This window comes from Bubalus kerabau, chromosome 15 (assembly GCF_029407905.1).
Source record: "Bubalus kerabau isolate K-KA32 ecotype Philippines breed swamp buffalo chromosome 15, PCC_UOA_SB_1v2, whole genome shotgun sequence".
NCBI lineage: Eukaryota > Metazoa > Chordata > Mammalia > Artiodactyla > Bovidae > Bubalus > Bubalus kerabau.
This window is the reverse complement of record NC_073638.1, coordinates 74,782,767-74,844,348: the sequence shown is the minus strand read 5'-3', so window position 1 is coordinate 74,844,348 and position 61,582 is coordinate 74,782,767. Positions and strand designations below refer to the sequence as shown.

The 61,582-nt window shown below is 47.9% G+C and overlaps 2 long non-coding RNA genes across 2 annotated transcripts; one reads left to right on the top strand and one right to left on the bottom strand.

Annotated features, from left to right (window-relative positions):
- Positions 1–19,837: 19,837 nt before the first annotated feature.
- LOC129627600 (uncharacterized) lies at positions 19,838–30,719 on the bottom strand. The gene is made up of 2 exons (XR_008702637.1): positions 30,466–30,719; positions 19,838–22,252 (listed from the first exon to the last, which is right to left on the bottom strand). It is a non-coding gene; the product is annotated as an uncharacterized LOC129627600 (long non-coding RNA).
- Positions 30,720–31,969: 1,250 nt separating this feature from the next.
- On the top strand, positions 31,970–39,446 carry LOC129628388 (uncharacterized). Its single transcript, XR_008702806.1, has 3 exons — positions 31,970–32,172; positions 34,320–34,475; positions 38,907–39,446. It is a non-coding gene; the product is annotated as an uncharacterized LOC129628388 (long non-coding RNA).
- The last annotated feature ends 22,136 nt before the right edge of the window (positions 39,447–61,582 follow it).

Here is a 61,582-nt window from a genome sequence, read left to right as displayed (position 1 = left end):
AATGAGCTAACAAAGAACCAAATGGGGACTTGCCTGGTGGTCCAGTGGCTAGGACTCCTGGCTTCCAGGGCAGGGGGCCCGGTCAGGGAACTAGAGCCCACAGGCCGCAACTAGCAGCTCACACGCTGCAACTAACGATCTCACACGCCACGCCGAAGGTCAAAGATCCCCACGCCAAGACCCTGTGAAGCCAAATAAGCGATTTTTTTTTTAAAAAAAAGAACCAACTGAATTCTTATAAGAATCAGGTAAAGAGGTTTATAATGGTAGTGTTTATCAACCGTAGTTCCCTTCCTGTCTTCCTTTATCCCCCTCTCCCAGTCCCACCCAGAGCCGGAAGCTTAAAAATAAAAACGTGTCCATAGGGGACTGTGAAAAGTGCCAGTGTATCCCTGAGAATCTAAAAATCTACATGCAAAGGGCTGTTAGCTCACCCAGGAAAGATCTAAGAGGCACTAATCTTCCTTTAGCTGACTTTGCACAAGAAGGAAGGGAAGGCTAAGGCCAAGTGGTAAACTCTCTGCCAGAGCATTGAACACACGCTCCAGTACAAATCTGCAGAGCCTCCTGGCAAAGGCTGAGACTTATTGGATCTAGTGTTTGAGGAAATCTCTGACCAATTATTAACCGACCAGCAGGCTAATAAGCAGGGCTTTCCAGGTGGCTCAGTGGGAAAGGATCTGCCTGCAATGCAGGATATGCAGGAGGTGCGGGTTTGACCCCTGGGTTGGGAAGATCTCCTGGAAGAGGGCATAGCAACCCACTCCAGTATTCTTGCCTGGAGAATCCCAAGGACAGAGGAGTCACAGTCCATAAGGTCACACAGAGTCAGACATGACTGAAACAGCTGAGCAGCCACACATACAGAGGCTAATAAGCAGGCACTTCAGGGGCCACACATGGTAAATAATACCGATTTTAAAGAATCGGTCTAGGACAGTCACTAAGGAAACAGACAGCAGCAATAACAAACTCTAGCAAGGGGGCAGAATCTCATCTTCAGAACCATCGTATTATTTTAAATGTTTACATTTCAACAACAAAATTATGAGATTCTAGGAAATAGGACAATATGGTCTATACACTGGAGCAAAAAGCAGTCAATGAAAAATATCTCTAAGGAAGCCCAGATGTTGGATTGGATGTCTTAGTCTGTTCAGGCTGCTATAGCACAAAGTACCATAAATCGGCTGGCTTATAAACAATACATATGTCTTCCTCATAGTTCTGGAGGCTGGACTTACATGATCAGGGTGCCAGCATGGTCGAGATGGGCCCTCTTTCAGGTTGCAGATTTTTTGTGGTGTCCTTAAATAGCAGAAGGAGCTAGGGCATTCTGTCAGGCCTCTTTTAGGACAGTGCTAACCCCATTCAAGAAGGCTCTAGTCTCATGACCTAAGCACCTTCCGAAAGCTCCACCTCGTGATACCATCAAAGTGGACATTAGAATTTCATCATATGAATCTGGGGAAGACACAAATATCCAGACCAAAGCACTAGACAAAAACTTTAAATTTATTGAGACTTGTTTTATGGCCTAAAGTATGGTTCACCAAGGAAGACGTTCCATGCGGGCTTTAAAAGAACGTGTGTTCTCTTACTGTCGCTTGGGTGGAGAGCTCTACAGATGTCTGTTAGACCTGGCTGGTTTATAGTGTTGTTCAAGTCTTCTATTCCATTGCTAATCCTGTGCCTCCCTCATTTCTATCATCTTTTGCTTCAGATAGCTTGAGATTCTGTCAACAGGTACAAAGTTATTTGAAAGCATACAAAATATATTCTCTAAACACAAGGAAATGTTTTAGGAATTAGTAGCAAGAGAAAATTTGGGAAATCCACAAATGTGTGGAAATTAAATAGCAGACTTTCTAAAAACCAATGGGTTAAAGAAGAAATCACAAGGAAAATTAGAAATACTTTGAGATAAATAAAAATGAATACATGACATACCCAAACTTATGAGATGCAGCTGAAGCAGTGCTTGGAGGGAAATTTACTGCTGGAGACACATATATCAAAAAAGGAGAAAGATGTCAAATAAATAACCTAACTTTCCACCTTAACAAATTAGAAAAAGAAGAACAAATTAAACCCAACACCAGAAGGGGGAAAGAAATGATAAACACTAGAGCAGGAAGAAATGAAATAGAGACTAGCAAAACAAGAGAAAATCAACAGGACCAAACGCTGATTCTTCGAAAAGCTAACAAAATTATAAGACTGTGAACCAGTGTATACTGACAAACTAGACAACTTAAACTGAAAAGAACAAATACCTAGAAAGACAGAAACTACCAAACTTGACTCAGAAAGAAAATCTGAATAGACCTACGATAAATAGAGATTGAATTACAAAAACTTTTTCACACAAAGAAAAAGATGCCTTCACTGAAAAATCATACTAAACTTTTAAAGAGAAATCAACACAAACTCTCTCCCAAAAATAAAAGAGTAGGAATACTTCTTAACTCATCCCAAGAGCCTAATATTGTCCTGACACCAAGACCAGACAGAGCACAAGGAAAAAAACTACAAACCAATATCCCTTATGAATATAAATGGGGTATAAAAAGATATAACAACATATAAAAAGAATTACGCATCATGACCAAGCGGAGCATATCCCAGAAATGCAAGTTTGTGTTAACATCAAAAATCAATCAGTGTTACTGTTGTTGTTGTTTAGCCGCTGAGTCATGTCCAACTCTTTTGCGACCCCATGAACGGTAGCCAGCCAGGCTCCTCTGTCCATGGGATTTCCCAAGCAAGAATACTGGAGTGGGTTGCCATTTCCTTCTCCAAGGGATCTTCCTGACCCAGGGATCAAACCTGCATCTCCTGCTTGGCAGGTGGACTCTACCACTGCACCACCTGAGAAGCCCAATCAACCAGTGTAATGCACCATATTAAAGGAATAAAGGACAAAACAAAACCCACTCGATCATCTTATGGAAAGAGAAAAAGTGTTTGACCAACTCCAACACCTTTCATGCTAAAAACATCCAATAAGCTAGGAATAAAAGGGAGCCTTCTAAACCTAATTAAAGGCATTTATGAAAAACCCACAGTATACGTCATTCTTAATGATGTAGACTAGAAGCTTTTTCCTAAGATCAGAAACAAGAGAAAGATGTCTGCTCTCACTATGTCTGGTTAACATTGTACTGGAGGTTCCAGATGGGACAATTAAGTAAGAAAAAGAAATAAAGATATCTATATTATTTTTTAGAAGAAGAAGAAAACCTGTCTTTATTTGCAGATGATATAATCTTATATATAGAAAAATCTAAGGAAAATACATATGTGTATGCACACACATACTATTAAAGCTAATAAATGAATTCAGCAAGGTTGCAGGATACAAGATCAACAAATCAATTATATTCCTACACTCTAGAAATGAACAATTCAAAAATAATATTAAGAAAGTAATTTCTCAGTTATTTTTATAATACATAAGAATAAAATATTTAGGAATAAATTTAACAAAAGAAGTGTAAGACTCATACACTGAAAGTTACAAAACCTCACTGAGAGAGATCAGTCGCTCAGTCGTGTCCAACTCTTTGCGACCCCATGAATCGCAGCACACCAGGCCTCCCTGTCCATCACCAACTCCCAGAGTTCCCTCAGACTCACTTCCATAGAGTCAGTGATGCCATCCAGCCATCTCATTCTCTGTCGTCCCCTTCTCCTCCTGCCCCCAATCCCTCCCAGCATCAGAGTCTTTTCCAATGAGTCAACTCTTCGCATCAGGTGGTCAAAGTACTGGAGTTTCAGCTTTAGCATCAGTCCTTCCAAAGAAATCCCAGGACTGATCTCCTTCAGAATGGACTGGTTGGATCTCCTTGCAGTCCAAGGGACTCTCAAGAGTCTTCTCCAACACCACACTTCAAAAGCATCAATTCTTCGGTGCTCAGCCTTCTTCACAGTCCAACTTTCACATCCATACATGACCACAGGAAAAACCATAGCCTTGACTAGACGAACCTTTGTTGGCAAAGTAATGTCTCTGCTTTTGAATATGCTATCTAGGTTGGTCATAACTTTCCTTCCAAGGAGTAAGCGTCTTTTAATTTCATGGCTGCAGTCACCATCTGTAGTGATTTTGGAGCCCAGAAAAATAAAGTCTGACACTGTTTCCACTGTTTCCCCATCTATTTCACATGAAGTGGTGGGACAGGATGCCATGATCTTCGTTTTCTGAATGCTGAGCTTTAAGCCAACTTTTTCACTCTCCACTTTCACTTTCATCAAGAGGCTTTTGAGTTCCTCTTCACTTTCTGCCATAAGGGTGGTGTCACCTGCATATCTGAGGAATGTAAAAAGACCTAATAAATGGAAAGACACTCTTTGTTCACAGATTGAAAACCAAATTAAGATGGCAACAAGCCCCAACTGAACTACAGGGCAACACCATCCTTATCAAAATCCCCTCTGTTCCCTACCCCATTTGTTTGGCAGACTAAAACTCATTTGGGAATGCAGGGAAACTCACATAGCCAAACCAGTCTTTAAAAGGAAAACAAATATGGAGGACTCATACTTTCCAATTTCAAAATTTACTGAAAAGGTACATTAATCAAGGCAGTGTGGTAGCGGAATAAAGGTAGACACAGGATCAATGGAACAGAATTCAGGGTCCAATCATAAACCCTTGCCTTTATGGTCAATCCATTTTTTTCAATGAGAAAAGAATTGTCTTTTGGAATAACTGAATATGCACATGCAAAAGGGTGAGACTAGACCGCTACCTTATACCATATGCAAAAATTAACCTCAAATGAATCAGAGACCAAAATGTAAGAGTTAAAACTATAAAACTCTTAGAAGAAAATATAGAAGTACATCTTTATGAGCTTAAGTTAGGTAACAGTACCTTCCATACAGCACCAAAAAGAGAAGTAACAAAAGAAAACATTTTTATTGGACTTCATTAAACTTAAAAACTGGTATCAAACGTGAGCGTGAACATGAAGTCGCTCAGTCGTGTCCGACTCTGTGCAACCCCATGGACTGCAGCCCACCAGGCTCCTCTGCCCATGGGATTTTCCAGGCAAGAGTACTGGAGTGGATTGCCATTAAAGGACACTATCAAAAAAGTGAAAAAACAATCTTCAGAGTGGGAGAAAATATTTGCAAATAATACATCTGACAAGACTCTAGTATTTAGAACATGTAAAGACTTCTACAACTCAATCATGAAAGAAAAATAACCCAGTTTTTAAATGGGCAAATGACTTGAATAGACATCTCTCCAAAGACGATGTAAAAACGGCTGCTGCTGCTACTGCTGCTAAGTCGCTTCAGTCGTGTCCGACTCTGTGCGACCCCATAGACGGCAGCCCACCAGGCTCCCCCGTCCCTGGGATTCTCCAGGTAAGAACACTGGAGTGAGTTGCCATTTCCTTCTCCAATGCGTGAAAGTGAAAAGTGAAAGTGAAGTCGCTCAGTCGTGTCCGACTCTTTGTGACCCCATGGACTGCAGCCTACCAGGCTCCTCCGTGCATGGGATTTTCAAGGCAAGAGTACTGGAGTGGGTGCCATTGCCTTCTCCGAAAAATGGCTAATAAACACTTTAAAATGCTCAGCATCCTTAGTCACTAGGGAAATGTGAATCAAAACCACAATGAGATACCAAGTTATACTCACTATGATGGAGAGACTAAAAAAGACAATAACAAGTGTTGGGGAGGATGTGGACAAACTAGAAACCCTCGTCCACTGCTGGCTGGATTGTAAAATGGTGCAGCCACTTTGGAAAACAGTTTGGCAGTTCCTCAAGAAGTCAGAGTCATCGAATGACCCAATTCTACACTTAGGTATATACTCTAGAGAATGTAAAACATATGTGAAGACAAAAACTTGCATACAATTCTTCATACCAGTGTTATTCAGAATAGCCAAAAAGAAGAAACAAACCAGTCCATCAGCTGATGAATGGATAAACCAGTGTGGTATATCCACACAGAATCCAACAATATAAAGGAACAAAGTACCGATAGCGTGAAACCACGTGGATGAACCCTGAAAATATTATGCTAAGTGAGGGACACCAGTCATGAAAGCCCACACACTGCATGATTCCATTTATGTAAAATGCCCAGAACAATCAGACTCACAGAGACAGAAAGTATATTAGTGGTTGCCAGGGGCAGGGAGGAGCTGGGGATGACTATTAATGGTTAGAAATTTCTTTTTGGAGTGAAAAGAATGTTCTGCAACTAACTCATGGTGACAGTTGTACCATTTTGTGAATATATTTAAACCCCGACCTGTATATTTTTAACTTTTATTTATTATTTTTTAAAGTTTGTGGCCATGCCACACAGCATGTGGGATCTTAGTTCCCCAAGCAAGGATCAAACTTGTGACCCTGCATTAAAAGCACAGAGTTTTAACTACTAGACTGCCAGGTAAGTTCTGACCTGTATACTTTCAGGTTTTTTGGGGGGAGTTTATTGTTAATATCTTAATATTAAATACAAACAACCATTCTATAATAGCAATATTTCTGGAACACAAACAAAGAAAAGCAAGACATCTTTAATTAAAGTGAAGTCACTCAGTCGTGTCTGACTCTTTGCGACCCCATGGACTGTAGCCTACCAGCCTCCTCCAGCCATGGAATTTTCCAGGCAAGAATACTGGAGTGGGTTGCCATTTCCTTCTCCAAACTTGTCACCATAATCTTTCACTCCACTCAGATTTAGAATGACGTGTGGTTTATGTATATTTATTAATCTTAACATGCTAATGAATCATAGTCAACTATAAGCCAACAATAATATACTGTATGAAATTAAAGGATTAATGTTTTGTTTTTCTTCTTTTTTTTTATTTTTTAAGTTATTGAACTATGATAACACATTTACAGGAGACTTGGAAAACACAGAACCAAGTTACATATAGTTCTTAATTTTTTTAAGTAGATAAATTAAAATTTTTTAATTGGTGTTTCAGTATCAAACTCTCAAAAATTAATAGAATGAATAGACAGAAAGTTACAACAGAAGGATACAGTAGACCTGAAAATCACTGTGAACCAATTCAACATAATTAAGATTTATACAATTTTCACACAGCAGCAGGATAGAAATTCTATTCAAGTTCGCATAGACTATAAACCAGGGAGACGCTGGAACATATCCAGGAACATAAAATAAGGTGCAAAAATTTTGTGGTCTAAAGGTATTGCTATCATACAGAGTTTGTTCTCTTATCACTGTAGAATTATGTTAGAACTCAGTAGCAAAAGATATATGAAAATAAGCCACATATTTTCAAGTGCAATGTGACATTTACCAAGAGAGAGCTTTGACTCAGCCATTGAAAGCCTCAGTACAGTTAAAAGACTGAAAAAACACAGAGGATGACTGCAGAGAAGAAAGCATTTAAATGAGAAATTAATATCAAAATGAGAAATTAATGTCAAAGATACTTTAAAAACCCCATGTATTTGGAAATTAAATGTCCACTTTTAAATGATGGGTGTATCTAAGAAGCCATAACAAGGAAAAATAGAAAATATTTGTAACAGAATAAAAATCAAAAGGGAATTTATCAGAATTTGTTGCATGCAGCTGAAGTTGCTTAATGCAACTAAATGTTAATACAATGTGGAATTAAATAAGATATGAAAACAAATAATGGATACTAGCATAAAATTTTGGGAAATTTGAACAAAATCTGTACTTTAGTTAATAATACTGTATCATATGTCAATTTCCAGTTGTCTTTTTTTTTTTTAATGACACAGTATTTCTTTATATTCTCAGAATTGGATTAGAAGTTTCATGATCCATTCAGTTTTTTGTTTTTAAATCATTAAAATAATAAACTTTCTAGGTTTTTAGCAGTAATACTAGATGCCAGACTAAACGAAACTATATCAAAGTTTTGAGTAAGTATAAATTTGAAATCTAGCATTCTATTTATGCTTAGTCAAACAAGTGGAACCAAAATGTCATAAATTTTTTAACTAAGCAAAAATTCATGTTTTCTAATATATATATATATTATACATACTATATATATATGTTTACAAAATCTTTTCTACTACACTTGATAAAGGCTTGAGAAAGAAAAACAAACCAAAAAAAAAGGTGGAAAAATTGGAAAACAAACTAAATGAAACGGGAGCACTGAATATAAAATAGAAAAAGTGAAACGAACTAGATAAAAGTAAAAGATGATCATATAGTCCAGTTGTTTTTAAATACGGCTGCTCATTAGAATCACATCTGGAGCTCTGGAGAAAAAACAATACCTGGGCATTTGTATTTTTCAAAAATTTCCAAGGTAATTCTAATGTGCATCTGGATTTTTAAAACTGATTACAGGTTTTTCTACTAAGTGGTAGTTTTAGTGATAGAGAATTCTATTATTTTCTGTTGATTAAAATGAATAATAGTTACATAATCACAATAGTAAAAGATGTTTATCAGTTTTCACAGTCAATAGCCAGACAAAAAATAAAAGATAATTATAATTGCAAGTCATAAGGGAAACATGATTAACCTAGCAATATTGGATAATTACATACAACTTGTGGGTTAAATAGAGTGATGAGGACGTGCATACACGCACATGTTCTCATTCACCCGACCAGTCTTTTGCTTGATGCATTTAATCCATTTACATTTAAGGTAATTATCAATATGAATGATCCTTTTGGGGCTTCCCAGGTGGTGCAGTGACAGAGAACCCGCCCGCCAATGCAGGAGAGGCAAGAGATGCTGGTTGGATCCCAGTGTCAGGAAGATCCCCTGGAGTGGGAGATGGAACCCACTCCAGCATTCTTGTCTGGAAAATTCCACGGACAGAGGAGCCCAGTGGGTCACAGTCCGTGGGCTGATCCGTTTATTTTTAAAGGGTACATTTTATGATCTGTATTACCATTCAATAAAGCTGTTTTATTTTTAAAAAGGACTAGTTACTATTATTATCTTTATTATTATCCTGTCTCCAAGCCTGGAAGCCCTTCTATAAAGTGTCTCAAAGGACTGAGGGTGCTGGTGGCCCCCACCAGGCAAAATGCCCTCAATCTCTGGCTGCATAGGCCAAGGAAAGAGTTGTGGGTTGAGTGTAAGCCCGCGGGAGAAGCTTCTCTCCTGCCCACTGTAGCTTCTGGGGTCTCGAGGGCAAACCTGAGTAGGCTGGGCAAGCTGGGGGCTCCTGCTGCTCAGCCCTGCATCTGCAGAGCTCACGTGATGGGGTGAAGCTAACACTCCTGTTACAGGCCCCGTGGCTGTGAGTTTCCATCTCAGTCTGGGGAGCTGTCTGCCTGGAGTCGTGATACTCCCAGGTACCTGCCTCTTCAGTCTCCTTAAGCGGGCCTGGAGTGGGCAGGGAATCCAGCGTGGGACTACTGTGAGGGTCCTTGCCCTAACAGGGGTGGGCACAGACAGGGCCCTGGATGCAGGAAGTGGTCCCAGGCCCCTGGTGAGGGAGGAAAACTCTGGTCCCCTGGGTCCCTGGCTCCAGTGTCCAGTGTTCTTCACAAAGCATTTTTCCTATTAATACAACAGTTCTCCCAGGACACCCTGAAAGGCATCTAAGATTTTCTGGCAGAATCATTGTTATTTGGCACCAGCTCCCGCCCAGACCAACCACGAGCTGCTCACCCCACCCTGACCACCACCCCCCCAGCACCTCCCAGAAACCACTCTACTCATCCTCTCTCCCGGATCCCCTGAGTCAGCCATCATGACCGTATCACACACTCCACATACATAATCTGCTTTCATTTCCTCCAGTTGGGTAGGACTCCTGGGATGCCCATTTGCAAGGAGGAAACTGAGTCCTGGAGAGATTATCACTTCAGGACCCCACAAAGCAGCAGAGGAAACATCTGAACTTGATCTCTTTGACTGTTTTCTCTTTTTAAATTTATTTTTTCATTGAGGTATTGTTGATGTACAGTGCTGTGTCAATTTCTGCTGCACAGCAAAGTGACTCTGTTATACATATGTGTATTCATGCATTACTTTTTTATCTTCTTTTCCATATGGCATATCCCGAATAGTGAATACAGTTCCCTGGGCTATCCAGTAGGACCTGGTTGTTTGTCCATTCTCTATGTACTGTATTTGATGACGCTTAGAATTGTGTTCAGAGAACGAGCAGAGCTGATCCTCAAAACCGGGAGAATAGTACCACCTCACAGCCAAGGGGAAAAGCACAGCTACTCTTCCCACACCTGCAGTCCTGGAAGACATCTATCCCAGCAGATTTTCCAGGGACTTCCATGAGGCCATGTAGGCTGTACACGGGCAGTGATCGTCACCCAGACCTCATGTGAATGGTGCCTTTGGGGGTTGAGCAGTGTACCATCCCACACAGCTGTACGTGTGAGCCCCGACTCTTGACCAGACCTTGTATGGGACACCCTGCCCCCTTCTTCTAACCTAGTGAACTCTGCCCATCTCACCAGGCATGGCTCAAATTCTCCCTCCTCCAAGAAGTCTTCCTGGACCATCCAAGGCCACCTTGATCTCCCTTTCTCTGATCTGCTATCAATAGGTACCACCGTTTGGGTACTTCTGTGTGTGGGCTTCTGTATATCTGAGCATCCTTGAAGAGCTCCAGGAGGGCAGAGGCTGGCTCTGAAATCATTTGTTTCTCCCACCTCACCTGACAAGATGCCAAGCGTTCTATAAATATTTGTACCTTGGCAGATCTCCAGTTTACCAAGGATGAGGCAAAAACCCCAGAAATGAATCAGAGGTTTTCAGAGCTGGCCAAGTCTCTGAAAGAGCACGCCCTCCCTGTCTTCCAAGTAGGGAAACTGAGAGGTTCGGAGAGGGAGGTGATTTGCCCAGAGTCACGGGGGCAGTCAGAGCTCAGAGTCCCCATCCAGCGCTCTTTCCACGGACCACCCAGGGTCTTGGCTCGTGGCCCCTCTTCTCCCCCAGAAACGCTGCAGCAGCTCTGTCTCTGAACCCCCACGCTTGTCTACTTTATCTCCAGGAAGGCCCCATAGTGCAGAGCCCTGTATTTTCAGGATGAGAAAGGACCTTCAAGGCCTGTTCCAAGCACCTATCAGTTCCTGAGGGCTGCCCCCCACCCTTTGCCTGGAGCCAGCCTCCCCATGGGAATGGAAACTACCCTTTTCTGGTTATATTCAATTAACCACTTGTGAGTAAGCGAGCAGTACTTACAAAGTAAATGGAGCTAATGGTAAAGAACCCCCACCTGCCAATGCAGATGTAAGAGAGGCCGATTCGATTCCTGGATCGGGAAGATCCCCTGGAGGAGGCCATGGCAACCCCCTCCAGTATTCTTGCCTGGAGAGTCCCATGGACAGAGGAGCCTGGTGGGCTACAGTCCATAGCACAAAGCACAGTCCATAGCTCAGAGCTGGACACGACTGAAGCAACTTACCATGCATGCATGCAAGCAATACAGGACCCTGATTTTCCCTAAAACCACAGGTCCAAGTAACTAGGAGAGGATTTAGGATCCTCTCCAGTCCCACTAGGGACCAGCTGAGTGTCCCTAGGATGGCTGCTCTCCTGTGCCCCCTCCCCCAGCTCTGCTAGGACAGAAGCAGCGACTCCCCCAAGGGACCTCTGTTGCTGGAACCCAAGCACCTCCCAGGCCTGCCCCTGGGGACTAAGCTGGCCAGCAGGGCTGTCAGAGCCACCGCCCAGCAACCTGGGGTTTTTCCACTCCAGAAATACTGCAGGAACCTCCCCTGACCTGGCCCACCAGCAGGACAGTCAGCTGAAATTAAGCCAGCTGTACCAGGGCTCCACTTTCCTGGGGGTTTCAGGCCTGACTCTAATCAAGGCACAGAACACAGAGTTCCCAACAGTGCTGCACAATAGGGGTCCCCAACCCCCGGCCACAGACCATCAGTGGAACTCGGAGTGCAGCAGGTGAGCAAGTAAAGCTTCCTCTACCGCCCTCCATCGCTTGCATTACCACTTCAACCACCGCCCAGCCCCACCCCCTATCTGCGGAAAAACTGTCTCCGACGAAACTGGTCCTTGGTGCCAAAAAGGTTGGGGACTGCTGCATTATAGAGGTCTTCACTGGTTAGAAGATGTGTTTGGGGATGGAAGGGCCCCACAGAGGAAAAACCTAGCAGGCTAGACTAAGAGTCCCTTTCTCAACCCAAAGAACATTTTTTATTGGAGGGAGTGTTAGAGATTCTACGATATGATTAAAAAAAGAACAAAGGGAACAAAGGAATGAATATGATTTGGTGCTTATGACAGCCAGGTATTCTTACTGTTTATGTTTCATTTAATCCTCATGGTGAATTCAGAAATGAGTGTGACTTCCCCATTTTACAGGTATGAAAACTGAGTCCCAGCAAGGTGAAATACTTGCCTAAGGACAGAGAAGCGGGATTTTAACACAGGTCTGCTTCTTGCCATAGCCCAGGCTCTTTCTAGCATGCCACCGTTCTGGGAATTAGCTTTAGACTTTAAAAGTGAATCCATCTTATGCCGAAGTATTTCTGCATGATCTGCTATGAGGCCTGGGCTTCCAGACAGAAGTGAAAGACCATTGGCCTGGCTCTTGGGAGGCTTCAGGGCTGGGCTCGGCTCCCCACTCTGGGAGGAAAAAGGCCTCTTGTCTGGGGACTATACCTTCCCCGTTTCTTTAGTGAGGAACAGAGGACTTGGAGGCCTAGATAAGGGACCTCTCGGTCCCAGGCTCATGTCCCGTATTAGATGGCCCTAATTCCCACAGGATGAGAGTGGGTGGGAGGGAGGGTTGCATCAGAGACAAGAACAGAGGCTTTGGAGCCAGGCTGATCTGAGTGCAGGTCCACCCAGGCACCCAGGGCACTGTACTTAACCTTCCCAGCCTGTTTCCCATCTGTAAAATGGGGCGACTGTGGTTACCAACCTTGTCATGTGAGTTGGCAACAAATGCTGATACAAGGCATGCACTGTGCCCTATCAAAGGATCTGATATGCAGAAGCATTCAGTACACGTGTTTAGAAAAGACGCAATGAGCCCATCACCAAGTGCTTGTCAAGCTCCTACCACACGGCCAGCGTGGTGAGACCATCTGTCCAGAGCAGTTCACTCGCACTTGTGATTATAGCACAGACAGTGGCCACCGGCTCCCAGGTGCCCCTGCCTTTGCATCACCACATCCCCGAGAGGAGGGAAGGCAGAGGGCAGTCGACTGCCGTCTGGAGGGGACTCAGTCCCGAACAGGGGGGACAATGACTTGCCTGTGATTTCCCCTCCCACTGTACCACAGACCCACCCAGGCAGGTCCTCCTAGCCTCCACCCCAGGGGCCACCCAAGGATGGAGTCCAGGCTTTCAGTGAAGGAGCTGCCCTGTGGTCACCAGCCCCCGAGATGTCCCCCAGTGACCTCGCTTCCTGGCCAGCACAGCTTTCTGTGGTCCCCTCCCACGCTGTATGCGTGACCAACAGAATATGGTGGGAGCGATGGCACGTCACTTCTGAGATGAGGTTAGGTTATGTGGCTTCTCTCTCTCTCTTTCTCTTTTTCTCTCTCAGCTCATCACCATGGGGGAAGCCAGGTGGTATGTCACAAGGACATCAGGTAGCCCATGTGGAGAGGAATCAGGGTCTCTGGCTAAGAGCGATTAAGAACTCGGGGGCTCCAGTGACCATACGGTGAGCCTGGAAGTAGACCCCACCCTACGCCCCCACCCCACACGCACTGTCTAGCTTTCAGACGGTGGCAGCCCCTGCCCGCAACTTGAAAGTGGCCTTCTGAGAAACCCTGAGCCGGAATCACCTGCTCAGCCACTTCGGAAACCTTGACCTTCAGAAACTATGAGATAGTAAAGGTTTGTTATCTTAAGATACAGTGTGAGGGGGACTTCCCTAGTGGTCCAGTGGTTAAGACTTTGCCTTCCAATGTGGGGGGTAAGGGTTTGAGCCCACATGCCTCATGGCCAAAAACACCAAAACATAAAACAGAAGCGATATTGTAACAAATTCAATAAGATTTTTAAAATGGTCCACATCAAAAAAAAACAAAAAAAAAAAAACAACTTAAAAAAAAAAGGTGCAGTTTGGGGATATTGTTACACAGCAAGAGCTAGCTAATACACATTCCCCTCCCCTACCAGCGTCCATGGAGTCAAAACAAATGGGGTCGTTTTCTGCTGTCTACCCCTCAGCAAGGCACTAAATTCTTTGGGCCTCCGCTTCTTCAGCAGGAAAAATGATGAGAGAGAGGCCTTCTTCTCAGAGCTGATAGGAAGACCTACAGAGATGAGTTCACGTCTGCATGCCGTGAAAAGCTCATATGCAGCTGTCATGGACTTAGAGGTCTCATCCCACAAGGCTTCAGCTGCCACTGTTGACATACAAGTCGTGTCGCAGCAAAGGTGAGCCAGGCAGCCATCTCATTCTGGTTTTCTTTTTTTTAATTAAACTAGGCTTGGCAGCAGTGGTGGTTGTTCTAGAATCACAATATGCTCATAATAGAAAATTAAAGCAGCTCAAAAACTATGACATGAAAAGCCAGTGTTTTCCCTTACTCTCCACTCCAAACTCTGTCCCACTCATAGAGATAACATTATAAAGAGTTCATGTTCTTTTATGTGAATTTCCTATGTACAGACAAGCATACCCATTCATTTATTTTTAACACCAAAGGGATGGTAATATGCATACTGTTTTTAACTTTGCTTTTTCACAATGTGTCTCGAACTTCTTTTCTTATTGGTACATGTGGATCCACCTCATTCTTTTCAATCATTCAACAATTACTTAGTGAGCGCCTACTATGCATCAGGCTCTGTTCATTCATCACATATGAAGTAAATGTCTCCTCTGTCCCAGGCACTGTTCTAGCCTAAAGATTCTCGAGCTCAGCGCTACTGACATATAGGACCAGAGAATCCTTTGTTCTTGAGAAGAGGTGAACTCGAAAAAAGACACTAAGAACCAAATTAGGTTCTTCCCTAATTTGGGAAGAACCAAGAGAGTGTGATATGGAGAAAACCATCTTGCAGCCTTATAATATTCCACGGTATGGGGGGGACCACAATATATTAGGTCATTTCCTTACTGTTAGACATTTGATTATTCTGATTTTTGCCTAGCATAATTAACACTGTAATGGACATCTTTATTTTTCCATCTCTGCACACAGTTCAGGTATATCCATGGAAGAGATTTCTGGGAGGGAATTTGCCCCCATCAAGGATACATGTCTTTAAATTTTTAACAGATATTGTTAAACTGCCCTAAAAAAATGTTGATCAAATTTATACACCCAAAAAGAGTATATAAGACACCCTGTTTTTCCACCAGAAGCTAGCACTTGGTCTTTTTAGACAGGGAACAAAGTGGGTACAAAGAGGGGATATGCCTGGAGACAAACAGCAGCCCCACTAACCACTGCCTGGGCCATCAGCTCCTCACAAACGCCCACAGGATCGTCCAGGAGAAGACCTGGGCAAGATGGAGACAGAAATGGCTGCAAGGGAGAGTCTTTTCTGCTGCATCCTCTCATAGCATCAGCACAAGAGAATGATTCCCTCATGTTTGCATTCATTACACAAATGCTTAGTAGGTTTCTACTTAGGATAAGGCTTCAGGACTCTCAGTTGGATGAATTTGTATCTTAATAGGTAATGAGATAGAATCTTCCCTGCCTTCCTGTTTTTTACACTCCCCAGGGAATCCTCTTTTACCCTGTCAACCACATACACACACACACACACACACACACACACACACACACACACATACACACACACAACACACATACACACATGTTTGTGAGGGTCTCTACCACCCACAAGTGAGCTCTGAGCAGGCCAATATGTCCTTCCAAATGGACGGTCTTGAAATATTTCTGCAGCATTTGTTTTGCGGGGGAGAAGAAAAACCAATTTCATACATGTGAAAAAAATTATTCACCTCTGTTTTGTGTTTAAAACTCATTTATTCATTTATCAATTCCTTCCACAAATATTTGTTGAGCACTTTCCATGGCTAAAGACAAGGAGCGATAGTGTGAGGACAGAGCTAACGTATTTGGATACGTTTACCAAGGCTTGGTCAGAACACGCTTCAAACTCCTTCCTAGCTGTGTGCTAAGCGCAGGGGGCAGAATCATGAGCAAAAACAGATGCAGTCCCTGCTCTCAAGGACGCTGTGATGAAGTAGGGGAGGCAGGCATGACTTAAACAAGCTCAGTAATAAATCCATAGTTAGGACCACTGAGTGCTACGAAGAAGGGCCAGTGTCGGAGCCAGCGACCCGGGATTTGGCCTAATTGATGGGGGGTCAGGGGAATATGCTGGTTGAGCAAATGTCCAGGCAAGAGGTGAAGGCAGCCTGGACTAAGTAGGTTTCAGGGGACATGGGGAGATGGGGGTGGGGTGGGGAAAGGGAGGTGTAGGGGATTCCTGGGTTTCTTTCTTCAAACGGTGGAAAGATTGGAAGAGCCCCAGATTACACGCCCTGAGGGTAACACAATATTTTAACTTATTTGGACTTTTATTCCCCAGCTTTTCCATCACGCAAGTTGCCGAACTTGAGTCACCGTTTCAACGACTAAGGCTAGAGCTAACTTACATGGACATGTTTATAGATTTTTGTTAAAAATATAGTGCAAACTCTTCAGTCTGGGCTTTTATGTCAGCAAAACCTCCCTCAGTTGTTCATAGTTCTTGTTCCCCCTTCTTTTTTCCCAGTTTTCTTTTGCTGTTTTCCCAGACCAGATAACTTCTTAGAAGGCATGGAAATGGTTCCAGGCTTAGATAACAAATTAAATCCATCGCTCCTAGCTTTCAGCACCATGTATGATTCTGTTTCATTTTTTTCCCAGTGTTTGTTTATCTGTTTGGCCCTGTCTGGTCTCAGCTGCGGCACGCAGGATCTTTCGAGCGGCACACGGACTCCCTAGCTGTGGCTGTAGGCTCAGTAGTTGTGTTGTTCAGGCTTTGTTGCTCCATGGCATGTGGGATCTTAGTTCCCTGATCAGGGATCGAACCCACATCCCCTGCACCCCATGGCAGGTTCTCAACCACGGGACCACTAGGGGAGTCCCCTCTGTTTCAGGTTTGACTCCCTGAAATTGACCACTTCGGGGCTTGTGACCTGCCACCAAGTAACACGCAAGCAGAGCAGACCCACTCAGCAGAGAGCTCAAGTGAGACGGGACACCCTTCCTCTCACATCATCTACTTAGACAGGAGAGGAGGGACTTAAACTCTGCCAGTCATATACTAAGTCCTCTCTGAAAACTCAAGTGAACCATGTGTCCACTTTATCTTGAGGACATTCATTTCTGTATCCAGCTCCCAGAACAGTGCCTGCACATACGAAGTGTTCAGTAAACATCTGCTGAGTGAATGAACCAGAGGATGTTCTGTTATCTCTCATTTACATCTCAGTCTCCTTGGTCTGGTTCTTCCATCAACAAACAGTTGTTGGAAGCAGGCAGCCCTGGACTCACACTTAGCATCACGTAATAAAAGACCTTTATGGCCAGGAAAGGCAGAGGGAGGAGAGAGCAGAGGGCCAAGGACAGTGATCTGACCATTCAGAGAAACGAGGATGCCTCACCTGTGGGCAGCCAGAGTCCCTAGATTCCAAGACGCACATTTTAATAGTGTGGATATCTGATCGGGCCTTCCAATTGATATGCACATATAAAAGGCAGCATTTTTTTTTTTTACTCCCCCAAAGAGCTAGGATAAAATCAATGGTTTATCTTACAACTGATGGGAATACTGGGTTGGCCAAAAAGTTTGTTTGGGTTTTTTTATTACATATTATGGAAAGCCCAAACAAAACTTTTGGCCAACCCAATCAACAGTAGCTTCACTTTTAAAAAACACTATCCCATCACTCAGCACATCAACTCTACAAGACCTCTTGGTTCCTCACTGGGAATACAGGTGTGCTGGCCCCAGTGGTCAGCTCCATTGTCTGCTCCCCTGACCACTCCCATGCCCTGCACTTGCCCAGTGGCTCTTGCCTTTCCCAATTCCCTCTTGGCTGCACATGAGTGTTAATCATAAGGATTTTGGGGGCCTTTGACCCAGACACCGATGGGGCTGCACTCCCCTGTGACCCTGGCCTCCAGCTGTCTTTGCCCACCAGGGGCTTCTTGGAGAGGGGCTTTGCTTAGAACTCACTGGGATGCAGCTGAGACTCCCTCATGGTTATCATCTCCAGCAGGGGCCTGAGTCCCTCTAGACCTTAGAAGGCTGTAAAACAGGAAAGGTGGAATGTGTAGTCTCATCAAGGGGGAAGGCGTTCATGAGGGTGCCAAAGCTGTTTTGGAGGCACCAAAGGCCAGCCCTCTACCTTCATCTGCCTATGCATTCAAAGCTTCCCCTTAAGCCTGGGCATATATTCTCACTCAACATCAAATATGACCTTGCTGATGGCAGGACCATATGGCTCAGTCTCTAAGTGGTATTGGAATCAAATGACACAATTCAATGGTTCACAATTCATCTAATAGATTTTTTCCAAAGCTCACATTTTTTTAAAGGGTACTTAAGAGGAACCAGCTCACAAGTTCTGCAAGACACAGTTTTGTCTTCCTGCAATTTTTTTTCACACCCATGTTCAATGGCACTCTTCTCTTAATCCTTCTCCTCCATCTAAGTCCTGGCCTAGACCTAAGGAACTGGCTGACCACTCACAGACCCTCCTATGTGGTTGGGGAAGGAGAGAAATGTCAGAATCCTCTTCCAACAGCAAAGGCCTGAGGACACTGAAACCACATCAGTCTTTCCTGTTCAATAACAAGGGAGGCTCCCATTCACGGACCCTTGGTGGCTCAACGGTGCAGAACTCATCTGCAAGAGACGTGGGTTCGATCCCTGGGTCAGGAAGATTCCCTGCGGAAGGAAATGGCAACCCACTCCAGTATTCTCACCTGGGAAATCCCAAGGACAAAGAAACCTGGCAGGTAACAATCCGTGGGGCCATGAAAGAGCCAGACAGGACTTAGCAACTAAACAACAACAAACACGGCATTGTGCTTAATTTCAGTAACACAACAGCAAAGATAAGAAAAACTGCCATTTATTTGTTAAGCATGTGGGCTCTGGAGCCAAACCCTTTGGGGCTGAATCCTGGCCCTGACACTATTTAGCTATATGAACTTGGACCTCAGTGTCCTGGTCTGTAAACAAGGGCTGATGTTAGCACCTACTTCCAGGTTCGTTGGGAAAATGGAATTCGCTGATACAGGTAAATTGCCCGGCACCTGGGAGTGCTCCCTCAGACCATTTAAAGCAGCAAAACTAGGAGACAGGTATTATCACCACTGCCATACCCAGTGGCCCAAAGAGGCTAAAAAACTTGCCCAGATGGACACAGATCACATGTGGGAGGTCTGCACTTAAAACTCACGCAGCTGCAAATGGCCTTCCTTTCGGTGGCTAAGTAATATTCCAATGTATATATGTACCACATATTCTTCACCCATTCATCCATCATAAATTTTTAGATTGTCTCCATATCCTGGCTATGGTAACCAGCACTGCAATGAACATTGGGGTACAGGTGTCCTTTTCAATTATGGCTTTCTCAAGGGATATGCCCAGACATATATACACTACCATGTGTAAAATAGATAGCTAATGGGAACCTGCTATAAAGCACAGGAAGCTCAGCTTGGTGCTCCTTGATGACCTAGATGGGTGGGAAGCGGGTGGGGTGGGAGGGAACCCCGAGAGGGAGGGGACATACGTACGCCTATGGCTGATTCATTTCACTGTACGGCAGAAACTCACACAACATTGTGAAGCAATTATATTCCAATAAAAACAAAACAAAAAACTCCTGTGGCTGATCCCAAGCCCACCTTCTAAACTCTTGTACTCAATGGACAAACTCCACTTTTACAGATAAGAAAAACAAGGCTCAGAGGAGCCCTGATCACCCCAATGACAGAGTAAGAATGGTCCCCACAGTGCTGATCTGGACCCTCAGCACCGCTCTGAAGGAGGGCTGAAGGAGCTCTCTGAGAGGTAAGCTGCCAGCTGACCAGAGCGTGATCAGGCGCTGTGGTCCAGGCCCTGACCCTGGGCCATGCGGTTCATGGTGACTGTACCACCTCAGCTTTCTGCAGGGAGGAGGGCTCTCATTCCCACAGCGGTCAGGGTCCCCAGCAGCACCTCCAAGAGCAATCACTGAGCATCTGTGTATGGCCTGGAGTAAGTGGCAGCCGCAGAGGATGACTCATCCTGGGCTGAGAAACCTTTGGCAGATGTCCTCTGGACACTGAAGTATTGGCAGGTCCAGCTGGATGGGACAATGAGACAGAAGCCTGGCAATTGGCCTGGAGAATCCGCCGCCATCTCCCTCTCCAGGCTGGACCACAGTCTTTTGTACACAGTGCTGGGTGGATGCTGTCTGGGCAAGAACTTCCTTTCTACATGCAAGCATCTGATGCCCCTCGAGGGAGAGGTGAACCCTACCGTGCTATCTCCAGGAGTTGGGACAGATATCACTATACCATCCAAACTCCCGCCTGCACGTTCTTGTAACCAAAGGAATAACGATGAGCGTGCACAGAAGGCCTACTGTGTGCCAGCCCTGGACTTGTTCATTCCATCCCACCATTGTATCCTGTGATCCTGACCACAAATTGTCAAGGCACGCATTATTATCCCCATTTACCAGAAGGCTAGCCTGAGGCTCAGAGAAGTTGAGTGCCTAGCCCAAGGTCACTCAGCTTCTGATGGCTGAGGCAAGTTTCAAGTGCTATCTTTCCCACTACACTTAAGTGCCTTGTCTTGGGCTAAATCCAAGGCCTGGTCTCTGTGAAAAAACCAGGAGTTGGTTAAGAGGAGCTAGGGGGCCGATGACTGCCTAGCCACCTGGAAGACTATTGCTAAGGGGGATCTTGAAGCCCCGGCTTTTGCTCAGACACTCCCCTGAAGAAACAACTCTAAATTCCACATCCAAGAGGGACATCTGGGAAGTCTCGGGCCTTGGGGCCTCCTTGTCCAGGCTCTGGTGTGTCTGGCCAGGAAGGGGGCCTGGAGCCGGGGGCTGCTTCTCTTAAACTGATTTCCAATAAAACTCAGCCCCCAGAGAGCCATCAATCTGAGGGAGAAGGAGCATGTGACACTCGGGGGCAGCCCCAGAGCGGATCTGCAAAATCCCAGAGCAGGCCCGAGGCAGTCTGCCCCGAAGCTCCTGCCCCCAGGGGCTACCAGGTGGCACCGACTCTGGCCTTGTATGGGCAAAACTGTCCTGGAAAGCCTGGCTTTGGAGTCGGCTTTGTCGCTATTTTAGTCCCCGGGGTAGTGTCGGTCTCTCCCCTCGGCTCTCATTGGCTCAAATATCCAGCCAGGCCTGCCAGGACCCTGATGCAGCCTGGGGATGGGGGTGGAGCGGTGTTAGCTTGAGTCCCCAGCCCCAGGGAGGAGGAGAGCACTAAAAATAATAACAACAATAATAGCAACAACTAGCTGTTATTTCCACCAGGCATCATACTGAGAGCTTTCCATGTACTGTCTCTTTAAGACCTTCAAGCGGGGGGCATCATTGTTATCCCCCTTTAGGGAGCACCTTCTAGCAGAAGTTAGGTAACTTGCCCAAGGTGACAGAGTCAGCTGAGGCGGCAAAGCCAGGCACACGGACTCTCAGCCGCTTGGATGAGCTACATCCAGCTGGCAGGCAGTGCTGGAAGGGGCTTCTGCCTGCCGGCCTTCAAGCCAACCTTTCCTCCCCACAAGGGAGGCTGGGCCTCCGCTGTGGCACTTTGGTGGCAGGTCCAGGCTGAGATCACCCAGGCTCCGAGGCCAGGGCATTGCCCCTTCCCTGAGCGCGTTGTCCCCAAGGTCCAGTCAGGTCCTGGCTCTGCACTGTCCACCCCCGCTGAGTCTGGCCCAGTCGTAGGGCCCGGGAGAGATGGTCTGTACAGAGAAAGGTGGAAACTCTATGGGCAGCTGGTGGGCGGGGACCCCAGGCCTCAGCCAGGGTTCAAAGAAAAGATGGGGCAGGGCAGGGGAGGGCGGAGGGGAGCACTCCACGAACTTGAGTGTGAGGACCTGCCCTCCCTGCTCTTTGGCATTAGGGAGGATTCCACGCCCTGTGGATCTTTGGAAGCAGATAGGCTTGAGTCCAAGTCCAGCTTCTGGCACTTAGCAGCTGTTTTGCCCTGGAAAATCCTCAACCCCTCTGAGCTTTGGTTTCTCCATCTGTAAAATGGGGTTAGTGGCTCTGCGGTCTCTTCAAGTTGTTGAGAGAATTACGTGTAGTGTGAGCATCTGTCCAGGTTTGCTTGGAACTGATAGGGGGTGGAGGACGGGTTCTGGAAATGCAATAAAAATGGGAACGTCAGGAATTCCCTGGCAGTCCAGTGGTTGGAACTTGGTGCTTTCACTGCTGGGCCGGGGTTCAATCCCTGGTTGGGGAACTATGATCCTGGAAGCCGTGCGGCGCTGAGAATGTCCCAGGGAAACTGGGGTGAGCTGATCACTCATGAAGTCTGGTATACAAAGCACAGAGCACAGACCCTGGCTGGAAACACACCCAATGCACGAAAACTCTTTTGCGTTACCAGGCCCTCTTCTGAGCTGTGGCTCCCTCCACCAGCCTGGCTCATCACAGACAGTCTGCCTCCAAGCCCAGAAGCCCAAGACCCCACCAAAGCCCAGTGCTGCCCTCTGGGCCCTCCTCCCCACTGCAAAACCCTTTGTCCTCAGAACGCGCCCTTCCCCCGCCCAAGGCAGGCTGGGTGCCAGCAGTAATTACAGAATCACTTATTCACAGGAGCAGCACGTGCAAACCCTGATCAGCCGCAATTAGGCAGCAAGGGCCTTTGAAAGCCTGTCAGCCAGTGCTGGGAGGGGGTGCTGAATGGGGCAATCAGCTTCGCCAGCTGGGGGCAGGGAAAGATTGGAAGTCTTGGGGAGGCTGCCATTGAAACGGCTTCCCCCCACCCCCTCTCCAGCTGCTGTGTACAATGAAGGGTGGGGGTGCGCTTGCAGAGGACTGAACAGCACAGGGCAGGCTGGCATGAGGGAGACGTGGTGGGCGTGAGGCCCCAGGAGGGAAGGGTCTTTGAAGACAAGGCCACCCTCATCACCCCAGTGTGGCCCCATAAAATAGACCTTCCGAACACCCTCCTTTGGGGGTCGACCCTGTGGTATCCTCTCTGGGTCGGGAGGTTGCATTATCTTAAGGGAAAGAACTTCTTTAAGGCAGTGCTTCTCCAGCTCTAAAGTGCTTGCAAATTACTAGAGTTCTTGCTAAAATGTGGATTCTGGTTGGGAGTCCAGGGAGGGGCCTGAAATTCTGCATTTCTAACCAGCTCCCACACCGGTGCCCTTGAGTCGGACCACACTTTGAGCAGTGAGATTATACATCTCTGGGGAAGGGTGGGTGAAGGGAGAGGAAGACCCTGGGGTCGTTTTCCTGCTCTGTGACATTGGGCAAGCCCTCTCAATTTCCAGAGCCTCATTATCCTAACGTAGAAAAGAGGGACATCGTGCCTGCATCACAGGGCAGAGAATGAATGGGAAACGAGGGCTGTGGACAAGGCCCGCATTTATGGGGCGGGGGCTGGACTTCAGCTTGGCCCAGAAAGCCCCGGGTAGTGGGGGGTGAAGGGGTGAGGGGGAGGGGGATAGGAATCAGCCAGAGCTCAAATTTCAGAACAAGATGGTGAAACTGCTTCTCCCACCTGGGGTCTGGATGTAGTTTGCGGGTCCCCCAATGGTTCAGCAAGTAAAGAATCCGCTTACAATGCAAGAGACTCAGGAGACATGCATTTGATTCCTGGGTCAGGCAATCCTCTGGAGGAGGAAATGGCAACCCACTCCAGTATTCTTACCTGGGAAATCCCGTGGACAGAGGAGCCTGGCGGGCTACCATCCATGGGGTCACAAAGAGACATGACCGAGCACACGGCACCCAAGGGAGGCAAGGGGGTGGGCAGACACCAAGAAGAAGAGACTGGCCTAGGATGGCCTGATCTGGGCCTCTCCCCTGACTGCCCTTCTGCTCTGGGGTCTCTGGGCTCCCAGCCTGGGACACTTTTCCGCCTGCACCCGACTCACTCCTGGGAGCCCTCAGCCTCTTTCCCCCGCCCACCCACAGACAGCCCCATCCCTGGTTCTCAGCACCAGTCAGAACCAGAGGTTGTAGATAGCTGGCAGCCTCTGCTCAGGGTCTCGGATGTCTGGTTCTGGTGACCCTGACCCCAGCCTCTCCCAGGAACCCTACCTTCCTCCTCCAGGAGGGAGGAGCTCCCTGCTGCAGGCTGCTGCTCCCAGGGCCACGGTCTTCCAGGGCAAGGCACTCAGCACCTGGTGCATAACAGGTGCCCCCAGCAGAACCCAGACCCACAGCCCAAGGGCAGCAGTCAGGGTCAGAGCTCCCGGAAACTTTCCGGGCTGCCTCTCCATGCTGATTACCTGAAGGGCAGGTGGAAAATCAACAGGGAGAAGCTGGCAATGGCTGAAGAGGCCCTGAGAAGTTCCTTCCAAGGCCCTTCTCTGCCAAATCCCGGAACTTTGTGCTATATTTTAAGTTTTCTCTTTTCTTCTCACTCCTTTTAAAAACAGGTTTCCTATCCATTAGATTACTTTTCTGCAAAAGTTAATAACATTTAACCATTTACAAACATGTGTTAGTTCACTTGCTCCTTGGAAGAAAAGTTATGACCAACCTAGAGAGCATATTCAAAAGCAGAGACATTACTTTGCCAACAAAGATCCGTCTAGTCAAAGCTATGGTTTTTCTAGTGATCATATACGGATGTGAGAGTTGGACTATAAAGAAAGCTGAGTGCTGAAGAATTGATGCTTTTGAACTGTGGTGTTGGAGAAGACTCTGGAGAATCCCTTGGCCTGCAAGGAGATCCAACCAGTCCATCTTAAAGGAAATCAGTCCTGAATATTCATTGGAAGGACTGATGCTGAAGCTGAAACTCCAATACTTTGGCTACCTGATGCAAAGAGCTGAGTCATTTGAAAAGACCCTGATGCTGGGAAAGATTGAAGGCAGGAAGAGAAGGGGACGAGAGAACGAGATGGTTGGATGGCATCACCGACTTGATGGACATGAGTTTGAGCAGGCTCCGGGAGCTGGTGATGGACAGGGAAGCCTGGCATGCTTGCAGTCCATGGGGTCGCAAAGAGTCGGACACGACTGAGCGACTGAACTGAATTGAACTATTTGTTATGAAATAATTCACGTGAACTATAAGGTCTTATCCGTGTACACCCACCCAGCTTATACATCATTGACGCATGCCTCCTGATGCCTGTATGGGGTCACATCTTCTCCCCGATCCCAGAGGGGCCACCATTACAATGCCCCCATCCGATCCCTCCAGCCCCCAGCAAGGCCATAGCAGCCACGCCCTTTTTATGGAGTCACTTCTCCACCAGGAGCCTAGATGGTGCTTTTTGCATATTATCTCACTTAGTCTCCACGACAAAAGTCACTCTAGGTAAGGTGACTATCCCTTTTACCAGGGAGGATTCTGAGGCTCAGAGAGGTTGAATAGTTTGCCTGATGTCACACACACAGCATTCGGACCCATGGAAGGTAGATTCCCAGACAGCCCTTTGCCAGATGCCAGTTAGGTCTAGGAGAGCCCCTCCCACCCGAGTAAGGGCAGGGGGAGGGGGTGGTGGCCCTTAGGGAGTGACCACCTGACTACAGTCTCTAAAGTCACTGGCAGTTCCCAAAGTCCAGTCTCTTGGGAAGTGAGTGGTAAAACCATGGGCTGGCCCCAGGGATGACTTTTGGTCTTCCTATGTCAGGACTAATTATAAACTGAAGCCAGAGTCATAAACTTTGCTTGAAAACCATCTGTGCAACTTCTTCCTATAAATGAGTCATTCCTGGGGGTCCTGTGTACTCCACTTGGGCGCAAGCAGGCCCGGGGTGGAGGATGGGGGGATGAAGGGTGGGGGGTGGTCTGGGGAGGACTCTGAAGGGATGAGTCTTCAAGGCCAAGTTCAAACAAAGCCCAGAGCAGTGTGGAGAGGCTCCATCCCCTAGCCTGCCCCAATCTCCTACCCCACCGGAATGCACCCCCGCTCCCAGTGGTCTGGGGCCCCAGGACACAGGAGAGAGGAGAGTGTGTGTTACCTTGGCCCAGGAACAGGGACCAAGGAGCAGAGACAAACCTTTTCCCTGCCTCCTGCACCTGCAGATTAAAAAAATAAACAAAGATGATAATTGCAAACCCATTTCCTTTACCCTGATCAGCTGCCACCAAGGCACCCTTCCTGAGCCGTTAATACTGGGAACAGCCATTCTGGCCCTGCGAAGACTGTCGTACACCTACCAGGGTTAGGAGATGCTGAGGAGAAAGGGACTGGGTTCCTCCTAGGCCCTTTCACCCAAGGGGTAGGGGAGGGAGCCTGTGGGGAAGCAGGGCTCTGCCTCCTTAAGCACACACACATACTCCTGCTCGCCCCTGCACCTCCACCCCCTCCATCCCACCCCAGCTATGATTCCAAGGCAGAGATTGAGCCTCCGTTTCTATAATTCCTCCTGCCTGTCCTCTTACTGTTTGGATGTATAATTTGGCTCTGGAAGCAGGTGAATAGCATCTCCTATTTTCTTGAATGAATACAGGAATCTACGAATGATTCCCATTGGACAGATGGACAAACTAAGGCTAGACTCTGCCACCAGCAAGTCACCGCAGACGAGGCTCCCACTTCCATTCTTTTCTCTACAGCTTCACCCCAGAATCTTATAACATTTCCCAATTTTAATAATTTTGATAGTTCTGTTCCATTTTTTTTTTTTAAATGTGGATCTCTGTTGCTGATGGTAGCATAAGACTGAACAGAAACAGCAGTTAAAAACTGATGGGGAAGCTCAGAAACAAATCACCAGCCAAAGCTGGACAGCTTGGGTGTCTGGGTGTCTTTGCCCCTGGATGCAAGAACAATCCTTGTTTGTGACTTCATTTTTCAGATACAAATAATGAGTATCATTTGCCAATCTTTCTTTTGGTAAAATGGTTCCCGGTTTCCACATGGCTCAGCTTTATGTTTGTTTCTGTCTCCCCCACAAGACTGGGAGCTCCCTGGCGGGAGGGAGTGTATTTTATACATGGATCTCTGTGACCCCTGTGACCAGGACAGGCCTTGGCCAAAAACAGGTGATCAGCTAATGTTTGAATAACAAAAATAATGGCGGCTGTTTCTTGAGGAGGCAGCTTAGTTAAGGGTTATAAGGACGAGCTCCAGGATCACGTTTGCCTGGGTCTGGGTCCAGACTTGATTTTCTTAAACTCTCTGTGTCTCAGGCTCTTCGTCTGTGAAATGGGCTGATAGTATAGTCAACCCCTGATTTCCACAGGAGACTGGGTCCAGGGCTGCCCCACCCCCACCTCCATCCCTGTAGATATCAAATCCCGGGATGCTCAAGTCACTTATATAAATGGCCCTGTGCCTGTGGACTCTGGATCCGAGCATATGGAGAGCCGGCTGCACTTCCTTCACAGAGCTAAGTATAAGACTGAATGGCTACGGCAAGCCAGCTCGAACCAGGCTCACATCCGTACACCACAGCAAGGAGGACACGGTTCCATTCAGTCGCTCAGTTGTGTCTGGCTCTTTGTGACCCCATGGACTGCAGCACGCCAGGCCTCCCTGTCCATTACCAACTCCCAGAGCTTACTCAAACCCAAGTCCATTGAGTTGGTGATGCCATCCAACCATCTCATCCTCTGTCGTCCCCTTCCCCTCCTGCCCTCAATCTTTCCCAGCATCAGGGTCTTTTCCGAGTCAGTTCTTCACATCAGGTGGCCAAAGTATTGGAGTTGCAGCTTCAGCATCAGTCCTTCCGATAAACACCCAGGACTGATCTCCTTTAGGGTGGACTGGTTGGGTCTCCTTGCAGTCCAAGGGACTCTCAAGAGTCCTCTCCAGCACCACAGTTCACAAGCACCAATTCTTCGGTGCTCAGCTTCCTTTATGGTCCAACTCTCACATCCACACTTGTATTTGTTTAGCCTCTGCCTTGTGACGGTTCCTGGCTAAGCTGTCCACGTACTCCGGTCACTCCACCATCACAACCCCTGTTCAGTGAGGTCTACTGTCGCCCCTTTTGCACATGTGGGGAATTTGAGGTTCAAAACGGTTAAGAAACTGCAGAACTGGATTTAATTCAAGGTTTGCCTAACTCCAAATGCCATGCTTTTAACCACCATGCAAAGCTCCTGGTGATCTTGTGAGCGAGTAGAGATGCCAGTGGATGGCTGACCCAGCACATCCCTTCTCCTCTGCCAGTGTCCCCCATCCCCACCCCCTGTAGGTGCTGGAGACGGGAAAACATCCTCTCCACAAGGCCAAGAACAGCAGCCACCAGCACTGCCGAGCCCCTGAACCAAAGTCTTCAGCGGCTAAAGTTAGCCTCTTGTGTGGGATAAACAACACATTTGTTTTAGCCATTATTCCTTGGGTTTCCTATTACACACAGCCAGGAGCCTTCCTGATGATCCATTGGCAACAGGTGATCTGTATTTCAAGGTGTTCACACAGGTTTCTTGGCTGGATGAAGCTTAAACACAACCATCCACTTTTGAATCTCCCCCAAACCACACTGAAACAATAGTCAAGGGATGGTTTTGAAGCCGTGAAACTACAAGGATAGGGAGAATAGGAGAGGGGAAAACAGCATGAAAAAGCCTGCTGCTAACCGGCAACCAGACAGGTTGTAGCTGACTTAGATCCCAGACGGCTGGATCCTAAACCAACACTTGGGGAAAAGCAGACATTTAACCTGATTGGTGCTGCAGAATCCCCTGGAGGATCAGTAATTGTCAGCCCCCAGGATCTCTGGAGGGCTTCACAGGTGGCTCAGTGGTAAAGAACCTGCCTGCCAATGCAGGAGATGCAGGTTCGATCCCTGGGTCAGGAAGATCCCCTGGAAAAGGAAATAGCAACCCATTCTGGTATTCTTGCCTGGGAAATCCCATGGGCAGAGGAGCCTGGCGGGCTACAGTTCATGAAGTTGCAAAAGAGCCAATCACGACTGGAAGTGGGAATGGTGGGCTGAAATAAGGGGTTTGGTTGAAAGTTCATAGAAAAGCAGGTGGAGTCACAGGTCCCCTTCCCATTCCTTGCAGTTGGGCAACCCCACTTGGACCCTGCTCCTCCCGCTCACCCCACCTGACAGAAGATGCTGAGAAACTGAAAGAATCTTGTCTGGAACTCCCGCGACCCCAAAGAAACCGACACCAGGGGTTCCCAGAAACACGGGTTCACTCCAACCCCCCTACAGTGAAGCTGCAACACGGCACCCTGTGCTAAGCTAAAAAAAACAAACAGAAAACAAAAACCCCTGACACTTGCATCCCACATGAGAGATTCCAGTTTAATGGTCCGGGATGTGGCCTGGACACGGGGATTTTAAAATCTCCCCACACAAGTATAATGTGAAACCAAGGCTGAGAACATCTGTTCAGGACACGTGTCTCCCTCACTGAGGTCCATCAAAGCCGCTCTAGCTAAGTCCCCGAGGCAGAGGCTTCTGGAAACATCTTGGAAGGAGAGCCCAGTCTTTATCTCTGGTCCAAATTTTCCTGGGGGCCAGAACCGGCAGCTCCACTGGATGCTTTAAAAGCACCTCAGATCCAGACACACACCACGATATTTACCCTCAAACCTTGCCCTCATCACCCCTCATCCCAGGGACAGCCACTGCCATAACAGAAGGCAGCATCCTAAGACTCATCCTTGACGTGCCCTGTAAATTCTGTCTTCTGAGCGTCTCCCACGACTGCCACCTTTGTTCCCCCATCTGCCCCAGTCACACTGAACAACCATCAGCTGTCAGTAGAAAGTAATGTGACTGTCTCCTCCTGACAGATCTCCCCACAGGTCCATTCTCTATGCCATCCCAAGCAAGACCATCTCAAAACACCAGAGCTAGTCATGCCGGTCATTCCTCTGCTACAAGCCACCCATGCTGGATCAGTTGCCAGGGGCTGCTGTAACAAAGAACCACAAGCCAGGGGCTTATGCGGCCGAGCTCTATCTTCCCACTACTCTGGAGGCCATAAGGCTGGGACTGGGTGAGGCAGGGCTGGTCCCCTCTAAGAGCCGTGAAGGAGAATCTGTCCCACACCTCTCCTTGGGCTTCTAGTGGCTGGCACACGGCTCTCCCTGTGTCTGTCCATGGTCTTTCCCCTGCTTGCATCTGTCTCTGTGTTCAAATCTCTCCTTTTTAAAAGGACATCAGTCATATAGGATGAGGGCCCACCCTCATAACCTCCTCTTGATGGTCTGCAAAGAGCCTATTTCCAATAAAATCACTCTCACAGGGGACTTCCCTGGTAGTCCAGTGGTTAAGAATCTGCTTTGCAATGGAAGGGGACGCGGGTTTGATCCCCGGTCAGGAAACTAAGATGCCACATGCCATGGAGCAACTAAGCCCGTGCCCCCTCTGCTGAGCCCACGTGCTCCGGAGCCCACGTGCCGCAACAAACTCGTGTGCCACAACCAAGACCCAACGTAGCCAGATAAACAAATAAATGTAAAAACTCACATTCACAGGTACTGGGGGTTAGGGCTTCAGCATCCTTCTTGGGGAGGAAGAGACACGATTCAACCCGAACACATGGCTTCTCACTGTTTTTAGAATTAAGACCAACCTCACCCCAGGCCATCCTATTCCTGCGAGGGCTGGCCCAGCTGCCTCTCCCGCTTAATTCTCTCCCTTGCTCTCTGGGCTCCAAATGCTCTGGCCTCCTTCCTCTTAAACGCAGCTCACCTTTCACCGTCTCCTGGGGAGTGGAACTCTCTCCTTCCTGCCCCCTCACTTACCAGCTTTTACTAGCCCCCTCCACCCCCTCACAGTCTCTCCCAGGTCAGGTCATGTTCCCTGGGACACACTCTCCTTTGCCCTCTCCACCCTCAAAACATCTACATGGCAACGAGCTATTCATGCTGTCTTCTCCACCAGAAAGAAGGTAAGCTCCCTGAGGACAGGCACTAAATCCGTTCTGTTGACATCACGCATGCACTCCCTCCATGTGGGCAGAGAATCATATGCACGACAGGAAGATGTCATCCTCCAATACGGAGGCACGATAGCCTTCTTAGTCGCTGTGGAACCAGAGTCTCAGGTTGGAATCCCAATGCCGCAACAGCCATGGTAGGTCACCTAACCTTCCAGAGCACGAGTCTTCATTGAACAATGGGACTAAGGACACCCTCCCCCATAACACCTGGCACCCTGCCCTGCAAGTTCTAAGTGGGGGTTCATTCTCCTCTGCCTGGAAAATGTATGAAACTGGGGATCACAGCAGGGGCAGAGGCTCCCAGCGCCACTGTGCCCGCATCACTCTCCCTGTCTGGGGTGTATTTTATTCTGTCCAGGGTGGGAGTGGGACCAAAGCAGTGGTCTAACCTCTGACGCAGTGTCCCCCCTTTTATAGTAAATATTTAGTAACATCCCCTTTACCTCCCAAGATGAAATTCTTGGGAACAAAAAACAACCCGTTCACTAAACTAAAATACAAATACACACACACACACTCTGCTCTAATGCTAATACAAAGGAGAAACAAAAGAAAAATATTTTATACTAAAATCACAGACATTTCAAAACTATTTCAGTAATGATATGACTACACCAAAATCACACATTTGAGAGATGACCGCAAATGACCCAGCTACAAATCCAGACCACCCCGGAGCCTTAAATCAGCCACTCAGACACCTCCTGGGGCATTGCCGGGGAGGTCTCTATTTTCTGAGCTGGTGAAAAATGCCTGGTAAACAGTACAAAAGGGATTAATGTAATTGCAATCTCAAAAAATGAACCAAATATAAAAAGGCAAAAAATATTTTGTATTTAGATGTCAAACAGAATGATATTCCAGGTTCAGATACTTAAAAACAGATTTTCCCCCACAACAGCAGTTTTTGAAGTGTGGTCCCCAGACCATCAAAGTCAGCATCACCTGGGAGTTGTTAGAAACACATACTCACTGCAGACCCAGTGAATCAGGAAGCTGGGTCGGAGCTCAGGGGTCTGTGTTTTCAGGCCCCGTGCGTTCAGGTGTGGAAGTGCTGCCCTGCAGGAACGTGGGAGGCAGGAGAGTTTCTGCCCAGCCCAGAATCTGCAGCATCCTTGGCCAGTGGGCCGCCCGTCACTGGAGTCACCCAAGATGCACCCACTGAGTTCTGAACATCCCAGCTGAGAACCACTGGACCATCTATGGTGTCAATAGGAATCCTCTCTTCTCAGGTTTCCTGAAATCCTTGACCTTGGCGTGGGACCACTGAGAGGGGGCAGGCATTGGAATGAGCAGGCGGCGGGGCAGGGAGTCGCGGAGCCAGCTGGGATGCCAGGTGTCCTGGCCCAGCCATGCTGCTCACCCCCGCAGGGTTGGCCAGGGGACTGGTTCTGCTTCCGGTGGCTGGAAGTGTTGGGGGAAAGGGAGGCTGAGCTTCCAAAGGGCCTTTCAAGCCGCAGCTGCGCACGCTTGGCCGTGGAGGCAGGCCTGGTCTCGGCTCCCTGGCTGGTACAGGGGATGGCACAGAGATTTGTCCTCTAAGCAGCTGTGACCATCTGAGAGTCTGAGACATTACCCATGACCCAGCCCAGCCCAGCCCATTCCACGAAGGAAGGAGAGGGACAGCCTCCTGGGGTCTGGGCTCCTGCAGCTGTAAAATTTGGTCCTAGAATGCTGAGAGTGCCCGGAGGCCCCCAGGAAGGGTGCTGGACCTAGAGCCACGCTCCCACCCTCCATGAACTCTCCCCACCCCCGGCCTGACCGATGGGCAGCCCAATAGACCAGGAAGGGCGGGGATCCATGAACGGCTCCAGTCATTCCAGTCCAGCGTGGTCTGGACTGTGTCTATGCCAGCACGTGGGGGTGGCCGGGGGCCCATCTCCCTCCATGGTCGGGGGTCTGCCTGTTGGTCTCCACGCACACACACAGGAGCTAGCATCACACTGGTGGTTGCCTTGGCAGAAATGGTCAGTGCTCACTTGAATCCACATCCTCCCCTCCTTCTGGGGCATGCACTAGCCCCCCAGGTCCCACTTCCTCACTCAGGAGTGGCCATGTGATGGGGTTTTAGGCAACAGGACAGGAGTAGAGGCAGCCTGTATTAATTCTTTTAAGTGTAGCTGGACCGCCTCACATTCTCACTTTCTCTTTCTGCCCATTGGGTGCAGATGACAACAAGGACCTAAATAATCGTAGAGCCTCAAAATGGAGGGAGCTTGGGTCCCCTGATCACTGTGTGGAGGAAGCCACATGCAGACAGGAGCATGCCTCTCAACCTTACATGTGAAAGGAGCATACTTCCAGCATGTGGGCACCATCAGAGAGTATGTGGTCTACACTGGCTAATATATCCCATTAGACCAGCGTGTAGAGACTCTCAGGTCTTCTCTGTTAGAGTTGGCAGTGGGGATGGCATTTGTCAAGGTCTTTCCCTTACAGTAGGGTGTGAATCTCTAACACTGATCCCGCCTTCCACTTAAGTAAATTGAGGTTGATCATTGGAGGTGTCTTGGCAGCCATGAATGCACTCATCAAAAGTCAATGACGAATCATATGCCAAAAGCTAATGCTTGTCAACACGCCAAGCCTCTACTAGGCTCTGAGGGCACAAGGTAAACGTGATGCGTTCCTGCCCAGGGGCTGAGGAGATAGATCTTGGCCACATCATAATGATCACCACGGGGAGGGACACACTGGGGGCATGAACACCTGGCAGGTAGAGCCCAGATCCAGGAGGGATTTGTGCTGTCCAAGAGGCTGGGAAGACTCTACCCAGCAGTGGCAGGTAACTGGGACAGCCCTGAAAAGAGGAGGGAGAGGTTAAGAAAAGAAGGGGAGGGAGGGAGAAATTCCAAGAAAGGAGAAGGGCTCGTGCAAAAGCAAGACTTGTGAAAGGGCTGAGTTGTTTGGGAAGTAGTGATGGAGACGAAGTATCCTCAGGACCAAGTTAAAGACAGGGTTGGTGGGGGATGGGGAAGGTGTCAATGGGACCAGATCACAGAGAGCCTGAGTCCAGCATGAATGTTGGAAGGTTATGAGGAATGGAATGACACCATCCTTACCATCCTCATCCCAGGGTAAATATTTCACATACTGTGATAGAAGAGCTGTGTAGTCTGCTGACACTCACAGCAAACCCATGGGGTAGGTTCTCTATGATCCCATTTTGCAGAGGACAGAATTGAGGTTCCAAGCATTTAAAAACTTGCCCAACGCCACCCAGTTGTAGGGCTGGGACTTGCACTCACTAGAACATGAGCTTCCTACTTCATTTAGGTTACTGCTGTAGCAGAGTCAGACCACAAATATTTTGGGTGCGGTGGTGAATGAATAAATCTAATTCCAAAACTCTACAGCGCTAATCAGACTTTTTATTTAGAAAGATGCCCTTGGCTCTAGCGGGATGGAGAACAGAGGCGGCAAAGCCAGCAAGAAGGTTTGGCAGCGTCCCAGGAGAGGTTGGACCAGCACAGCGGTAGAGGAGACGGAAGTGATGTAGAAGAGCTGGACTGGGCAGACTTTGCAGACCAATCAGGTAATGGGAGCTACAATTTATTGAGGATAATAAGATGAGATGGTTGGATGGCATCACCGACTCGATGGACGTTGAGTTTGAGTAAGCTCCGGGAGCTGGTGATGGACAGGGAAGCCTGGACACAACTGAGCAACTGAACTGAACTGAACTGAATAGGAGCTACAGTTACTAAGTGTCCAGCCCTGTCCTAAGCACTTCACCAGTATTAACTCAATATCTCTTCCCCGCAGGCCCGTGAATAGGGGGATCTCCTTAGCTCCATTTCACAGATGAATACATTGAGGCACGGAAAGATGAAAGGTCACAGATCTAGTAAATGAGGGATGTGGCACACCAGGGTCAGAGCTCTGTGCAGGGAGGAGGAGGGGCAGGAGCGGAGGCAAGGGCGGCTCCCAGGTTTCTTGAGGGGTGACTGGGGCAATTAAGACCAGCCAGGCAGCAAGCCAGGGGACTGTCCGGCCTCCTGGCTTGTCCAGCGTTCTGGGTGGCTGTTTGTCTGCGGGCCCCTGAGGTCACTCTGGAGGGAGCCGTGTATGGGACTACAGATGACTCCACCCAGCACACCAACCCAGCAGTGATGACTGCTGCCGGGGGCCTGAGGATGCTTATGGCCACGAGGGGCCAGGCTTGCAGAAGTGGGGGCCTGGGTGGGCAGGGGCTGAGCCCTGACAACGGGGGAGCCAACCCCAGCTCCCCACTTTCTCCATATTGCCAACAAATGACCAGCCCCCACCCAAAGCCCCCTTTGGGCACCTGACCTTTGCCCCTCCTGGCCGAGGGTGTGGTGCCTGAGCTGGGAGTCAGGATGTGGGGGCTCAGGCCACATGGAAGGAAAGGGCTGGGGGCAAGGAGCCAGGGAAGGACACGGTCCGGCTCGGAGTCCCTCCCGTGAGAGAGACCTGCAGCCACCACATGGCCCCAGGCAGCAGAGGAAACAGGAGGCTTCTCAAAATAGACCAGGAGCGTGCAGCTCAGAGGCATTTCCCTGCTCCCACCATCTGGCCGAGCCTGGGCCGGAAGAGAGGCAAGGGGGTGGGGGGGCGGGGGGCAGGGGGTGGGGGAGCAGCGTGTGGATGGGCTCCCCCTGAGCCAAGCCGACGCCCAGCACCTCTCCCTGCCAGGTTTGCCCTTCCTCTTCTGTGGACTCTCATGACAGGGCTGCCAAGGCAAGGACATTGCCACGCAGGAAATGAGGCGGGTGCGGCTCAGAGAGGTGAAGCGGCTGGTCCAAGGCCACACAGCTGGCAAACGGCAGAGCTGAGTGGGTCTGAGTCCCGGATGGAGGCACGAGGCAGCCTGCCCACCCCGGAACCTACTAGGAGTCTCCTGCCTGTTGGCTCAATCTCTGCTTAGACCAGCTCCCCTTGAAAGCCAAGTTCATAAGCACCCTCCTGGTGGCACTGGCCTGCCTGCACTGGGCGGGCCAGGGCAAAGGGAGGCTCGATGCCGAAGAATGGTAGGGGCATGGTGAGCAGACCCTGCTAGGGTTCTGCAGGGGAGGAAGGCGGGGCCCCCGCAGAGCCTTGAGGTTCTCCCATGCTGGGTGGTTTCCTCAGGATCGCTCAGCCCAGAGCGTTCGATCCCCTTCCAGCCCCAAAGAAGGGGCCCCGCACAGGCTTCTCCCGCCATTACCATCACAACCTGCCCGCCTGGAGGCACCGTCACACCTGCTCCTCTCAGCTGCCCCGAGGGGGTGGACAGGGCCGGGCAATTCCTCCTCGTTTTAACCGAGGGTCCTGAGGCTCAGAGAGATGAAGGGGTGTCTCTGAAATGAGGCAGCCAGCCAGGACTTCAGTCTGTGGTTTTCATTCAGTCGCTCAACAAGCATTTGCTGGATGCAAGCTGTGTCTGGGGATACCGCTGGGGCCACGCACTCAGGGAATGCAGTCTTGAGACGCCTACTCCAGGGCACTTTCCTTGGCCCCCGGACTCCTTCCTGCACTTGGAGCAAGGAAGGTGGAGGGGGTGGCGGTGTCTTGCTTCCAGCGCTGGCCCAGCAGGGTGGGTGGCGAGGGTGGGGTTGCTGGGTGTCACCACGAGGTCACGCCGCCCGACACTCAGCCCAGAGGAAGGCCCACAGCGCCCAAGTCTGGCACTGCGCTACGCAACCCAGTGAGCAGACCTCGGGCCGGTCTCAACGCCCAGCAGTCTGGAGGTGGGCTGAAGGCAAAAGTGGCCTCGAATCTTCCATGAAACAGTGCTGGAGTGAAGGAAGGAAATGAGGAGATGGAAGGAAGAAGGGAATGAGGCAAGAAGGGAATGAGGCAAGAAGAGAAAAGAAGGGAGAAAAAGACAGAAAAGCAAGGATGACTGAGAGAGCCTCTTCGTGAGAAGAGGGGAGAAGAGGACGGAAACCATGATCTGGAACTGAAAGCCCAGTTCTGAACCCCGAATAAGCCTGAGTCTTGCTCTCCCATCTTCTCCCCAGAGCTGTGGCCGCCCCGAGCTTCCTGGAACCCAAGCGAGCAGTATAACAGGGTGTGTGGGTGGGGCGCACCAGGGAGGGCTTCCTGGAGGAGGGGAGCCAGGACCCAGGTGACGGAGATGAGCGTGGAGGCTGTGGTTAGCGGCTGGTGGCAGCCTCTGCAGGTACCTGCATCCTGCGGCTGTGTCCCTTCTCTGCGGGCTTCCCTTTCAACGAGAAGTCTAGGTGAAGGCCAACCTGGTTACGGCCTTCCTCCCCGCTTTGAGGCTGCTGAGGGAGCTGGAACTGGGGGTCACTGGGCTCCAGGGCCAGCTCCTGGAGCAAATAGCACCAGGCCCTGTGTACCTGCCTGGGGAGCCCCTGGTGAACTACAGATCCTGGTCTTGTGGAGCGCACCATCTGATGGGAGAGACGAACACCTGTGCAGAGTGAGCCACAAGGAGGGCAGACAGGGGACCTCTGAAAAATAGGGGCTTCAGGTGAACCCAAAGTGAGCCTCCCTGCCCTCCAGCAAAGGCTTGGCTTCCCTGAGCCTTTTCCAGGCCCGCCCTGAAGCTGGGAGTCCCAGGGGCCCCTATATTTTCACCAGGCAGGTGGGAGCAGGAGAGAAGGCAGGGAGGAAAACTGCATCCATGGACGCCTTTTGGTCCTCTCCAGAAGCGCTCTGATCAGGATTTGGTTGACATCTTCCGGTCCTCTCCCAAATCACTCTGATCGGGATTTGGTTGACGTCTTCTGGTCCTCTCCCGAATCACTCTGATTGGGATTTGGGGACTTCCTGAAAAAAAAAAAAAAAAACCCACACTCATGGAAGCCTAAAATTCATCATTAGAGACATTTGGGAAGAGGAGGTGTTGAGTGTTTTATAAAAGAACTTCAGATCGAGCCTAATTAACCTTGGTCCAAATTACCTAGCTTACTCCATTAAGAACGTGCATTTGGGAGTCAGGTTGCTGTGATTTGAACACTACCTCCACTGCTTTAGATTCCCGGATAAGTTATTTCACCTCCCCGAGCCTCAGTTTCCTCCTCTGTAAAATGGGGAAAAGTACAGTACCTACCACACAAGGTGAAGATGAGATAAGGTTGCATACATAAAGCCCTTACCTGATTCTGTGGCATTTAGAAGACATCCAGTAGTTGTTAGCTGTTATGATTTATTTTTGCTATTGCTGTCTTCTTTATGATGATCCACACAACACCAACTCTGAACCAAGCCTTGTACCTGGCACTGAAACCATGAAGAGGAATAAACCAGTCCCTGTGCTCCAGGAGTTCATAGTCAGATACACAGGGCAGGCGAAGGTCAGCAGGCACTTGTTCACATATTAGTATGAATTAGCTTCATAAACCACTTGTCTTTGAAAGGGCGAAGGTTGTGAGATCAAGTCCGTAGGAAAGAGAGGTTCACACCGTGGAAAACACTTGCCTGCGCCTAGAACATCAGGGGAATTCATCCATCCTGTTTTGTTGTATCGGGATCAGAGTGGGGATACAGAGCTGACCTCTGGAACATAAACCAGGGAAATCAGCTTCCAGGCAGATTCTTCCAGATTTTGCTGGTCCTTGGCCTGAGGAAGTTCCCTGCAGGAGGTGGGGGAGCGGGAAGGCATCCGCCTAAAGTTCCAGAAAGGAAAAATCTTCTGGGCCTGCCAAAAGCACATCATTGTTCCCACCATACCCCAGCCTCAGACCCACCTCCGCAGGGACCTCCGCCCTGCCTTGGCCTTGAACTTGGGAACGCTGGCTTCTCTGCATTCTGTTCGCTTGGGAAGAGCTGCGGGGCTTATTCTGGGAAGTTGGCTCGACCTCCTGCCCTGTGTTCCCCGCTCCTCCCCTAGATGGGGACAGACACTGCATGGGGCCTGGGCCACCCCCGTGGTCTGCAAAGAGGCTCGGTTCAGAGGCAGGCAGAGCAAGCCTGGGAATGTGGGTGGTGGAGTGGGGAGGCTGGGTGGGCTGGTGACCCAGATTTCACTTCCTGTCCTGCTTCCCTCCATTCCCAGACACCAGCTGGGGCTGGACACAGACCACAGGCCAGCAGGGAACCGACAGTCATCTCCTCGCTGTGAAGCCAGGACTCAAGTTTTGCTCCAGCCTGGAGTCAGGCGTCCTGGAGCCCACCTGGACCCCGCCTGGATGGCGTCCCCAAGGCCTTTCTGATGGAGGCGAGGAGTGTGTCCACCAGGTCCACCACCCCCACCTCCGCTTCGGCACAGGAACAAACTGAGCCCGGGGTGCAGCTGAGACCTGACGAAAGTGACACAGTGGGTTGGTGGCAGGGGTCGCATCCAGGCCCAGCTCTTCTGACTTCACGTTGCTGGGAGGTTCAGGATAAATGCAGGCGTGAATAAACAAATGTATGAAAATCCTGATGCCTATGCCCCTGCCACAGTAACAGGGGAAATTAAGAATCCATTAGACAGCTCTTCATGAGGACTCGAGAGGACCAGGACACCAGAAAGAAGGAAGAGGGTCCGGCAGTGCCCACACCATGCCAGTTCTTGGAGTGGGGGCATCCCTAGAACTTATTTACCTCTTCTGGGATGGGAGTGGTGAGGGAACGCTTTCCTTCATTTAGTTAACAGAAGTTTATTGGGGGAATATCAAATGCTGGGGGCTTCCCAGGTGGCGCTAATGGTAAAGAATCCTCCTGCCAAAGCAGAAGACATGGGTTCGATCCCTGGGTCGGGAAGATCCCCTGGAGGAGCAAGTGGCAACCCACTCCAGTGTTCTTGCCTGGAAAATTCCATGGACAGAGGAGTCTGAGGGGCTACAGTCCACGGGGCCCCAAAGAGTCAGACACGACTGATCAACCGAGCACACACCTATCAGCATTTGCTGCCGTGAAATTTGCCCAGCAAACCCCTCAGATAAGGTCCCTGCACTTGTGGGCGAGACAATCAAATGACAAGCCAGCAAAGGAATGCGGGATGGCCAACAGCAACACCCGTGTGACAGGAGCAAACGGGGCTGGGAGGCACTTGACAGAAAGGAGGGTTTGGAGGCCTTTGCCTCTCTGAAGAGGTGACATTTAGGCTGAGCCCACGGAAAGAGAAGGAACCAGCCTGGTGGAGCTCTGGAGAAAGGGCTGTTCCAGGCGGAGGAAACAGCAGGTGCAAAGGCCCTGAGGTCAGCATGATCTCAGCATTGTCACCAAAAAAGATAAAAGGCCACGACAGGCGGCTGCAGCTCCGTGAGGGAGCAGGGCCGGGGGTACCAAGAAGGTCTGTGATGTGGGCCAGGCCACACAGGGTTTTGTGACCAGGGTGTGAAGCTTGGGTCTTATTCTGAAAGCACCAGGGATCCAGGGAAAGGTTATAAAGCAGGAGGGTTGATGGGATCCAGTTTATGTGTTAGGAAAATATTTTACTCTGAATGGGCTTCCCCGGTGGCTCAGATGGTAAAGACTCCACCTGCAATGCAGGAGGCCCGGGTTAGATCCCTGGGTCAGGAAGATGCCCTGGAGAAGGGAATAGCTACCCATTCCAGTATTCTTGCCTGGAGAATCCCATGAACAGAGGAGCCTGGTGGGCTACAGTCCATGGGGTCGCAAAGAGTCAGACATGACTGAGCAACTAACACTCGTACTTTCAACTCTTTACTCTGAATAAAGGGTGGATGGGGACGAGACGGGAGAGAGGCGGGCAGCAGGGAGACTGGCCAGGAGGCTGTGCAATGATCAGCATGAGCGACGCTGTCACCCGGAGGGAGGCAGTGCGGACGGGAAAAGAAGCGGGCTGCCTGAAGAGAGCTATAGGGAACAGGAGTGCCAGAGCTGCTGAAGGAGTTGATGACTGAGAGAGGGAGAGACAAGGCTGCTTTCTGGCTTTAGCGACCGGACAGATGGCGTTTCGTAAGCCTCGGGGAGAGTGAAATGAAGTGCTTGGCTTCAGACAAGCTAAGTTAGAGACGCCTTTAGACATCCAAGGGAGATGTGAAGGAGACAGCTGGATGTTCACAGCAATGACAAGAATCCTGATACTCATACATGGTTTGTGTTTCTATTTCCTGTTTGCCGTGTGTCTCTCCACCAGGCTTTGCCCTGCAAGGGCAGGAGCTGAGCCTGGCTTTGCTCCTAACCCCGTTCTCAGCCCTGAGGCCAGTGCTGGGCTGGAGCCTGGTGGGCGGGGAGGTAGGGAAGTGCTCAGTAAATATTTATAAAATAAACTGAACAGAGAGAGGCTGCTGGGTGCGTAGCCTGTCTGCTGGGTGGGAGCTGGAAATCGAGCCCCCCCTACCCGCGCCCCAAGAAAGACCCTGCCCGAGGAAACTGTCCAGGTTGACTCCCTGGGAAACTCGGGTGGGTAGCTGGGTGTGTAGCCTCTCTCTGCTGGGTGGGAGCTGGAAATCGAGGCCCCCCAAGACAGACCCTGTCCGAGGAGACTGTCCAGGTTGACCCCCTGGGAAACTCGGCCGCTGGCTTCCAGCTTTCCTATCTCTCACTGTGGTCTTCTTCTCTCCGGCCAACTTCCTGCCAGGAAACACAGCCCCTCCAGGCATAAATCATTAACTAGCACCACCTCTTAGGCAGGCGCTGTGCTTCGGTTCCCAAAGCACTTTCCTGCCATTATCTTGAGTGATCCTTCAGACTACCGTGGGAGGTGGGCAGAGGCAGGCCCACTCGATGGCTGCTCCCCCAGGAAACGAGGGAAGAAGTGTTCAGGGCCTCACTGACATGACCGAAACTCACCAAGAGTCTGGGGGGTGGTGCTCTGTTCTCCTGGGATATTGCCCTGAAAACAGAAAGGCATAGAAGCCCCCAAAAAGAGTGTGGCTGGTGGCGCTGCAGGCTTTGTGACCACTAACCAGAAAAGCGTGCAGGGCCGGGGGGAGTACCCTTGGGAACCCGCTCCACGGAGCCGCTCCCCATTTTGAACAGGAGCCGTGGGACAGCCAGCCTCCCTCTATGTTGCTCCACGTTCACAGCCCAGGCTCCCCCTCTTCTGAAGACGACGCCCACCAGGGGTCCTTTCCAGCCTCCTCTGCAGAGTCACCCACGTTCCCAGGCTCAGTCTGCCACCCCCTGAGCTGAGCTTCCCTGCAGGCCACGGAGGTGGCCCAGGCCCCATGTAGTATCTGTGTCCCCATCCGTGAGAGGAGGCTGGAAAGAACCTGCTGTGCTGCCTTGGCCAACTCCCTCTTTTCTCCCTGGGCCTCAGTTTTCCCATCTGACAAATGGGAAGTTGGATGAAACTGGACGGGTCCCTGGAGCCCCTGCAATTCTTTGAGTCTCTCTCTCTGATCTGAAGGTCCCTGGACCCCAGCTTTAAGCGGTCCCCAGGGTGTGAGCTGAAGTCTCTCGCCCCACCCCACCCCTCCCATGCCCCTGCCCCGGGTCACCCCTCTGGTGTCCCTTGCCCGGTGCCAGGTGGTCCTCCAGGAGTCCCTCCCATCTCCGAGCAGCCTCCGCTTGGTCCAGCAGACACGTGCCACCTGTTCTCCACATCGAAGGCCCGTGGCCCAGGCTTGGAACAACTTCCCTCGGTTGGGCAAGGCTGTGACAGGAAAGGGACAAGACCTGACCCCTGCTTGGAAAGCCAGTTGTGCAACACAGCCCTGTGAGGGCAGGCACGTGACCAACAGGAACAGCCGCCGGAAGGAGCCAGGGCCTTCTCTGAAATGAATATCTTGGCAAGATCGACGGAGAAAAGGTCCTTTTGGACGCCACTGACTCTGGGTCACAGCTAATGCCTTCAGAGCCTGGCCGTGGCGCCGTGTCCCGGCCGCGTCCCCGAACACGGAGCCTTGCTGGCTCACTGTCACATGGGACGTGGGGAGCTGCAGGAACGTACAATATAAGCTACCCTTCCGGCTTCTGCACACCCAAACCTCTTGTTTGTACTTACAGGCAGTCTAAACCTGCAGTACATTCCTCTGGGCATCCTCTCCCAAGGCAAGCGAGCAGCATATTTTTAGTAACAAATGAAAGTCTTTTGTATCAAGCCTAATAGATAAAGTAGATGATGTCTTTGGATGCTAGCGGGGGTGGAAGTAGGTATAGAAGAGAGTTTAATGGTGAAACAGATTCTTTTTTTTTTTTTCCTTATAATGTAAGGTGTTTCTGAGGATGATGAAATATTGACATCATTGTTTGGAATAAGTGCATGATAATGGCTATGTGTATTAGACACCTATCTACCATGTTCCAGAAACAGGGCTCAGAATCAGATTTTTTTTTAAAACTTCTTTCAGTGATTAAAGGCATTAAACTATTCTTTTCCCCCTCGAATCCATTCTTGCTGTTTTTTCCTTTCAGAGAGCTTTTTGTATGCAAACGTTCTCTGTACTGGCACAAAGTTGTTTATAACACTCCCTTCCTCGTTTGATGTCTGCAGGGCCTCTAGTTATGCCTACACTCGTTCCAGATACGGATCGTTTGTGCTCTTTTTTCTTCTTATTAGTTTCACAGACGAGGAAACTGAGGTTCCAGGAGATAACGGGGTCACCTGAGCGATAGTTAGTGGGTTAAGAAGCTGGAATCCAAACCACATCTGATTCTCCCTGCCCCCACCAGGCCCTTTATGATTATCTTTAAGCACAACATTTAATGGGTGATTTACAAGTGGCCCAGTCATAACACCTCCATCTGCTCGGCGTGTTCCTCAAAAAGTTATTCCTGTTCCTTCGCGTCCCCTCATGACCTCAGGCCGCCACGTTCCTGTGTCCTCCGTCTCCCAGGCGGCCCAGAGCACATCCTGTTTCTGTACCACCTCCCTCCCTCTGCTCAGCATCTGAAAGAATTCCCCAGCCCTGTCGCTCTCTTCTCTCCCCTTCATAGCGGTGACCGACACCCAAACGGACCCTCCACACCGACTTGGTGGTCGTCCGTCCCCCCCGCTAAGATGGACATTCACATGGGCCAGGACTACATCCCCTGCTCCAGGCACATAGAAAGTGCGTGACAGATATTTCTAGATGAGTGAATTAAGTGCAAGTGATGAAATTCTGCTCCTCAGTCCCCCTCTTGATATCGTGAAGAAGGCCGCCCATCTTCAGGGTGACCTGGGGGGTGGTACCCACTGCTCTGCCGCCCACCCCTGCTTTCTCCCTCCCATCCCACAGCCCAGATCCCGAATCACTGCCTGACTGCCCTGCACACATATCTCCTTCTCAGAGTTGGCTCCGGGGGTCCCTGACCATGCCAGGAGGGACTTACAGGCCCGCCAGTAACCCCAAGGCCGAGTCCAGACCAGAGACCCGGACCCCTGGCTCCCAGACCCTACAACAGAGTTCAGGCTACTGTGAGCCTGGTCCAGGCCCGAGCCCTGGGGACAGATGTTCTTGGAAGATGCATCTTTACTCCCACCCCCATCCCAGAGCTGCGTGCACACATGTGCACCCACATACAGACACACACACACACAAGAGCAACAAGGATAAAGAAACCAATAGTTTACAGTGGTGATAAGCTGTTTGAAAAAAAACAGTTTAGGAAGCGGTCGAGAGGGTCTTGGGATGGGAGAGGCCGGTGAGATGGGTGGTCCTGGGAAGGCCTCTCTGAGGGAGATGAAGGGGAAAGGTAGGGCAGCTGAGGGCACCACCCACCATCCACAGCTCCCCAGGCACCGTCATGCAGGCTCTGTCACCCTGTGAATTAGGAAGGGGTGTTGCTGGAGCCCCCCGGGCCCACCCACCATCCCCGTTTCTGCTCCAGTGAGCTGTGTACATCACCAGCGTTAACCAAAGCTTTCTCAACAAACGCACTGAGGCTACTCCACACCTTCAAAGCCACAAACAGACCAAGACCCAGCGACCGGCCCTCTTCTTCCAGCATCCCGGCAGGGAGAATATTTTGACTGGAGGTGAAGAGAGAAAAGGAGATGGTGAGGTGTCCCTGCAGGGAGAGGGGCTGAGGCCGAGGAAAGCCAGCCTCCCTCCCTCAACATTTTGATCCAAACCGACAATGGCCACAGGCACCAAGGCTGCACCGTCCCCTACCCGGGCATTCGGCCAAGACGTCAGGCTCTTGAGCAAAGGGTCCCCAGGGCTTAGCTGCTGGGCTGGCCTCCTGGACCTCAGAAGGAGAAATTCCCAGAGTAAGAAAGATGAAATTCCTTCCCATGGGACACGGTGGACGAGGGGTGATATGATAGAGGGGTTGGCTAAAACTGGGAGGACTTATACAATGTTGCATGGGAAGAAAAGAACTGCCCTTAATTGTATAAGCACTCATCAAAAGTGACCCTATTTTTAAAAAAAAAGATAAACTTGACTAGTGTGGCAAATCCTTCTTCTCCTCTCGTACCCCATACTCCCTGACTCGCGGCTTTGGACAGCGAGCCTCTGTGCTTCTCTGCCTGGGGCTTCCCACCGTTTGCAGGGAAAACAGTGCTTGGGGGAGGTCTGAAGTGGCAGCGAGTTAATGTCCTCGGGGGGCTGACTTCAGTCAGTGCTACAGGGAATGGATGGATAAATACCCGGCTTGCGGCCCCTCTCATGGGTCTGTGTCGTGTATTACCCAGTCCCCCAGGAGTTTCCCACTTGATGGAGGCCAGCTGTGCATAGTGGCCACCTGCTCGGTAATCCAATCTGTGTCAGTGTCCTTCTGACCTTATCCCGTCTCCCCGCCCCCTTTCCCTTTCCTGGGGTCACATCCCAAATAAATGGCACTCATTTATGAACCCTCTCAGGGTTCACCCCTAGAAGAAGCTAAAATAACCACATAGATGATGTTCTGGAAAGGAGGCCATGTAGCGGGGTCTGGGTTCAAACCCTGGCTTCATCTACTTCTCTCCAGGTGAAAACTTCTGAGCCTCGATTTCCTTACCTATTCAGTGGGAGTGATAATAACAGACCAAGATCAACAATTTGTTGAAAGAATTGAATGACATAATTCATGTAAAGCAGTTTTCTTAGTAAATAATACTTGAAAACACTCAAAAACTACTAGCTGTAATTAACAGATGGTCATAAAACAGCCAAGTAACAGACAACAACATTTACAACAGGTGACAAGCAAAGGATTATTATTCCTGATAAACAAGGACTCAAAGTTCTTATTCAAAGGATGTGAATACATGATCACAGAAGAGTAAATGAAAGGACCCAATGTCTGCATTAAAAGACATGCAACCTAACTTCACTAATTAGACAAGAAATGCTAAGAAAACCATAGTAATTCAAGGACATAAAAATTATCCAATTGGCAACATTTCTTAAAGATTGTAATATCCTCTGATGATGAGGGTGGGGCTAAAACAGACAGCTGATGAAAATACAAACTGTTCCAATCTTTCCGTGGGGATAGTTTGGCAAGTTACTGTTCAAATCTCAAATTCACAAGCCATTTGTGGGAATTCCTCAAACAGAAATTCCACACATCTGCAAAAAAGGCTCTGGGGAAAGAATGGTCATTACAACATTATGCACAGAAAACAGTTGTAAAACCCAAACGTGGTTGATAGTGGGTTAAATGACTGCATTACATCATACCCAAACAACCAAATTCCAGGAATCCATGGAAAAGAAAGAAAGGGGACCTCCCTGGTGGCCCAACGGCTAAGACTCCCCGCTCCCAATTCAGGGGGCCCAAATTCGATCCCTGGTCAAGGAACTAGATCCCACATGCAGGAACTAAGAGTTGGAATGCCCCAACTAAAGTTGCTGCATGAAAGTGAAAGTGTTAGTCCCTCAGTCATGCCCAATTCTTTGCCCCCCATGGTTTGTAGCCCGCCAGACTCCTCTGTTCATGGAATTCTACAGCCAAGAATACTGGAGTGGGTTGCCATTTCCTTCTCCAGGGGATCTTCCCAACCCAGGGATCAACCCAGGTCTCCTGAATTTCAGGAAGATTCTTTACCATCTGAGCCATAAAGGAAGATGCTGCAAGCCACAGCTGAAAAAAAAATCCTACATGCTCCAACTAAGGCCTGGTGCAGCCAAAGAAATAAATAGGTTTTTTTTTTTTTTTTTAAAAAAAGGAGAGAGATTTACATGTGTTGTCAAGATGACATTTATTATGAGGTAGAAGTCACACAATGCTATAGATAGCAAGACCATACTTTTCATTAAGTAATATTTTAATACATCCTTGTAAATTTTTGTAATTGGATAGATAAATCTGAAAACAACATATACCAAGCAGTGGCGATTATTTCTGAGGTTCAGGATTACAAGGATTTTGTATATCCAAGATACACGTTTCTATACGGGGCTTCCCAGGTGGCACTAGTGGTAAAGAGCCCTCCCGCCAATGCAGGGGACTGAGAGACTGGGCTTGATCCCTGGGTCAGGAAGACCCCTGGAGGAGGAAATGGTAACCCACTCCAGTATTCTTGCCTGGAGAATCCCCATGGGCAGAGGAGCCTGGCGGGCTACGGTAGTCCACTGGGTCCCAAGGAGTCGGACGCGACTGAAGTAACCTAGCACACATGCACGCACATCTCTGTAATGTTTAAAATTTTGAAACAAGCATATGCTCAGAAAAATCCAGGCCAATCTGTTCTGTCTCTTCTCTTGATCTAGCAGGACACCATGCAAGCATCGCCACCCAGCTCCCAAGACCACAGGTAATTCTGAACACCAAGGAGGCGCCTTACAACAGACCATTTCAAGTGAAGAGAGCTCAGAAAATAGTACATACACCATAAAATTAATATTAATTTATATTTTCATATATTATTAGTTAATTAACCTTACTCATTAATTAACAATAATGAATAAGGCGACTATTAATATCAAGAAAAACACTGGAAGAAGAAAAGAGCAAAATATTAACAGAAGTGGCACGCTGGTGATTTTTTTTCTTTCTACTTGTTTTGTATTTTTATATTTGTCATATTTCCTACAATGAGAAGATCAGTTCAGTTCAGTCGCTCAGTCGTGTCCGACAGTTTGAGACACCATGAATCGCAGGACACCAGGCCTCCCTGTCCATCACCAACTCCCGGAGTTCACTCAAACTCACTTCCATCGAGTCGGTGATGCCATCCAGCCATCTCATCCTCTGTCGTCCCCTTCTCCTCCTGCCCCCAATCCCTCCCAGCATCAGAGTCTTTTCCAATGAGTCAACTCTTCGCATGAGGTGGCCAAAGAACTGGAGTTTCAGCTTCAGCATCATTCCTTCCAAAGAACACCCAGGGCTGATCTCCTTTAGAATGGACTGGTTGGATCTCCTTGCAGTCCAAGGGACTCTCAAGAGTCTTCTCCAACCCACAGTTCAAAAGCATCAATTCTTCGGTGCTCAGCTTTCTTCACAGTCCACCTCTCACTGGAAAAACCATAGCCTTGACTAGACGGACCTTTGTTGGCAAGGTAATATCTCTGCTTTTCAATATGCTATCTAGGTTGGTCATAACTTTCCTTCCAAGGAGTAAGCGTTAGGTGGATGTAAAGCCTCGCTGAGCACCTGCAGCTTTTTTCCTAGTAATAAAAAGGACAAAACGGTCGTAAACAACAAGATCTCATCCTCCGGCCCTCATGAAAAGGTCTGTGTCTCATCAAATTTCAGTCTGGATTAGGTTTCAGTGAAATGGAAAGGGTGAGTGGCTTTACTCCAGCCAGATGTAAACTGCCAGGAGCCCGCTCATGAGGGATACCCCCGGCCCTTTTCCCAGATTTAAGGGACAAAAATCATAGACATTCCTTACCCAGAAATGATCAATAACAACAACATTAGTACCAAAAGCTTTCCCCAATGAAACCCCAAATCCCAGCCTCTCCCACTCAGGGCTGAGTTCTGCCTGGAAATGAAAGGAATGAACATTCCTTACCGGCAGAAGCACAGGAGGGGCCACGAGCCTGGAGAAGGGCAGCCCCCTTTGATGCCTAAGACCCCATCTTCACCAGGAAGTTTCATCTGTTTCATGTGGGTTATTCAGACATTAAGTACATGAGGTGTTTTAGCCACCCTGAGGACCATTGTCTCAAGCAGGAAGAGATAAACAAGTCTCCTCACTTCAGAAAGATGGGGTGATAGGAGATTCAGTGCTTCACAAAGCATATGGATTTGAAAAGAGATGCCATCAAGTTGGAGTAATGTCAACTAACATTAGGGGGTAAGTGAGAACATCCTGAGAAATGATCACTTTATGTCAATATGTAGATCATCCTGTGGACTGTAGCCCACCAGGCTCCACTGTCCATGGGATTTCCCAGGCAAGAATACTGGAGTGGGTTGCTTTTTTCTTCTCCAGAGAATCTTTCTGACCCAGGGATCGAACCTTCTTCTCTTGCATTGACAGGCGAATTCTCTACCACTGAGCCACCACGGAAATCTGTGTCCATTGCTACTGCTTATTATTTATGGAGCGTATTCTACATGTTATACACAAATGATGTCCTTAGTTACCCACATCAACCCTACAAGCATTATCATCCCCACCTTACAGATGAGGGAAATGAGGCACAGAGAAATGAGTGAGGCCTAGACTCCAATCCAGGTCATTCTGACTTCACCACCAGAGACAATGGCTGCATTCAGGGAGAGATGTCACCAAACAATCCTGGTGGGTTCTTTAGGCAGGATGCTCAGTATATTCATTTCCTGTGGTAACAAGTCACCACAAATTCAGTGGCTTAACACAGAAATATATTAGAGTTCAGAAGTCTGAACGAGATCCCACTCGGCCATAGTCAAGGTGTTGTCAGAACTGCATTTCCTTCTGGAGACTCCGGGGAGAATCTATTTCTTTGTCCTCTGCAGCTTCTAGAGGGGCCCACACTCCTTGGCTCCTGGCCCCTTCCACCACCTTCGAAACCAGCAGTGACCGATCCAGTCTTTCTCACAATGACATGTCTTTGTTTCTCCTTCTTCTGCCCCCTTCTTCTGACGTCAGGACCCTGGTGAATACCCAGGGCTGTTGCTGCTGCTGCTAAGTCGCTTCAGTCGTGTCCGACTCTGTGCAACCCCACAGATGGCAGCCCACCAGGCTCCGCTGTCCCTGGGATTCTCCAGGCAAGACCGCTGGAGTGGGTTGCCATTTCCTTCTGCAATGCATGAAAGTGAAAAGTGAAAGTGAAGTCGCTCAGTAAGTGTCCGACTCTTCGTGACCCCATGGACTACAGCCTACCAGGCTCCTCCGTCCATGGGATTTTCCAGGCAAGAGTACTGGAGTGGGTTGCCATTGCCTTCTCTGATACCCAGGGCACACCTAGGTAATCCAGAGTAATCTCCTTGAAGTCTGCTGAGTAGCAACCTTCGTTCCATCTGCAACCTGAATTCCCCGTTGCTATGTAACGTAACACATTATTCGCAAGTTCAGGAGATTAGCATGTGGACACCCTAGGTGTGTGTGCTGGTGGGTGGGGGGGACACTCTTCTGCCACCACACTCAGAGGCATTGTGACTGTTTGGAGTCACCAAACCCAGAGTTTCATTCTCACCTTCTCGTGGAGTTTGAAAAAACTGATTCACCCTGACCAAAAATGCCAAGAAACTGATTCCTCGGCTAGGAGCATCAGTGATTAATCACAGTGGGAAAGGCCCCTGTCCTGGTCCTGGTGGGGTTAGAAAGACCCAGCTGAGACCATTCACCCATTCTTACTTACATTTACTGTTATCAAAGGAATACCTGCTCAAAGAAAACAACCAAACATCAGAGAAGTGCGTAACTGTGGGGCCCCATAGTGTGCTCATCAGAACCTGTCTCCGGCTCTCGCTGGGCACAGGCCGGCCTTCTTTTCCCAGCCTCCCCTGCGGCCTGGTGTTGCCACGTGACAGGTTCTGGCCAATGGGAATGAGCAGAAGAGAACTGCACCACCTCCAAGCCTGGCCCCAGGAATCCTCCTTAGTCATCCTCCTGGGACACCAAGTACGGAAAAGGGCAGGCTCGGGATGCAAATGGATCACTGCTTGGAAGAGAGAGGTGCAGGGGTTGGGACTTGAGTTTGACATGATGAGCTAGAAATAAAGTTCTACTGTGTGTGCCAGGCAGCTTTGGCACTCAGTTACATCAGCTATCATCACCTTAACAAATACTGAGACACTTCAGTTTCGTTCAATTTTTCAGAATTATTTCTACCAAGTAAATATAAAGCATATACTTATAAGACAAATATAGAAATTGTATCTTGATACAAATGCTGTTTTTGCAACTTGTTTTTCTCACTTAGCAGTCAGCCAAAGGCATCTTTCAGTACATGTAGATCTACTTAGCTGGTTTTTCTTTAAAAAAAAAAAAATTCTTTATTGAGGTAAAATTGATTTGCAAATAAATGCACATATTTAACATGTACAATTTGATGAGTTTGGACATATGCAAACTCTAAAGATAATAAACATATCCAGGGACTTCCTTGGTGGTTCAGTGGTTTAGACCCTGCATGTCCAAGGAAAGGGGCCTGTGTTGGACCCCAGGTTGAGGAACTAGATCCCACCATCTGAAACTAAGTGTTCATATGCCACGACTGAAGAGCCCACATGTGCAGCAGCTAAGACCAGGTGCAGCCAAATAAATAAGTAAATACAAATAGATGTGGTTTAAAAAAAAATTTTTTTTTTTATTTATTTTCGGCTGCACTGGTTCTGCATTGCTGTGATCAGGCTTTCTCTAGCTGCGGCAAGTGGGGGCTGCTCTCTAGTTTTGGGGTACAGGTTTCTCATGGCGGTGACTTCTCTCATTGCTGAGCATGGGTTCCAGGGCTCATGAGCGCAGCTGCCCTGAAGCATGTGGACTCTTCCTGGACCGGGAATGGAACCCATGTCCCCTATGTTGTCAGGCAGATTCTTAATCACTGGACCACCAGGGAAGTCCCCAAATAAATATTTATTCTAAACTGTTTTTAAAAAGGACATATCCAACACTTCACAGGGTTTCCTGTATGTGTGTGTGTGTGTGTGTGTGTATAACTGACATGAGAGCTACCTTCATAACAAATTTGGAAGTCCACAACACCATGTTGTTAACTACAGACACTATTGTTTCTCAGACTTTGGGCTAAGACTAAGTGTAGTATCTACTTAGTCTTTTTAATGGGATTGAATTTCTTGGGGTAAAGTCGTCCTGTATTTACCTGGCCAGTATCCACATAGATATTGGACCTTGAGCCTCATTATACGCTCAGTGTAATTGTCAGGCAAGAATATTGGAGTGGGTTGCCATTTCCTATTCCAGGGGATCTTCCCAACTCAGGGACTGAACCCCGATGTACTGCACTGCAGGCAGATTGTTTACCATTTGAGCCATCAGGGAAGCCCTAGATAGTTCAAATGACTCTAGTTTTTTGATATTATGAATGACACTCGCCACGGGTGTTCCTGCAAATCTATCTTTGCACAGCCTCGTGTAGATTTCTAAAGGCTGTGTTCCCACCTGGAGAAACTGCTGGGGCCAAAGCCTCGCTCATTCGCCCATTTTGAAGGACTAGCATCAAACCACTTTCCCCTAAGTCTGCACCAATGTCAGCTCCAGTGAATAGTGCATGCAAGTGCCTGTTTCCCCAAACCCTCGCCGGTGCTAGGTCCCATCCAGGTGTTTCATTTCTGCCAACATGTTAGGTAAGAAATGGTAGCCTGTTTCTTTTGGCATGCCTTGGTGCCCCTCATGAGTATTAGTGAGGCATAATGGTGGTTTGTGTTTGTGCTTTCATGATGAAGTATTTTGGTGAGTGTACAACAACTGTTTAGGGAATGGGTGATCCCGAGGGACGTCCATGTGACAGAAACACTCAAAAGACTGCGTCTGACCCACCACAGACCCCGCGCCTGGTGGCTACCTGTTCATGCTGTCTGGAGCGGGGTAAAGGATGGCCACATCCTCCCTGTGGGCTTGTGACTTCTTTTAACAAATAATTATTAAATGCCTACTGTGTGCCAAGCACTGGTTAGGTACTGGAGATACAGAGGAGAGAGACTGAGATAGGGCCACTGCTGCACTCCATCCTTGCTAAAAGACAGTGATTTTGTTCAAGCTTCAGACAGCACTGTGATGGATCCTTCCCCATGCTACACAGGGCGCAGGTCCTTGACTGCCTGAATATTCAACCTGATCTCATTCCCTGGGCCACGTGACTCGCTGGAGTAAGGGCATGTGACATCATTCTGGCCAATGAGATGGTCAGGCATGCCTGACAGGGGGCTGTGGAGAAAGTTTTCTTTGTGTCTGAAGAGGGACACAAGCCCGGACCCTTGCGGTCAGGAGCTGCTGCCAACTTCTTGGCACCAGGAGGTCAGCCAGGCCCAGAGGATGACTTGATCACCGGAGGCTGGTAGAGAGGAGAGATGGGGGCTCTCTGGACCCTGGATGTTCTTTCTGAGCCACTGGATTAACCCACACTAGACTTCTTCTGTTTATTGTGATGGCAACAAAAACAATCCTTCCTGATTAACCACTGTATAGCAAGTCTCCTGTTACCTGCAGCTGAAAACAGGCTTTGTATCCCTGAACCCTCAACCAGCGAGGCAACAGTTCACATGACAGACACAGACTCTGAGAATAAACAGGAGTTAGCACCACTCCAGTACTCTTGCCTGGAAAATCCCATGGATGGAGGAGCCTGGTGGGCTGCAGTCCATGGGGTCGCTAAGAGTCGGACACGACTGAAAGACTTCACTTTCATGCATTGGAGAAGGAAATGGCAACCCACTCCAGTGTTCTTGCCTGGAGAATCCCAGGGACGGCGGAGCCTGGTGGGCTGCCGTCTATGGGGTCACACAGAGTCAGACACGACTGAAGTGACTTAGCAGCCCCAACAGGAGAGTTCCAGGCAGACAGAGTTGCACGTACCTACAGGTGATATGCTTTATGCCTGAGAAGAAGCTTAATTCAGTTGGTGTGAGGAGCGCTAAGAGATGAAAATGGAGACAAGATGGGGCTGGCATGAAGGGTTTTGTGGACCATCATCAAAATCTTGACCTGCATCCTGACGATATCAATGAGCCACTGAAGGTCTGAAAATGGATTGAAATGGTCTTTGGATTGGCTGCCATGGGAAGGAAAGACTGGAAGGTGAAGAGGAGAGGCCGCGGGACCGTTGGAAAGCTACTCTCATGCACTTTTTGCCTTGAGTTTCCCTGGCTTCCTCCTCAGGGTGGTGGTGGCCTCTCTCACCTTCTGTGCTCAAGTTCCAGGAAAATAACTCAAGAACTCTGAAAGTTGAATATTACCTTCTGTGTGCCAGGCTCTGCCAGGAGACCCAACCCTGGTCCTCCAGACACCAAAGACCAATAGATGGAACCCGAGTGTCCACTGAAAGATAAGGAAAGAAAGAAAGTGGGGTGTATACATAGAAAGGGACATCATTCAGCCTTAAAAAAATAAAAAGGAGGGAATTTTGACACCTCATACAACATGGTAAAACCTTGAAGATATTATGCTGAGCAAAACAGGTCAGTCACAAAAGGATATATACTACGTGATTCCCCTGATACAGGTTCCCAGGGTAGTCAAACTTACAGATACGCAGCGCGCAATAGTGGTTGCCAGTGGGCCCGGGGGTGAAGGAAGAATGGGAAGTTGGTGTTTAATAGGTACAGTTTCGGTTTGGGAAAATGAAAACATTCTGGAGATAGTTGATGGTGATGGACGCGCACTGTGAATGGACTTAACGCCAGTGAACAGTACACTTAGAGGGTTAAAATGGTAATTTTTATGCTATGTATATTTCACCATAAAAAAGAATGAAATGATGCCATTTGCAGTAACATGGGTGGACCCAGAGATGATTATACTAAGTCAGTCAAATAGAAAGACAAGTATCACATGATACCGTTTATATGTGGAATCTAGAATACGATATTTATACAAATGAACTTGTTGACAAAGCAGAAATAGGCTTACAGACACAGAAGACAGACTTATGGTTACCAAAGGGGAAAGTGGGCGGGGGACAAACAAGGAGTTTGGGATTAACAGATAGGAACTGCTTTCTGTGGAATAGATCAACAACAGGGTCTACTATATAGGCAGGGAACTTGGCTTTTGTTAAACGATTATGAGACAATTATACTATATAATCAAACCAACGTTTGATCCCTTGAGGAACAATAGGATTGTCTTCATCTTGTTTTGTTTTGTTGCTTCCATAGTAAGCAAACGATATCCTTGCACAAGTTTCCTTATACACTGATGAGAAAATGTCTTGATGGACACCTCAAAGTAGAATTGGTAGGTCACATTTTAATGAACATCTTTTTACTTTAGTGAAAGTGAAAGAAAGTGAAGTCGCTCAGTCGTGTCCGACTCTTTGCGACCCCATGGGCTGTAGCCTACCAGGCTCCTCTGTCCGTGGGATTTTCCAGGCAATAGTCCTGGAGTGGATTGCCATTTCCTTCTCCAGGGGATCTTCCCAACCCAGGGATCGAACCCGGGTCTCCTGCATTGTAGACAGACACTTTACCGTCTGAGCCATCTACTTTAGTAGGTATTGCAAAATCTTCTCTAAAGAGACTGTACCCGTCTTACATACCCACTAGCAAATATTATTAACATTTTTGCTGAATTTTTTAGCATCATTTTTGCTAAACTGATGGATGTGAGTTTTTATTGTTGTTGTAATTTGCATGCTTTCATTTCTAGTAAGGTTGGGCATTTTTTTCTGTAAAGTTGCCAAATAAACCATAGGAAGCCCAGGATGTGGATATACAGGGAGTATAGGAAACACAGGACATGCTGCTAAGTCACTTCAGTCGTCTCCGACTCTGTGCGACCCCATAGACGGCAGCCCACCAGGCTCCCCCATCCCCGGGATTTTACAGGCGAGAGTACTGGAGTGGAGTGCCATTTCCTTCTCCGAACACAGGACATACTTACACTAAAAACTTGTGTTTTTATGTCTTACATTTTTATCTGTTAAATTCTGTGAACTGCCAACTCAAATACTTTGCTTATTTTTCTGTGGACTTTTTAGAAAATTCACTGGGGGATGGAGTTCATATATTCTGGACCCAAGAGGTCCATTTTATGAGTTCTAAATATTTTGTCCCCATCTGTGGCACATCTTTTACTGGATATATTATGTCTTTGGTCACATAAAGGGTTGGATTTTTTTATATAAATATAATTTCAGTGTAGTCATACAGATGTGAAGGCATTTCTACTATGTTATCTTCTTTTAAAAGAGCCTTAAATCTGTCTGGAATTTATAACTATATGTGGTGTGAGGCAGCAACTTCCACATTTTTCCATACAGATAGCCATTTTCCCCTACAGAATACGTTAAACTGTCCATCTTTTCGTCACTGATTTGTAGGGCTCCTCTGTTTTTTCTATATTTCCATGCTTACTTAGGTCTGTTCCTAGGCTCTCAGTCCTGCTGGTCTGTCTGCCTCTGCCCCTCCAAAACACACTGCTTAACTATTACTGATTTAGCAAATAGAAATCACTCCACTTTTCTTCCCAACTGTTTGCTCTTCTAGGCTAAATGTTCTTCAATATGAAAAGTTTCCCCAATGTGACAGCAGAGATTTATTTCCAGAGGAAAAAATATTATCAGCCCATACCAAAAAAAGCCCTTTTCTTTTGTATCAGAGTGTCAAAAAGTGGTCTCACAACATAGCCGTCAGGCACAGAGGCTTTGAAACCAGGTTACAGATTTCAGTTCCTGGCTCTGTTCCTTTCTAGTCCTCTGACCTTGAACTTAACGTGTGTATGCCCCCATTTCCATATCTTAAAATGGGGATGAAAAATAGAATCCACCGCACAGAGCCATCATAAGGGTTAAACTAGTTAACATGTACAAAGAACTTTTTACCTACTCTTATGTAATTTGTAAACACAGAATTAATGTAACTAAGGGCTTATGCTCTGATGTCAGCCTGCCTGGAATAGAACAGCCCTCTTCATTCATTTATTTATTAAAACAACAACAACAACAAACAAACAAATTCTTTTGTGAAATATGTCACAGAAGAGGCTATGAAGTTAAGGTACAGTAGATCCTCTAACCAAGAATTATAAAGGGCTTCCCAGGGGGTGCAGTGGTAGAGAATCTGCCTGCCAATGCAGGAGACACAAGAGACACAGTTTGATCCCTGGGTGGGAAAGATCCTCTGGAGAAGGAAATGGCAACCCACTCCTGTGTTCTTGCCTGGGGAATCCCATGGACAGGGGAGTCTGGTGGGCTACAGTCCATGGGGTTACAAAGAGCTGGACACGACTGAGCAACTGAGCATGCAACAACTACAAAGCAAACACCCATATAATCACCATCCAGCAAAGAAACTGACCATTGTTAACAACCAGAAGTCCCCCCTGTTCCCTAACCACCCTCCTCACCACCACCCAGGCGAGTACCGTGAAGACTCTCAGTATAACCAAAATGCCAGTCACTCTAATTACCCTCTTATCCCTATTAATTTTTTTGCATTAAAACCTACTTTGTCCGCTATATATGCAACCACACCACTACTGTTTTTATTGAGAATATATTTGACATGTTGTGTAAGTTTAAGGTGTAACACATAGAGCTTTGATACATGCTGCAATACGATTGCCATGGGAGCTAATACATCTATCATGACACATAATTATCATTTCTCTTTGTGTTTGGAACAATTAAGATCTAGTCTCTTGCTTCCCTTGTGGCTCAGCTGGTAAAGAATCCGCCTGCAATGTGGGAGACCTGGATTCGATTCCTGGGTTGGGAAGATCCCCCGCAGAAGGGAAAGGCTACCCAACACCAGTATTCTGGCCTTAAGAATTCCATGGACTGAATAGTACATGGGGTCACAAAGAGTCGGACACAACTGAGCGACTTTCACTTTCACTAGTCTCTTAGCAAGCTTTAATATCTATAATACAGTCTTGTCCACTCATTACCTTTGAGGGTTTAATATTTACATAGGACAAGTTGTTTATTCTTGTTTTTTAGTATGACTTTACATTTTAGACGTCTTTTGTAAACAGCCCATATCTTCATTTTAAAAATCTAATCTAAAATCTTTATTTTTTACCTAAAGTAATTGGCCTATTAATTTTAATGCATTTACTAATATATTTGAGTTTAAGTCTACCATCCTTTTTTAATTCTTCTTATTTAGTCTACTTGTTATGTTTCTTTTTATTTTTCTTCTTTTTTCCCCTTGGATGGATTGAACATTTTTATGGTTCCATTTCTCTTCTCCACAATTAGTATCAGGCCTTCCTTATGCACTCCTCAGACTCTCTGAGTTATTATCCTAGAAATTGTTACATGCATCCAAAACTTGCCAGGACCCACTGTAACTTCATATCAGATTCTCTTTCTAGACCATGAAAGAAGCCTAGACCTCTTTAACTCAATTTATTCAATGTTTCAAATACATGCTATTTTTGTGGTGTGTGTTTTTATTCTTTTTATTTTATTCATTTTATTACAATAAAATGTATTTTAAGAATACATTCAGTACAGTTCAGTCGCTCAGTCGTGTCCGACTCTGCGACCCCATGAACTGCAGCACAACAGGCCTCCCTGTCCATCACCAACTCCCAGAGTTTACCCAAACTCATGTGCATCCAGTCGGTGAAGCCATCCAGCCATCTCATCCTCTGTCATCCCCTTCTCCTGCCCCCAATCCCTCCCAGCATCAGGGTCTTTTCCAATGAGTCAACTCTTCGCATGAGGTGGCCAAAGTATTGGAGTTTCAGCTTCAGTATCAGTCCTTCCAGTGAACACCCAGGACTGATCTCCTTTAGAATAGACTGGTTGGATCTCCTTGCAGTCCAAGGGACTCTCAAGAGTCTCCTCCAACACCACAGTTCAAAAGCATCAATTCTTCAGTGCTCAGCTTTCTTCACAGTCCAACTCTCACATCCATACATGATCACTGGAAAAACCATAGCCTTGACTAGACGGACCTTTGTTAGCAAAGTAATGTCTCTGCTTTTGAATATGCTATCTAGGTTGGTCATAACTTTCCTTCCAAGGAGTAAGTGTCTTTTAATTTCATGGCTGCAGTCACCATCTGTAGTGATTTTGAAGCCCAACAAAATAAAATCTGATGCTGTTTCCACTGTTTCCCCATCTATTTCCCATGAAGTGATAGGCCCAATGCCATCCATGATCTTAGTTTTCTGAATGTTGAGCTTTAAGCCAACTTTTTCACTCTCCACTTTCACTTTCATCAAGAGGCTTTTGAGTTCCTCTTCACTTTCTGCCATAAGGTTGGTGTCATCTGCATATCTGAGGTTATTGATATTTCTCCTGGCAATTTTGATTCCAGCTTGTGCTTCTTCCAGCCCAGTGTTTCTCATGATGTACTCTGCATAGAGGTTAAATAAGCAGGGTGACAATATACAGCCTTGATGTACTCCTTTTCCTATTTGGAACCAGTCTGTTGTTCCATGTCCAGTTCTAACTGTTGCTTCCTGACCTGAATACAGGTTTCTCAAGAGGCAGGTCAGGTGGTCTGGTACTCCCATCTCTTTCAGAATTTTCCATAGCTTATTGTGATCCACACAGTCAAAGGCTTTGGCATAGTCAATAAAGCAGAAAAAGATGTTTTTCTGGAACTCTCTTGCTTTTTCCATGATCCAGCAGATGTTAGCAATTTGATCTCTGGTTCCTCTGCCTTTTCCAAAACCAGCTTGAACATCTGAAGTTCATGGTTCATGTATTGCTGAAGCCTGGCTTGGAGAATTTTGAGCATTACTTTACTAGCGTGTGAGATGAATGCAATTGTGAGGTAGTTTGAGCATTCTTTGGCATTGCCTTTCTTTGGGATTGGAATGAAAACTGCCCTTTTCCAGTCCTGTGGCCACGGCTGAGTTTTCCAAATTTGCTGGCATATTGAGTGCAGCACTTTCACAGCATCATCTTTCAGGATTTGAAATAGATCAACTGGAATTTCATCGCCTCCACTAGCTTTGTTTGTAGTGATGCTTTCTAAGGCCCACTTGACTTCACATTCCAGGATGTCTGGCTCTAAGTGAGTGATCACACCATCATGATTATCTGGGTCTTCAAGATCTTTTTTGTACAGTTCTTCTGTGTATTCATTAGGCATTGTTATATTCTCTTTATACATAATCACTGTTTGTTTTGATTTATCTCTTCTTTACCATTTTCTTTTTCATTCCTTCTTGCATTTCTAACCTTCCAGTTATAATCATCATTCTTTGGCCTGAAATTCCTTTAGAATTTCCTTAATGGCAGAGGGTTTTGTCTGAACAATCTTTATTTTGAGTTTATTCTTTTTAAACAGTAAGAAAAATTTTGGCATAAACAATAGAAAAGAAACTAGTATTATGAAGCTCTCTACCCATCACAAGTTTCATCAATTGACCACCTCAATAACAATCCTATTTTCTTCATCTCCACCCCCTGCCACATCCTCCTAAATTACTTAGAGGCAAACACCAGACATCATACTACTTCACCTGTGAATATTTCACATGCATATCTTTTAAAATATTTATTTATCTGGCTGTGCTAGGTCTTAGCTGCGGCATGCAGGATCTAATTCCCTGACCAGGGATCAAACCCAGGCCCCCTGCATTGGGAGTGCAGAGTCTTAGCCACTGGACCATGAGGGAAGCCGCTTTATACATATATCTTACCAGAAGGAGACTTTCTATTTTTTAAAATTGGTATTTATGTATTTATTGGCTACATCATGAAGCACGTGGGATCTTAGTTCCCAGATCAGAGATAGAACCTGCACCCCTTGCATTGGAAGCACAGATGGAATCTTAACCACTGAACCAACAGGGAAGTCCCCAAGACTCTCTTTCTAAACACAGTCATCTTATCTACTCCCAAAATATCACTGATGGATATCGACAAAACTTGTGGTAGTCATTTTCCAGTATACATACATATCAAATCAGTGTGTTGTACACCTTAAACTAATACAATGCTGCATGTCAATTATATCTCAACACCAGAAAAAGAAAACAGGGGGAAAATTCAGTAAAAATTCCTTACATCATCTTACATCATCATACATCATCTTACATCATCATAAATCATCTTACATCATCTTACATCATCATACATCATCTTACATCATCTTACATCATCTTGCCAGTGTGCACGTGCCCCCAGTTGTCCTGTTCATTTTTGTTTTTACAGTTTATCTGTTTGAATGGCAAGTAAACAAGTTCTGTGTATTATTATTGGCCAATTTGTCACTTCAGGGTCTTCTATCCATTTCCTCCTCCATCTTCCTCTTTCTTGCATTTTGTGGCTGTGGTTATTGAAGAAACAGTCTGGATTTTGCTAACTGAACCTCTATTCTGTCATTTAACACATTTCTCTTATTCTCTGTGTTTCCTGTCACTGGATCTGGAGACTTAATCAAACTGAGGTTCAATTATTTGGCAAGACTGCTTCACAGGTGAGCATGTGTTTGTCCATTAGGAAGCACATAACGTCCGTGGTTTCTCATGGACACATAACTAGGGACTGAGGGTCACCACCAACATCCATGAATTCCTTAGAGGTTGAAGAATGGTGACATTCTAATGCTAGTCCTACTTCAGTAATTAGCTGGAATACTTTTGTGAAGAAAAACATTTCCTCATCAATCACTGGGCTTCCCTGATAGCTCAGTTGGTAAAGAAACTGTCTGCAATGCGGGAGACCCCAGTTCAATTTCTGGGTCAGGAAGATCCCCTGGAGAAGGGATGGGCTACTCACTCCAGTATTCTTGGGCATCACTGGTGGCTCAGCTGGTAAAGAATCCACCTGCAATGCGGGAAACCTGGGTCCAATCCCTGGGTTGGGAAGACCCCGTGGAGAAGGGAAAGGCTACCCACTCTAGTATTCTGGCCTGGAGACTTTCATGGACTGCGTAGTCCACAGGGTCGCCAAGAGTCCATGG